Below are 72,089 nucleotides of genomic sequence, written 5' to 3'. Positions count from 1 at the left end.
AGGCATTTTACTTAAAAATATCTACAGCTTATTATATAGGACATACCTGTGTCACTCTGTTACTGCAGTTTACTAAATGGAGAGATGGAGACACCAGAGGCTGGTGACTCTGTGGGTTGTAAAGAGGAAGCGTAACAATATAAGCTACTTTTTAGTCCTTATTTCATTAGCTGTGGTCCACCAATATTCTGGAGTGTTGTTTGTCCCTGTGTCAGTTGTTCTAAACTAAAAGCAAAGTAGTGTCCAGTGCATTTTCCTTTTTCATAGACCAAGTGCAAGGGCTTGAGCTGCAAGCTGTCATCTGTCTGGGGTCAGCAGCAGCAAAGATTGCTTTTGTTAGTGTTTTGGTTAGAGCTTCTGGCAGCTATTTGGGTTTGGTTTGATTTACTGCTTTTTCTCTATTTCTCTGAGTAAAGGTTCTTTAAGGTGAATGAAAAGGCCCTTAAAAATGCCTTCTCTGCAAGGGGCATTGCTGCTAAGTTCACTGCTATCTGAAGGTGTGTACAACTGAGCTAAGCTCATGATTCCTCGCTGGACAACCCTGCTCCCTTCCAGTGACAACTCACTGACAACTCTTCTCCAAACCAGTTCAGTTTGCTGTCTCAGTAGGACAGGGTTTCCTTTTCCTTAGGGAAAAGGAATTTGCTGCTGCTTTAGTTAATTGAATGAACTTGGCAATGGGCAGTATGTTCAATGTGTGCTCTGAAATGTCATGAGAGGCAGCAGCACATGATCTAGGGGAGGACAGGTGTCAGGTAATGTGTAAAATTGTGACTTGGAAAGATGCCTGGGAAGATATTGGTTTACAGCAGGAGCATACCGAGTCCTGAGGCTTACCAAAGCTGGCTAAAAGCTCTTCTACTCCTTTCACTACTCAGCCTCCTGTGTAGTGGTAGATCATAAGAGAATCAGTTATATGAAGTTATTTTCCTCAGGGCTGATTTAGAAAAACCCATTGCCTTTAATTTCCTCTCTTTCTCAGAGGGTCAACCCTTGCTTTTTACACTCTCCTTCACTGTTTATGTGGCTTAGAGTTTTGGCCATGGGAATGTGATAAGGGTCGTAGTTTGCATACCCCTTGGGTGACAGGAACATCAGTGTTTTGGCTTTTTTAAAATTGGAGTTCTATGCTTTTCTTTCCTTTTTTTCAATGTACATGTCTGGGCTTTATTCGTGTGACTTCTGTTCCCACAGTGGGTATTTCAAAACTCAACCAGAATCCCTGAAAGTGCCTTTAGAAATTACTTTTCTTATTGCATCATATACTACCTTGTAAAGGAGAATTCTCTGACCTGGGGACTGCCTCTAGACAAAGCAACAACATTGTCTAATTTTCCTTCTCTGTTTTCCCTACTTGTAGATATATTTGAGAGAAATCGGGACTTAGGAAAAATTAGATACATTTGAACTCTCCATGTCAGTAATTTTGTGTCTTCTTGGCTTTATTTCACTTCACTGAACAAGTAAACAATGTGAAATCAAAACAAGAAATCCAGTATTATCTATGTATCCTATTATATTTTTCATTGTAGCAAAAGCTGTCATGAGTAGTGAAGTTGACAGGAGGTTACATTGCTGCCTTTATTTTCCCATCTGTGTTATTAGTATCTGCCTTCCAGTGGTACACAGACATCCTGATTGAAATTGCACAACACATAATTTGACGAAGTAAAAAAACTTTCAAAGTGGAGTCCTTCATTTTCCTTAGAATCAAAAAGTCACAGAGCCATTCTTATTATCAGCCGCTCATTAAATAGAAAAGGATCTAATTAATGAAGTTGCCTATTAACCATTTTATTGTGCATAGTACTCATATCCCCTCTAAAGATAACCAGTGATGTCTGCCTTTATACTGCAAAATATCAGAGAAAGAATGTCATTAAACCAATATTTGCACAATTGTGAACCATATGATTTAGAAACAGAAAAGCTCTTGGGACTACACCAAGATTTTTCCAAGATTGAATTTTCCAATTGGATTTTTTCCCTTGGGGAGCATATTACAAACTGCTGAAATTTATATTGTGCTACTATAAAGAACAATTGTATCAATTTTGTTCTCTAACCAAGCTCCTTTTAATTACCCATGATCTAGGAAATTTACTTGATTCTCTACCTTATGTTCCTGTAATTGTAAGCAAGTGATTTTCTCTTTGATCATTACACCTTAAAAGCAAGCACTTATCTTAACGTTGTCTCTTAATCAGAACCTTTTTTGTGGTTTCTTTTTGTTTGTCTCTAGTTTGGAATGTTTACATAATGCCTGGTAATGAATATGTAAGGACTCTTCTCACTGCTGGAATATTAACTGGCCAACCTTCCTGGCTGGTGTCCCTGATGTGGAATGTGAACTGGAGCTTTTTGTAATGAGACCAGGACTTCTGTTTCAAGAAGTGGTGTTAAACACAATTGCAACAGGTAGTCAGTAGGTTTTCTGAGTGGTGGAGGGAGGAAAAGTAGCAGGTTAACAGCAGGGAATCTTCCTGTCTCAGTAGTAACGTGTTTCTCCTTTCTTAGCTGGTTTGATTGCGATGACCTTCTTGGCAGTGTTTATTCCTAACCATTAAAAGACATTTCCTTCCTCTGGTTTTCTCATTTTGTCAAGCCCTACATGTGTATAAATTACTGTCAATAGTATTTCTCCCCAGCATTTCTTCTCCTTTCACTATACAAATAATTTTACGTAAACAAAATAAAATTGACTTTAATTTCCCACTGACATTTTACTTGACTGTCTCCTCAATATATGTCCAGCATTCTAATTTTTCCAGTTTCCTTCATAATAATATTTCTCTTCTTTATGTTAACATCAGTGTTCTACCTAGCAGGAACTAAATGTATGCAGTTAAGGGGGTCATTTCACACCTGTCATAACTGGTTGATTTAGTTTTGCCTAGAAATAGAAATTCGCTTGATTCTGATTTCATAAATTTATGTGTCTTGACTGCAGTTTGTCATTTTCTAGGCTTATATATAAACTACATTAAAATGCATTTTCCTTTAAACAACATTAATGTTTTTGTCTCTCCTTTTTTTTTTTAATAATTCCTTTTCTTACCCCTTGTCCATTCCTTTCCAGGAAAATACAGTAATTCATCGCCTACTGACGCAATTTGCTTTCATATGCCCAGGAGTCTTTTGTATCTGAAAAACTCCAGTGATATCAGGTTTAGGCTGCTCTGCAGTTTAAGGGATATTGTGAGAATGGGTCAGAACACTTTGCTGTGCCAGTCTGCTTTTCTTATGCAGCTGGAAAATATCGTCTTGGCATGTGAAAGCCCCTAGGAGTGTCTCAGCAGTCAGGCAACTGGAGTGGCTGAGCTTCACAGACATCCTGGGGGCTGCTTAGCACATCAGAGTGGAATGTTACCTCTGACAGAGAAGCAACAGTAGTGCCACACACTAGAACCTCTGCTTTTTTCAGTCAGTGCTCTGTGTCTCAAAGATGGCAACGTTTCTTTTGCTGGTAGTTTGATGGCACTTTGTGGGCTGTGAACTGTGATAGTTTCAGTAGTTGTAAATCTGATTAATTTCACAAACACATGAAGGAAAGAATGGATGAAGGTCTAATGATGAACTATACAGGCAACAGTTGAATTTATATGCTAAACTAAATTAAATTAAATTGGATTTCTTATTCACCTCTATGTTATGCTTGTAATGGAAGTAAACCCACAATTTTCTTGATGTCTCTAGTTATCTTACAAATAAGACATTAGAGCTAAAACATAATGAAGAAGGGGAAAATGGAAAATATAGTCTATAAATATATTAACAGTTTTTTGCAAACAGAAAATGGTGCAGATTTCCACCATTAGGTCTATATTCTCTTGCAGAGTGAATGCTTGACAATTGCCTTAACCTAACATACAGTCATCAATATGATTCTCCTGCTGATGAGAATATAGCTCAGTTTATTGATACTGGAGACTGTTTTGGCAGCATAACATATCTCAGGCAGGACTGATTTGATAATGTTTGAAAAGCTAAATTTAATCAAGGTAACATCAGCTGTTTACAAACAAATGTTTAAAGAAAATAGGAGAATTCTTTTGCTTCACTTTCAGACAGATATTGCATGGTGAATAGTGTATATATGGTAAATAGTCCATTCAGATATTTTGGTAAATTCACTTGGACTTGCTAAAAAAGGCACTAAAATCTTCAGAGAGGATTTATTAAGGACATTATTTGGAATGTATTAGTTGTCCAGTTCTATTAGTTTTTGCTTTAATTTTACTACCAATTAACCTTTCAGTCCTTTGCATGGTGAAGAGGGCTAATGTGCACCAGAAAAATGTGACTAACGTTTGCCTACAGAATGTCTTCTGAACTTGCTAAAGCTCACGGGAAGTAAAAATAAATAAGTAACAAGAGACCTAGAGAAAATAGAAGCTCTTCTTTGCTATGCTAGGAACTAGAATTAAAAAAAAATGACTTAAAATGCTAATGTATTAGACATGACTCACACTTAAGGTATTGTTTCTGGAAAGGCAAAGGAAGGACAAAATCCTAAGTGAGGGAGATGGGCCTTTTCAGTCTTGAGAAGAGATGACTGAGGAGGGACCTCATCAATGTATATAAATGTATGGAGGGAAGGTGCCAAGAGGATGGAGCCAGACTCTTGGTAGTGCCAAGCAATAGGACAAGGGACAATGAGAAGAAAATGATGCACAGGAATTTCCACCTGAATATGAGGAAGAATTTACTTCAGTCAGTGTGGGTGACTGAGCACTGGAACAGGTTTTTCAGAGATTTTGTGGAGTCTTCCTCACTGGAGATATTGAAAAACCACCCGATGCAATTCTGTGCTCTAGGATGACCCTGCTTGAGCAGGGAAATTAGACCAGATGACCCATTGTGGTCCCTTCCAACCTTACCCATTCTGTGATTCTGTGAACCCAGATTCACAAACAGCACTGTGGTATTTGATGGGCTCAGAAAAACAATTAGAAAATCCTGAATGTTGCACTAAAAGCCAGAGAAAATGAAAAGTGCAAAAATATGTCTCAAAGCTCTTTTCTCTCCAGATGTCACAAACTTAGCTGCATTGAGTTATGGAGACTAAAAGCCATCCTAGGACAGACACACTTTGGCATTAGTTTTGAAAGGATGGAGCAGACCTTCCTTCTATCCATCAAGACAGATTTAGGCAATACAACCATCCTGCCAAGTGGCATGTTTTATCTAATGATCTGTAGGAAGTGCAGAAGGGAGGAGAGTAGGGCAGGCTGTGTAGCCCAGAAGTTAGAACCCTTACTTTGTGGGGAATGAGGGTGGGGAATCTTTCTGCTTTCACAATCCTTTATGGAGGTTGTTCACATGAATCAGAATCTGGGTTTCCTCATCCTATGTTGATGTTCCAGTTGGTGTCCCAACTGTGAGAACTTGGATTTGGTTTACTCATCCTACTTATTTTCTGCTAAGCCTATTAATCTTCCTTTTTCCCTGTTTTTTTTTTTTTTTCCCTCTTTTTGAGAGACCCAGTTCAAAATGGAAAGTGAATTCAACTAACTTAAAGTGATGGCCTGGTGGGTGGGGACTTTTTTATAAGAGATGGAAGATGAGCAAGACATAAAACAGAACTTTACTATTCTGGGTAAATATTTGAATAACCAAAGTATTATCTATTATCTACAAAGCATTTAAAGAAATATAAAAATAAAGCATTTCTGAGGGCCTGGTTTTTTGATCTGTGTAAGGGCCATGTAAGATCAGTCACCACATTCCACTCTGCCTGACTCTTGCTACTGGCCATTTCCTGGCCCATGGCCACCATTGCCCTGATCCTCTGGCAGCCCATTCCCACGGCTCCCCAGTCAGGCCCTCCAAATATGTCACCACAGGGGTTCAATTTCTGAAGCAACTGGTGGACATCTGAGCAGAAATCCTACCTGCAAGGTTTCGGGCCAGGAAGGAACAATTGTGAGTTATGAAAAGAGTTGTGTTGGCTGAAGGACATCTTTGAAAGTGCCAATTAGGTTTATTTCCTAAGTCTTTCATTGCTTAAGGAAACAAAGCTTCCTCTTTGTTCTTTGAAAAGAAGATGTTTTTGGTAAAATCCTATTTGTATCATCAAGTTATCTTACTGGCTTCAGGAGCATCCTGAGCATAGATCAGGCTTGGAGGCAAAAAGGCCTCACTGAGATGTACAATGTGGTATTTATTTTTTAATTGACAACAGAGTGTTTGCAATATAGGCATTTTTTATATCTTATGTTCAACACATTCAGTGATGACAGCAGAGTATCCATGTCAGACCATGAAAACAAGAGTGAGCTGATGTCCTTCTGCTCACTCTGTCTCCAGAAAGACACTTGTGTGTATTTGAAAATGCAAATCTGGGGTATGTGCTCTTCTGTGTGCAGCATATTTTTCTGTATATTGTCACCTTGTCACCTCTTCAATTTGTCCAGTCACTTACTCTACTTGCACCATTCAACTCAGTCTGAATTCCCTAGAGCTTCTAAAGAATTTTTGCTGATAGGATGGCATTTAGGGACATATAAGCACTTTACTCATTCTAGAGCCTGACCCTTTTACTAGGATGTACATTGGATTTACTATCTCTCAGTCTTTTTGTATAATAATACTACTGGAAACAGCTTTACTCTGACTGTCAAAGTTCCTCAAGAGTTCAAAAAGCTGTTAATTTGGTTTCTTTTAGTAATTTTTTCAGTAATTGTTAGAACTTTTCTCTCAGCTTAGTACTTCAAATAAAAACATCTGAGCTCTAAAAGGTGAAAAATAGCATGTAGGTCAATATGCAAACAGCAAACACACATCCCAAAACAAGATTTTGTCAGTTCAATCAAGCTCAGACTGATGCAAAGAGTGAAATTTTCCAGTTTGAATGTTTTTGTGTCTGAAACACACAGATTCTAGGTGGCAAAATAACTCTTTTTTTCTTATGCTGACAGATAATTTCTCCCCAGCTGCAAAGTTTCTGAGTGGGAATTTCAGTTCAAGTCAATATTTTTACATGCCACCTGCTTGTTTTCTGTTAAAAAAAAAAAAAAAAAAAAAAAAAAAAAGATTGCCTGCAAATTGATTTCTGGTTGGCATAGGATATAATGGATTTATTATTTTTTCTTTTTTTCTCTCTTGGTCAACTAAGCTAACTTAGTTCGTTTTTATATCTTGCCAACACTTCCTTTGCTGGGGCAATATAAAATAGCATTTGATATAAGTTATTTTTTTTGTAATTGGTTCAACCACTATTTCTTTAGTCCAAAATTCTTTTTCAATTAATAATTTATCTATTATACATCTCTCTGGGGTGCAAATTGTCCTTGATTTGTCTTTGTTGATACATTTGGAACCAAAATACATAATCTGTTTTTAATGGCACCTGGTAGAATTTCTATAATTGGGGAAATATTTTTTATCTTTTTATACCCAAAATGCAAATGGAACAGGAATTTCTTACTCATATGCAAGTCAGCATAGACTTGCAGAAATACATGACTTCTAGTTTTTGGTAAATAGGAAAAATAAGGAAATATTGTGAGATTGCCCAGGAAAAAAAGAGAAAGTCCAAACAGTATATGATCACAAATATACATCCAGAAATAAATATATTTCCAGACCCTGCAGATGAAAAACCTGAGAGGATTGAGAAAATGTTCTTCAGCCATCTCCTTGAGTGGACACTTTAGTATTATCTGTCATTGCAGATTTGCTTTCTGTAGAGCCTGTCAGATTCTAACATCCCTGTTGCAGTGGGATCACACATCAAAGGACTTTAACCATCACTTGTAGTGTACTTTTGCATTTAACAACAGTCTTTCTCTTTGTTTAAATTTTGGTTTTGTCAACTAGCTACTCAGACTCAACCTTGCTGATGTAGGAAGCAAAACACCAAGAGTAACTAATCAGTCTGAGTCAGTCTTCTGTTCTGATGGCCCTCACAGCTGATAAACAGGAACCTTATACCTGGGACCATCAGTTTCTTTGGCAGAGGTGGGAGGGCTCAGCTGCAGAAACTTGTACAAGTGTTTTGTTGATGTGGAGTACCCAAAAAATTTACTCTTCATTGCTATCTTTCAGAGACAGAGGTCAGCAATACATTGTTCTTATGCAATGTCATCTCCCTGCTCTGTGTCATCCTCTGCAGTGTCATCTCCTTGCTTTGTTTCCCTTTTTTGTACACCAAAACCTCACGTTTAGCCCTTAGCTACAGCCTTGCCTAGCCTGGGGCCCAGTTTTCTGTTAGTTATGTGGCATTATTCTCAATCTGGTTTCATTATCTGCCACTCCATTGTATTACAGGTCTCTACAACTGGACTCTATACCTGTAATGTATTGTTCATTTCACAGTGCCTAGCTTTGTGTTTTTGAAGTCCTCAAGTGCTTGTTTTTCAGCTAAGCCCCATCTTTTAGATTTTCTAGGCTGGCCAGGTTGAGCATCACCAGCTAGTGTTCTCAGCATTATTAGCTTTAGAGTGAGCTTTGGCACCACTTGCAGAATTCATCTTCTGTTGTCTTTTCATATTTTCTTTAGAAAAACAGTGAGTACAATTGGGTTTTAATAGAAGTTTTAATTAAATAGTCTTATCTGGGTTTTGTTTTTTGGTTTGTTAGCTTAATAGGATCAGTGAATTGTTTAGCATACAGGATGAATGGTGCTCACCATTCATGACCATCTATTTATTTTTTCACTTTTATCTTCTTCATTCAGTATTTGGCCTTATATTTTATTTATTTCAAATTATAAGAACATGCACTGAAGGTGGAATTATTAATTTCCTCATGGACTTTACTTCAGTACTCGGTATAATGCATCACACTTTTCTCAGTGCTTCTGAGGCATGTATTTGAATATATTTCTAACAAACTCCTCTGAGATACAGTGTTATGAATATTCTTGTTGTACTGAGAAGAAACTGAGATACATGGAAACTTAGACTGCATTTTCACATGAAGATAAGATGATGCTCTTTTTTATTTTTTAAACTTGTTAAACCTTTTTGTGAGTCATTTCAATTTGTGAGGTAGAAAACTATTTTTATTTCTTTCTCCCTGGGTAAACTTCCTACTAGTTGGAGTGTTGTACAGGCTTGTGGAGTGGTTTCAGGAGAAGTGATTGATGGGATTGGATTTCTCTACCTGTCAAGAAAGGGGGGTAGTTAGATTTGTCTACCTGTATCTCTTCCAATCTCACCCCAAGTTTACGTACAGCTTAGAAGGAGCTGCATTCATAGCCATCACTGAGCTTAAAGGCTTCTTGTTTCCATAAGCTGTTGCTTATTCCAACAGTAAATAGTTCATACAGGTGTACTGTGCTACACATTCCCTGAACACAGAGAGACATGATTCTCTCTTCTAGGATTTTTCCTGGGAACTTGTGAGACAGTGAGAAAGCTCAGAGAAAGAAGAAAACAATTTTCATCTCTATTTGCTGCTCCTGTTGTTTGGCACATGTGGAATGTATTATGGAGATTGTTTACTGAAGAGTGATTTGTTAATTGGACACTGGTGATAGTTCTTTGGATTGATTGCCAATTGAGTCAAAGTTGTGTCATGACTGTCTGGAGACAGTCACAGGTTTTTCTTTAGTATCTTTTTAGTATAAGATATTTCTAGTATAGTATTAATGTAATATAATTCAGCTAAATAAAGCAATTTATTCAGCCTTCTGCAGCATGAAGTCAGAGTGCACAGGGGGTCACACTGCTTTGATAGTGTGCAGTGCTGTTTAAACATCTTGGTACCTCCTCAAGTAGTCTGAGTGCCATTAGGAATCTGCACTGTTGTGTTTTGAATTAGTTTTCAAACTTTTGAATGGTGCTTTTGAATCGGTGTTTTCTTCATAAGCTTCTGCTGCAGCTGAAGGTAGAGAGATCAACAGGCAGCAGTACATGTTCTAAGGAGCAAATTGACTTCTCATTAGCAAGCAGAACATATACTACAGTTAAGAAAGACTAATTCTTAGCATTTTGAATCTCCCCTAGCTACCAGATAAGAGATCTGTTTTCAGCTGCCTCATCCAAAAGTTCCAAAAACAGAAGTTTTTACCACAGGCCAGGTAATGATTATTGTGGGTCCCTTCTAACTCGGGATATTCTATGAACCCCTGTGACAAACACAGAAGAGTTTGCAGTGTATCTAGATTATACATTTAGTCATAATTTTTTTCAGCTGGCTGATATTGATGGTGAAAGGGTGAAGCTGAGTCTCCTGTGACAGCAAGATTTCTTTGAGGACTACAGTTTACTTCTGTTCCCATCAGGTGGGAGAATGACTTCAGGTGTCTCCTGCATGAGACTGAGCACAGTAGCATGGCTAATAACATTGCCACAACTCTCTAAGGGGCCGTGGTGTGCTGTTGAAAGTCACCAACCAGAACAGTCTGATCTTCTCTCTTACAAACCACAGGAACTCTTCACAGTGAGTTCACAAAATCAGTCGACAGTATGCTCTAGCTGTGGATGGTTTTCTAGAGACTGGTCAGCTGTGAAGCCCGTGGTGAAAAGTAAAATCAGCCTAAGATATTTGCTTAGCACCACCCAGGATCTTTTTGGAAGGTGCTAGAATGGGGTCTGCTTTTCCAGAAGGCACAAAGTTACAGCAACTGTATGTAAATTCTTCCAGTTTCTCTTTATTCACTTTTGCTTTCTGTTTCTTAGAAAGGAACAGGAGATCTAAAAATGGAAGCTTTTTTTGTGATCTTTACTTATTCTTACAATGTAGTTATCTTATTCTCTGAGAGAGGGCCCTTCAAAGAAAAATAGCCTGCAATCATAAGAAAAGCTGCATTTGTTATTGTCCCTATCCTGCTGAAGTAGGTAGATGCTATCTTGAGTGCTTGGTTTATTGAATTTCATTTTGCACAGTGTAAAAGTACAGTTTCTAACGGAGTTGCCAGCCAACCAGAAAAATCTCTTTACAAAAGATCCTGGAGAAGCCAGCAGATTTCTATACACTGAAAGTCTGGTTATTTATTTCCTACATGAATAAAACTTGATGAAAGTGCAAATGTTTTAGATAATATCTATATTTTTTAATGGTTGTAAGGCCTAGCCTGATCTAAAATATGCTTGCACTACTTCAAAAAAGATGGTGATAGCTGCTCTCAGATGGGAAAGAGCAAGTTTTTAGCTTTGTGCAAATGCTATGGATAATTTTGGCAGCTTCTGTTTCTTTAGTGTTCAAGAACCAAATACAAAGTTTCCAAAACATGTAGCAGGAAAATATGTTTAATCCACAGAACAAAAATTGCATAAACAAGGTACTCTGACAAATGCTTCCTTTTTCTGCTGTATACTTTCTTTTTAGTGTGAGTTTCCCAGCAGAGTGTTTGGGAATACCAAATTCCCTCTATTGTGCTCAACACAGGAGACATGACTAAGAAATTACCTACCTTCTATTAAGTGAAATTTGGCTAACTAATGAAGGGAAATGAAGCAGAGATATTAAGTCCCTGTAGCCCTACATCCTCTCCTATCATGAAGGATCTTTTTAACCAGTGTTGCCTGTAATGTTTTTAGCTGGTGGATATCTCAAGAGAAAATTTTGTAGTACTCCTGTACAACAGAGTTTTAAGAGTACACCATTCATTGGATAAGATCATTCATTGTGAAAATAATAAGAATGAGCGGGAAATACTTATTTGGTACCCATTGGAAGCAGAAAAATAGCCTGTCAGTTTGTGAATAACCATTTCATTTTATCTTAAGTTACCCTGCTCTTGCTTATCCTGAGTTATCACTTGTCACACTCTGGCCATGTGGGCATCCAGGGAACTCCCCACTGAGGGCCATTGTGCAGGCACAGAATGCTTTTTGTGCTTGTGTCTTGGACTACCAGGCTTGGTAGCACATTGGGATCCTTCCTTAATGCAGGAGGGGAAAAAAGGCTCAAACATTTTACCAAGGGTTATTGAGTTTTGGTAGGGTAGGATCTTCCCAAGGGGAGAGCTGCCACTGATTTTGCATTTAGAGTCTTAGCTGCAGTAGCTACTCTAAAACTTCCTGTTAAGATTATCACCAACTAATAGTCATCAGAGCCAACGCTGACTAAAAGGATACGTGTTGGCTGAAGAGAATATTTGGTTTTTATTTATTTATTTATTGTGTGTATATTTGTATACACCACATGTATTCCATTCCTCCTCCCCCACCTCAGGGTTATTACCTCCTCCCTGCCTTTATATTTATATATATAAATATATACTTATATTTTTCTCTGGAATATGCAAAGTCTTCCAGAAGTATATTACTAATGCAACTCTTATCTTTCATATGTTGTTTACTCTTTTCTTATCTTCTTCATGTAAGAAGAGTTTCTTTTTTTTTTTTTGTGGTAGGTTTCATTTTGACACAAGTCCTTTAGAAAACAAATATCCTGTAATGTCTTTCAGGTAGGTTACATCAAAGAAGGCACTTTGCATTTAAAAGACATGAAGTTTGGAAAACTTCTTAGTTCTTTTCAGATTGAATGCCAGAGATTTAAACCTGCTCTGGAGAAAGCTCAAAAAAGCAAAAGTTATTTAGTTTTGTAGATTATGCCTTTTCATCTGGTGAGTGTAAAATTAAAAAAAAAAAATCATATTTTAAAATATCAGCTTTTCTTTCTGGCTATTTATGGTGTTCCATATTTCTATCTAGTTATCACTAAATACCCTACAGAATACACTTTTCAGAAAGTTGGGAAGGTGTGAATGGTGGTCTGAAAAAAATGAAAAATTACAAGTGAAACATAGAGGACCCTTGCTAGGAAGCTTTACAAGTACCTGTAGGAGGCTCAAAATAATCCTTAAAAGAGTGATTTCTGTCAAGATTCATGTTACATAGATAGATGAATCCAATCAGCTAATTTGATTTATGCAAAACATTTGTGGAGTTTGAGGCCTGTAAATTGACAGAGTTGAGGAAAAAAAAGAACACTGGAGAACTGATAAGCAGAAACCATATGTTTTAGTTTAAGAGTGTGGATTTTTTATCTTGTAAATAAATTTAGATCCAACTGTAAAATTGGCCTGTGGACTGTAATTTTTTTGGCTACGGTATGTGTGAGGAGTCCACAAAAGACAAAATTAAATATATACTGAAGTCATATGCATGCACAGAAAGGGAGGCTACATTTTAATTTATAAAACACTAAGGAGTAGCTTGTGCACATTATCAGTATTGGATAAAGAGGAAGAAAGCAAAACTAAAAATTATCTTTTGGTCAACCTGGTCATTAAAATTAAGCATCTGTAGTTTTTCTGCTGAAACCAGTAGTTTAGTGGGATTATTACAAAAAGGAAATATATATTCCTGAATATTATTGTATGGTTAGTGGGTTTTTTTAATTGAAAATGGCTTCTCGTGCTACCTATATGTTTTATTCTAATATGACATGACTTGCTCTCTGTTAGATGGCTGTAGTGACTGCTGCTAATATTTGTCCACACCTTGCATTTACAGCTTTGAGGAAACTGGAGTGTCAGTGGGCATTCTCCATAGACATCAGCATACTCTTGGTCTTCAGTTCCATCTAACAAGGACATGCCTTCTTTTCTTTCTTCTTAGTTTTTAAGACAACTTAAAGTTAATGGAGAATAAATTTTTCCTGAAAATTTATTTTTGCAATTAATCCCAAAGAGCACCACTAGCCTTCTGCATCAAACCTAGGATAAGTTTGTTAGCAATACAGGGTAGAACTGGAAGGTACTAATGAAACTTTCCTATAAATAATTCATTCAACAGATGTACATAATGGAAGATAACAATCTGAAAAAGGTCTTAACTCTAACTTAACCTCCTTTATTACACAGGATATGGGTTTTTGTTCTGCAGCATTTAGCAGAGCATGGGCTCAGAATTAAACATATGTTTAGGTTCCTAGTTCAATGAAAGTCAGTTTCAGTATGTTTTTAGGTATAATGGGAGGTCTAATGAGAGGCAGAATATGGTCAGATCAGTCATATAATTGGGTTATAGCTCAGCACTGTCAGTGGTCATTAGAAGTTCAGAGAGGTCTCTTTCACAGAGCTGTGAATTACCGACTTATGCTTTCCATCTCTTTACTACTTTCTTTTAAACTAATGATCTGTGTTGGAGCATTAATGGTATTGTTAGTAAGGTGTACTACAGAGAACTCTTGTCTTTTCAGGAGCTGCATAGATTATAGGGGCTAATAGTGGAGGACTGATGTAATTGTCTTTTCTTTTAACTATTTCTGAGGAATGGATCCTGGTCTGCTCTCCTGTGGAAAGGAGAGCATACCTTCATAAAGGTATAATGCAGCTAAATACCTGGATACTAATTAAGGATTGATATATAAACTCAAGGTAAGTGATATTGCTTTTTGGGGTTTCCTTTTCTGTTTGGTTTTATTCCCCCCACATTCCCTTCAAATCTGTTTTCTCCAATTTCATATTTTAGATTTGTATTTTCTTCACTTTTTTGCTTGAATTCAGTTTTCCCTATTTTTCCTTGTTTCCAAATGTATGTGGGGTTTTGTTTGTTTTTGAAAGAAAATAGAAGGTAAACAAAAGGGCATTTTCTTTGCCATCTCCCCTGACTATATACATGGCTTTGACAAGTAGGAAAGAAAACCTACAGAATGTCCATGACATGTAAAATGTACCATAGAATGAATCATTTTCAGCAGCCTTGATGCAGTGGGAGATATTCTGTTTGGAACTGGAACCATCCACCTACTTCTGCTCATTACACTGACACTGCTCTGTTCTCTTCTCTGAACTCTGAGAGTTACTTATCCACCCACATGCTTAATCTACAGGAACCATTCTGAAAGGTTTGTTCCTTACCCTATAATCTTTTATACTTTCTACCCTTTTTGTGTCATCAGCTAATTTAATCTATTTTTAAAATTAAGTAATATATGTTAAACCATATCAATATAGGGTTTTACTTGAAGCCATAAAGTCCTAAAAATTCATATTTAAGTAAATAAATATATATATTACAACAGGCATTTTATACATATAATATTGATTATATATAGTTTTCTGTGAGAGATTATAATTAGATTTTTAAATTTCATATTTAATATTTCAAGTACTTGAAAAATTGCTTTCTTAGTATATTTTTATTATAAAATTATTTAATTAATTTTAGAAAGAATGGTTAATAGTCTTTAATGTTATTTTCTCTAGAATAATTCTTTCCATTTGGTAAAAGCAATGAAATGAAGTATTAACAATTTCAGAGCAGAATATTGGATGTGCTTTTGAGAAGCGAAAATGTGAGATCTCCTGTATGTGATATGTTTTGTATTGGCTTTTTGGTGGGTCTCTCTTCTTCTTTTCCCTGTTCTCTCTTCATTTTTAAAGCAACTTTCCACCTAAATAGAATTGCAGCATATAAGATGTTCACATACTCTTACTTGTAGCAAATCTGGTAGTTGAAATTTTCACAACTGCTGGGAATTGCATGTGTTGCCCATCTGCCCTGCACTCTGCAGCTGTGCCTGCTCAGGAATTGTGCTTCTGTCCCTGCTTTCCAACTACATAATGCTTCCAGTCCCCAGGGCCAGCTTGTTCTATGTAGAGTTGGTTCATCGAGGCAGGCAGTCCAATGTATTATAAACCAATTCAAATTCCTAATCTCAACAAATAAAAAAAACTTAGTAAAGGAAACCTGCCCTAATAGTAAGAGAAGCAAATTATTCCTGAACTTCATGCTATGATGGTTGTGTTGCTCAAATACCTTATTTAGCAAATAGGTGCTTCTGTATATAGCTGGCAAGCAGACAGTCCCCAGCAAAAGGTGTGATGGAGGTTATAAAGCCTCTGGCATAATTTAGTGATTGATAATTTGTGTCCATTTTGTGCAAAGGGCCCCGTTGACGTTCTCTTTCCCAGGTGCCTTGACTGGTGGATGTATTTTACTGAGATGGATGTGGATTTGTTAAAACACTCTTTTACTTTTTCAGCCCTTTCATGTGGTGTACAAGGTTGAGAGAGTAGATTAATATATACTCTGCTTTTTAATTCACTTTTTTTTCAGAGAGAAAATGTACCTAGATGAGTTTGCCCCTGACACCTAAATAAGAAGTTTGACAACAAAAGCTGTGGACAGCTAAGTACATCTGGAAGGTAAGTGCAAAAATTATAAACCTGGTGCTATAACTGCATTCAATCTATCCTACATATGTGCCAAAGTCTTCCCTCTTCCCTTGCTCATGCTTTCATAATTCATGGCTGTAATTCACCTGGGGGTCGCTGGTGTTCTGTCAACGTTTAATTGCTCTAATTACCTAATTACCTGCTCTGGTGAAGTGGTAAAGCCTTGACATTTCACATTTTCCCTAGGAATATGCATCTGTGGGATATATCAGTCTCTGTATTTGTTAAATACAGGAAAAAATAGCTCAGTTAATCCAGTTTTTCAGTTGCATAAGTCTACACTGTTACTGATTCCTTACACTGGGCTACTGAAGACTCTTTTTTTCTCAAACTGTAACTCTTTGTGAGAGGTTTCCTCTTTAAAATTAATCCACTTAGTTATGATTTTTTTGGTGAGATGGGAAGGCTAAAAAGGATGTGTCAAGTGATATATTTGCAGGCTAATCCAATTAAATTGTAAGTCACTTTACATGGGGTGCCATTGAATGGCAAGGGAGAAGCATGGCCTCATCAAGCAAGAAAGTTACCTTGTTTACAGATACTGATGTTCAGAGATCATAGTGGCAACTGCTGAGTGACACTCCAGGAAGAACTGTAATAGATGATGTGGTTACAACTTTGACTTTGGAGAAAATGACAAAAAAGCGTTTTTTCTGCAATAAGTAGACTTTTTTTTCTATGTTGTGGATTTTCCTTGCAGAAGAAGCAGCTTTAGTCAAGTGAAACTTTTGTGCAGTAAATGTTTCTGTAGTAAAGAAAAATGGAAGAGTTGAGGATCTTAAATGCCATTTACTGTTAAGAATTATTTCTTTAATGCACCTTTTGTTTTACTTTAACTTCTCTAAAAGTGGGAAAGAAAACGTTCAATGTTTGTGTAAATGTTTTTTCATAGCTGTGTGATGCCAGTTGATAAATGGCAGGTACTAAAGGAAAATGCTCTGTGAGGTAGCTGTTCCTTCAATTTTTGAAATAAAATTACTCCTGAAAGGCTAGAGAAGTCTTTGTGTTAGCTTTGACTATAGAAATGAAAAGACAGGCAGAAAATAGTACAATTCTACTAATAGCAGTTAAATAATGCCTGTGCTCTTAGTGTAATGGGACAAGTACTACCAATTTTCTGTTTTCTTTCACTAGATGAAAAGGAAGAGGATAATTTTATTTAATCAGGTGGACTTAGCTGGATGAATGCATGAAGGGCATGGTGTGCAAAAAGCACTGTTTTTTAAGAAGAAGGATCATGTACAAGCTCTGTTCAGCTCCTTGGAGAATTTCAGTAGATGTAACTACCAGGATTCATGGGACCAAGTCAATAAACTCCTAAAGACCAATGTCTCTCCTCTCTCCCTCCTCCCCTCTTTACCTCCATATGTAAAGACGCAGCATGCCCGTTGTAAAAATAATCACACACTTTTTCCTCATGTTAGTGCCCCGTGTCATTCAGAGAAAAATCATTGTTGTACTGATGATCACAGTAACAAAGCTACAGGAGCGGGAAGAAAGCTGCTTATTGCGAGGCCTTAGTGTTGGAAGGTCTGCTGATTGTTTGGACAAGGGAATTCAAATACCAGAAGAATAGGTAATGCCAGAGAAGGAGCTGGAAAATATTATATCTATCAGCCTTCATCAATCTTGTGATTTAGGCTCAAGGAACATGTTTCTTCATGTCAGTATAATTTTCAAAGTCTCACTAAGCAAGAGTGCTTTCTTGATAAAGCTCTGGGCTGGGATTGGCAAATGTGCACCTGAAGCTTATCTAAGGCATTGTGAGATTTGCTGAAAGTCACTTATCACCAGTCTATGCCACTTTTTTTTTTTTATAAGCTAAGGCCTTATGTATTAATATGTGAATTACCTTCTAAAGATAGTATTTACATATGAAAAATCTATATTAAGATGTACATATTGCTATTTCCACAATTTATTACATTTAAACAAGTACCTTAAAAAAAAAAGTTAATTCTACAGTTATGTTCTTGATGCAAAGCTGGGATTTGTTGAGAGACACAAAGAGTATAAAAACATACTTTTGGTATTTTTACTTCTAGACTGGTGAACCTGGAAGTGCGTTTAAGTTCCCTGCCAGATCAGGGCAAGTTTTACTGGATGCCACTCCTCACCTCTGTGCCTTTATGTTTTTTGTGGGGAAATTGTTCATGTGCTTCCTTCTCAGCTTTTTCTCCCAAACCAGTTGGAGGAGGGGCTGCTGAAATTTGCTTTCTAGAGGAGATCCCTTTGGGAAGTTCCCTCCCAAATCTATCCCAAGCCAAGAAACATACATAGCTGGAGTTTGTGGTTTTGTGACACAGTCAAGTCAATGAGAATCTTTGTGGCTTCTGAAGGTGGTGGTCATACCTTACTGCCCTCCTTCCAGTCTGCAAATATTCAGATTCTTGTCTGGTCAAATGTGAAGTCAATTAGTGATGAAGTCAGGAAGTTATGTCAGCACAAAACTGTTCAAGTTCTCTTGCAGTTATTATTTCTTCTGGTTCATCATGTGAAATTTTCTCTATCCTTGGAAACCATTTGAAACCCACCAAGAGAAAAAAAAATGCAGGGAAAGGCAGTGAGCTCCATTTCTACATTCATTTTGTGGCAAGATCTGTAAAGGAAAATATAATAATAATAATGAAGTTATTGAGTACTGTTTCATATTTTTGAAACAACAAAAAGAAAATTTGTACAGTTTTGTATTTCTGTGTGTTTGTGCTTACTCTTTGAAGTGAAACCCATGTTAGAATATCTTTTTAAATAACCTAGAAGAAAACTGATGATCAGGGTATTTGTCATTGAGAGTGCAGTAGGCTATGTACAAGCTTTAGAAGGCATTTTTTTCAACTAGTTTTGCTAAGACACTTTTCTTTTGACCTGCCTTAACTCAGTCTTCTCATTTCAGTGTCTGGAAATGGTTTTTAAGGATGCAGAGTTATTGGTTCTTTCTGATGCTATGCTGCTGCGAACTGCATAATATGAACGCGTGTATCTGCATCTGATGGAGCAGTAGCATTAATTATATGAACAGCAGCACTGTGTTCTTTGCATCATTCTCTTCTTCCAGGTGTGGAAGAGGAGGAGGAGGAGACAGTCTGTCACAAGCGGGATTCTGCAAAAGAAGAGACTGTAAGGAAAAGTGGTAGGGCTTCCTACACAACCTGATTCGTTTTCTTGTGGTGCCGACTCCCACACTGCCTGCTGCGCTCTCATTAGGAGCTGTCTGCTCATTTCCAGTCTCTGTCAGGTTCCTTAGAGGACCCTATTAAGATGCATGGGTCATGCAAAAGCAAAATTTAGTAACACTCTAAAAACAGGACAAGTGCTGAAGCAAAGGATCCTTCTCACATAATGTGTGCCAGGTAAATTCAAACTGTGGCAAACTACTTTTGTTCAAATTATCAGAAACAGTTTTCTCTGATCCAAGCAACACTATATCCCTGAGAGGATGCACAGAAGTATGTTTTTTTTCGAAAAATAAAAAGTCCTTGATCCCTACTTATTATCACAGTTTAATAGATTCCACCTTCTCCCTTGCAACAGCTTTAATTTGTGCTTACCTTAAAAATGATTCCCAGAATTTTCTTACCATATTTTGCCCTCATAAACTAACCAAATATAAGACACTACTTGATAACAGGATTATCTTTAGAAAAAATACTAAAAAATATTTTGATTTATAGGGGATGTGTAAATGGTTGCCAATGGGTATAATTTCTTTTCTCTCGTGCTGATTGCAATAATAATGAATTTCACTGTTGGTTAAATCAATTTTATGCATCTCTATGACACTCTTATTTATAAATTGATAGGATTCAATTTAACATTTTGGATAGTTTCGTGAGCTAAGAAATTTTCTTTTTTTTTTACCAGTTATGAAATGTTTAGCCTTCACTTGCATGTGCTCAGCAAGGCCAATGCAGCAAATGTGTCAAAGGAAAATCCTTCTTTAAGGTAGCCCTTATATGTGCCTTCTCTCTCTGTTTTATTCTCTCCCTGCTCTCTTATAAATGCTCTCATATGCAGGTACTGGAAATGGATTCTCTTTTTAAAAAGATTAAGAAGAATATACTGAAGGCCAAAATTAGTAGTATGCTTTTATACCTCTGCTTTTTAATTCCATAATTTAAAATATTTGAATTAATACTGTGAGATCAACTGGTGGAAGAAGAAAAGTAGTGTATTTATAAAATGGGGTTTAAGGAGACACCAAAAAGACATGAAGCATAGTCTGCACTGGCCTTTGCAGTGCTGTCACTTATGTTGTGCTAGTGAATTTCATAGCAGTGCTGGGTTTTATTATGTATGTAGTTGAGGCTTAGTAGACTAGAAGAAAATAATTTCAATGGTCAGACTCTTTTTGTTATGAGTTTTCCTGGTTTTTTTTTGATATGCCTTGTTATTTGCGGGTTATTTTTTTAAAGGACGGTAATTTTGTTGGAAAGATGATTAATTTGGATAAAAACTAATTCCTTTGAGTATGAAAGCAAAGTGTTGGATTTTCACTATAGATACAAACAAATCTAGTAGAAAACAAATACTTGGGAATAAAGCCTATGGCTTCATATTGCAAATAAAAGATTTAACTTAAACTCTTCTTTCAATGATAGCCCATAACCTGCACTCTGAGCAAATGCTTAGATTTCTGGACTTTTGGGGAAGAAAAACCTCTTCCTTTTGGTCTTATGGATAAACTGACTAATGGCAGTTTTAAAACATAGAGCTGTTGAGCCCACCCTTAGAATCACATAATTCTAGAATAGCTTTGGGTTGGAAGGAACCTTTTTAAAATACGTGTGCAGATAGGGAGTTTTTGTAGTGTTTTCATGCAGTTTATGAATTCCTCATGGCAGTGGCTTGGAAGCCGACACTGAGATGTGTGTCCCTCTGGCAAGGTGGCAGCACTTCCAGGAAGTGGCTCTGATGCTTTACCAGGAAAAGAAGAAGCTTCCAAAGATCTCTTAGACACATGGGATGAAAATTATTTTCTCAGATCAGACAGTCAAACTCTGATTTGGCTTCATTTTAGGTACTTTGTGTGGTTTTCTTAAGTGCTGATATGGTAGTTTTTGTAGCTAGAAATGAATTCCTAATGAGAAAGCATGAAAAATTGTTAGAAGGAAGTGTTTTTCTGATACTCTACTTCTGATACTCAATCAGACTAAGTAAATAAATTCAACTAATCAGCTTCTGATAATGTTTAGAAGGAACTAATTTGCTTCTCTCCTATTTGTTTTGAAGTTATGTTGTCACCACTGATGACTTGCATGGGATTAATATTTAGCTAAGACCTTCAACATGTGGTGAAGATCTTAATGAATAATTACACTATTCTACCCAGCTTTTAAACTGATGTGTTTGTTTTGAGAATAATTTATTTTATTTAGAAAGAAAAAGCAGATTTTTGCTTTTCCTTTATCTTGATGTCTTTTTCTGTCCCATTTTAATAGATCACCTTTGCTATATTTCTTAAACTGACCCAAATTAAAGATCTTAATATGGTGTTGAAAGCAAGGAGGTAGGTGTGAGAGGGAATTAAAAGATTATTAGCATACAGCAAATCGCTGAAACTGAAGATACTTTGCAAGCATTTCCTTGATTGTCCCTTTGGGAAAGAATCATATCTGTTTACCTAGTATGTCCTTAGCTCAGACCTCTTAGGATTTAGAGGATATTGAAAACAGCAATGTGTGGAGGCCTGATATATGCTAGAAGGATAAGGATGCCTGTGTTTTGCCATGAGAAGTGGAATTATATCTCAATCCTGTGCACAACAAGCTATTTATCATGCTCAGGAAACAGCAGTAGGTAATAAACTTGAACCCTTTGCAGCTAGGAGACTGTTTATATATCTCAAAACCTTTTTTCTTGTGAAGAAAAGATTCTCACCCTCATGTCATGTTGCATTGCAGTTTACTGTGGAGTGCTGCAGAGATTTCTTATTTTAGCTTGTTGCATTTTATCTAAGGATAACTGATGTATATGAATTTGTTGTGTCAAATTATACAATATGGGTCTGAACTCATAAGTTTCTCTTTCCTTTAGGCTGTTTAAGGTGATTTCACATTAGTTATGAATTTGCTAGTCCTTTTAGGGATAAAACCATCTAGCCTTATCGGAGATCCAGCAATTTCTTTTTTAAAGACTTCAAAATAGGTCAGCTAAATGGAGTGTGAATGGGGGAGTGTGAAGGGCTGAGGCTTCTGGTCAGTCAGGTATGAGGAAGATATTGGACTCCATTCTGACTCTGAGTGAAGGCATTCTGATTTTTAATACCTGTGAAGAAACTCTGACGTAAGGTATGTCTCTCTCAGACAAAGATGTTTAGAGGTAATGTTGCTATGGGGATATTTGGGCTCTTGAAGAAGATCCCAGGCTGGGCATGCACTAGTTTAGTCTAGCATGACAGAATTCAAACTTCTGGGGAACAGGCTCAAATCCAGCTCTGTGTAGTATGCCACATAAGTTCAGGGCTGCTAAAAAAGGCCAGATACTACAAGACCACTTAAAATAATGCTGCCAATATGTTTAAAGGCAAAGTATCCTTCCACTGGAAGGATTGACTCTAAATAAAATAACAACAATAATAATTATTATTAATAATATTAATCCTTGCTAATGATGATGACATAAAATAATAATAAATAATAAATGCACTTGTACAAAATTGTTTCCATTATCCTATGACTTTTGTGCTACAAAGGAGCTGGCTTTGTACATGTAAAGATTTTAGCTATTTTTAGTAGTAGTAGACAACCAATAATAACACAATTATTGCATATTTTTTATTAATAATTTTCATGCAGACAACATGTCAATTATTAGGATTAAAGTTTACTGTCTCTATCCCCAGAATTGGTTATAGATGTGCTAATAGAGAATCATCTTCTAACAACTGGTAGCTCTATTGGAAGTGAATAAAAAGAAAGAATGATAGATCCATTTTTTCCTAACACATCTCTTGGCCAACCCAAGAGACAGGAAGACTTAGCAGACAATACAAAATACATTTCTAGCACATAAATAAAATTCCATTTGGTTTTGATTCATCCTTTGTTATTGTCTTCATTACTCTTTTATTCACTTTTTTTTATACTAGGGATTTCATCAAAACTCCTAATGTTTTCCTTGAAGATGATTATTTACAGTGTTACATAATGATTTTGTGAACAGTATAAATTTCTGTGTCTGTGTGTGGGTATGGTTTCATGGTTTTTTATGATTTTTTTTCTTTCTTTTTAAAAAAATATGTGCTCTGCACTCCAGTAACTTCATTCTTTCCATACAGCTTAACTTATGACAACTGTAGAAATGACACTCTAAGAATGAAGGGAAAAGGAAAGCTAGTTGGATTTTGACAAGAATGGACCAACCAATAGCAAAAATAATTTACTTTCTCTTGACATAAGTGTGTCAATTTTTGAAAAGTATTTGACTACTGCCAAAGCTAGACTGATATTAAAATCTTTACATTAACTTGACTTTCAGAGAGAATCAACGTGAAATTTTATTTTAGGCTTGTCCAAACACTATTTTCTTTCTAGGTCTTAATGAAAGATTTTACACTATTTTTACAATTGGTTGTAATAGTTTCATTTGAGAAAAGTTTTCTGTTCAATCTAAGAAGATGCTTCCCTGTGTGGGTGAATTTTTTTTATCTTTCCTTTTCCATTTCCATCCTTGTGAAAATGGGAATTTTTCACAAGCAGTAAAAAATTATTAAATGCACATTTTCATGTCAAAGTTTGATTAATTTGCTGTAATGAGAACATTCCCTTTTAGCTCTGCTTCTGAAATCTAAGACTGAAGAAACAGAAACTTCTTAGCTCTTCCAAATTTGGTTCATAAATGCATTGGAAAATTAAGATCTGTGGTGTTTTTGCCATGTTTTCTGCTTCCACCTAAACTGTTTGGAGAGAGAATGCTGCTGTGGATTCTCTACAGAAAATTTATACAGAAGGATATTTCACTGTCTAAAATCCTTCAGCTGCATATTTCTCTGTATTCCTTCCTGCTGTTTTGAGCTTTAATTTCACATATAATTGCAAAGAATGTAAATTAGGCTCATTATGGGCCAAATTATATTTTATTTACTTGAACTAATGCAAATATAATGATCTTTAAATAGGTAGAAGGCTGCAAAATATGTTGAAATATATCTGCAATGTATGTTTTAACATAGTGTCAGTACATATACATAAGCAATTGTACAATAAATTCAGATGTTAAAATCCCACTAACATTTTTAAAAATTATTTTGTAAGGCTGAAGCCTTCTGATTGCTTTAAGAAGATTTAAGTTTGGTCAAGTTCTAAAAAGTAGTTCTGCTCTTTCTGCCACTTTTCTTCTTCATAAGGTTGCATATAATTAGATCAAGAAATACAATAATCAGTTTTATCAGAATAGAGAGAAATGTTGGATTTTAGTGAGTTGAATATGCTACTTTACTTTGTCTTTAAACTGTATAAGCTACAGAGAGAAGAGAAGCAGAGGTGGGTTGGTGGGAATTTCCTATTGTCAGCACTCAGATTAGGTTTAAAATGATGCTGAAACTGTGGCCTTATCCCTGAATAGTTCCCAGCAGCTTTTTACTGCTGTCATGCCTTAACACCAGCCATTCATCAAGCCCTAAGCAGCTGCTCACTCACTCCCCCACCAGCAGGATGAGGGAGAGAATCAGAAGGGTAAAAGCTGGAAAACTTATAGGTTGAGATAAAGACAGTTTGTTAGGGAAAGCAAAGCCACACACACAAAGCAAAACAAGGAATTAATTCACTTCTTCCCATGAGCAGGCAGATATTCAACCATTCCCAGGAGAGCATGGCTCCATCACGTGTAATGGCGACTTGGGAAGACAAATGCAATCACTCCAAATGTCACTCCCTTTTGCTCCTTCTTCCCCACTTTGTACACTGAGAATGATCCTGTATGGTCTGGAATATGCCTCTGGTCAGTTTGGGTGACCTGTCCTGGTTCTGTCTCCTCCCAACCTCTTATGCACTCCCAGTTTCCCTGACAAGGCAGTACAAAAAACAGAACAGAGGTTGGCTCTTTGTAAGCCCTGCTAAGAAATAACAAAAATATCTCTACATTATTACTGTCGTGTTCAGCACAAATCCAAAAAACACAGCCCCATATTAGCCACTGGGAAGAAGATTAAGTCTACCCCTGCCAAAACCAGCATAAATATGTTACCCATATTCTGGAATAGTGTTTTTATTTGGTCACTTATGCTGGAACCATGATGCAATAGGGAATGTCCTTTCATTACCCTGAATATTTATGTTTCTTGAAAAATATAGCTCTATATAAAGAGTATCAACAGAGAGATTATTTGAGACTGATTTAGAGTGATATGGGTAATGGTGATAATAATCTATGGTAAATGAATGTATATTTTTCTTATTGTTTTTAAAGGAAAGTTTCTTATCTTTGTTCCTTTGGAGGTTTTTTTGTGGTTTTTGTTCTTGTTATACTGCTATTTTTCTGAGGTGTCCTACCATTTGCTGAAAGACAGTCAGGAATCCATGCAGTCATGACAGACCATCACCACCAGAAGTGTGAAATGCTGGCAATATCCATGAGCAGTGAGTGGAAATCTTGGAAATCTCTTGATATGACTGCCCAGAATGTTTGATTACCTTCTACACTCCACAATCAACTACAGTTTTCTTCTTTTTTGTTTTTTTTTTTTTTCCTTTATCAGTAGGAGTTTATACTAAATTTTTCCTTTTAATAAATGCCCTGAAAGCCCCTGGAGAAAATTCCAGTCTCTTCTGAAGTAGAACCACATGCCTGACATGTTGTAAGGCCAAGAGGCTGTAAAGGAGCTCTCCACAGGCAGGCACCATGGCTGGTGCACAGGCTGCTGTACCAGCTGTCGAGTTGCAGTTCTAACTTCAAGTTTTAAGGCACTGTGTCCCTGCTTGCAGCCCTTTTTTCAACACTTCATTCTCTTGGGATAGATTTTCCAGCTTTCCCAAAATGGCATGATCATTGGACCTTGACAGCTGCTCCTTTAACAGCTGCTATGCCTCTGACCACCGACCTTCTGGCTTCCTGTGCATCTGCTGTTGGTCAAAAAGATCAATCTAAGCATGTGGAGAACCTTGCTGGATGTACTTTATCTGACATTAATTAGCTCCTTCCAGTACAACTAATCAAATGCACACACATACACAGGTCCTCTGTTACTACTAATTTTAATTAACATTTTTATAAGGAATTTCTGTTATTAATTAGTGGAAGAGCATCTCTTGTGACTGCTGCTGTGTGTCTGGCAAAATAAAGAGAATTGTAAAAAGAGAGAGGGACATTAATGAATAAATTCTAGGTAAACAGTACATCAAGATACCAAATCAAGCTTTTTTCAGGTTTAATCTTTGATGAATTTACCTTATATACAGAAAAATATCCTTCTAATTATGGACTAATGACTATATAAAATCGTAAAATATATTTATTGGATGAATACCTATCTGAAGGAAAGCTCTTTTCATAAAAATGGATTTATGAGTCTTGATTCTTCCTGGGTAAGTAGAATAGCTTTTTGTCTGGTTGTCCAATTTTGCTGATATTGGTCAGGCCACCTGAAATCACAGTGGCTAAGCTCAGTGGTCAATGGATTGGAGGGTTCTGGTCGGCAAGACCCTTCTCCAAACTGTTCCCCTTTTCTCAGCTTCCAACTGCTGTCATCTTTCTTTTGGTATTTGAAAAAAAAAAAAAATAAGCTGGTACATCAGCATGTCTCACTAAGTTTTATATTGAGGAGAACAGGAAAATGTGATAAGAAGCAAATACTGTCCTTTAGATTTCCTAAATTGCCCTCAACAGTCTGTGACATTTTCTGTGACTATCAATTGCAATGTGCAGTAGCATATCAAAGGGCACATGGTGCCTTGAGTAATTTACTTGTGTTTCTGTGCTGTGAAATCTATATTCAGAATATTGTCTTATCCCTAGCAAAAAAGGGGAGAGGATGGGGAAGAAGCCCTGCAAGGAAATATTACTACTTCTGCTTGCAGTTCACTAGAGGTTTTCTGTTTGGTTTGGTTTTTCAATGAACTAATCTGCCCTTGATCCTAAGACTATATGAATCGATTTCACAAGTCATAATTTGTATACATAACCTACTGTCTATTTAAATCTCTTATTTAATCTCTTATCCAACTTATTCTTTTCTTAGTTTTAAATCTCTCAATGTAAATGTAAGGATTTGAGCCTTAATGTAATAGTGTTTGCATGCTTAGTTTGTTTCTTTCCATTTATTTAACAATCTTGAAGACTCTGTGCTTCTGACTGATTCTCATATGAAAAGATTAAATATTCAGAGAAAGATGTAGAAAATTTGGCCATATGTGGGGTTTTTTTATTTGTTTGGGTTTTTTTCCATGAGATTGATTTTTATTGAGAAATAATCCTTCTGTTTTTCTTCCATATATATCAGGGCTTACCTCTAATCTTAGAATCCAAAGCCTCTAAAATTGCTTTAGATTTATTTTTTAATTTTCTTTTGTAGATTGGCATGTATTTCTAACATCTGATTCAATATTACTTATACTGTAGTTTTGACCTTAAACATCTGAACAAAAGGAGTTATGTTCAAATTAAAATTTATTCCTAAAAAAAATTATTGACATTTCTTTCATCCTCTAAATTGATTCCTTTGACCTTTTTTGTAAATTTTGTTACTATTGCTGGGTAAGGTGGAAGGAAGGAGGAGCTGTATTAGCTGAAAAGGTAGATAACCAATATTTTTGTAATTTTTGTTTATTTTGTACTGTATTAATGTGGGAATGAGCCTAGTTAAAACCACAGCATTTTAGTGGACACAAGAAGGGATCTCTGAAGGAAATCCAAGTTTGTGAGCCTAAAATTTATAGCAGCAGACATGGCCATATGTTTTCTGTTGTTTTAGATGCAGCAAGCTGATCTTACTCCCTTGCATTTTCCTTCCTTGATCTACCTCAGCTGAAACAGAAACACTTTTCTGCTTCTCATCCAGAATGTGCACTAACTCACCTGTTCAAACTAAAGAATTTTCTCTTGTTCGCATTTTTGTGGTTTTTTTTTTGCCTTCTCTCTCATGAAATACATGAGCATCCCTGAATACTGAGCATCGGCCCAGAGCTAGAGTTTATATAACATAATTCTTTACAACTTGTGGGCAGAGCTGCAGCAACATTGTACCCAGTGCTGTCCAGGTGTGCAGTGTCCCTTATGGAGCAAGACAACACATTGTCTACACATCTTTGGCAAGGCTTTTCCAACACAAAGGATTCTATGAAATAGTACTAAACTTCATTAAATGTTCTGCTGCATGTTTTTGATATATTTTCCTTTAATGTAGCCATTTACAATTATGAGTTAAATCATGTCTGCTTGGTATTTACTGAGAATATCTCCTTTTTTTCTCTGGTTTGTTTTTGGTTTTGGAATTTTTTTGACAGGTTAGTGTAGAGAGATGGTCTCAGTGATGTAAAATACCTGTCAACCAAAAAACTGATTATATATTTAATGGTTCTAACTTCAAACACAAGGAAGCCTATTAAGAAAAGCGCTGAAGAAAAGGAAGATTTTGAATCTTTAGTTCAGCTTGATCTTAGCAAACTAAAAGCTAGGGGAAAAAAAGATTACATTATACACTCACAGGATATTATACTGAATAATCTTTGAGTAACAAAGCTTTATGAAGTCATTAAATTTTGGAGGATTGTGTTTTCCATTATGTCTATATTCTTGTTACATTCATGTCTGTGTTTTTAAAAATTTTTTTATAATGGTTTCAAAAACTTTTTTTATAAGTATTTTTTTATAATACTTTCTATCTAGGAGAGATGATAATCTAATCAATAACATGATCAATATGCTGTGCTTCCTTTGTAAGAAGGAAGAGACAATCAGCTTGTCTAGTTAAAGCCAGTGGCCAGGGTTAGCCAACATCAATTTCTGACTTGTTTTTATTAGTTATTTCTCTGCAAATTAGAGGTAGGAGAGGAAAAAAAGTTGAAAAATCTTTTTCCACATCTTTAAAAAATGGGTCTTTATGGGTCTTTGCACTGGGATTTAATCCATTATGTCAAATCAATTCTTATATTTATTAAAATATATATATATGTTAATTCTGATTTTCTTCACAGATAATTTCTGATATGTAAACAGCCTCTGCAATTTCTTCCTAGGATTTCCTTACCTATCTTTACTGATATGCCAGGGAGAGCTAAAAGTGCTTCCTTTGAAAACATGGGATCAATAGGTGGTTCAAAGCTGATTAGGTGAATCTACCAGCCTGATAAGTTCCCTTATGAAATCTGGCTTACAGAAAAATATAGAAGGGCTAAAGATGGGGAAGATATGTTACTGGCTTTGGCTGCAAACAAGTGATAGGAGCCTCTTGTGTAGTTTTCATGCTTTCTTAGCAGTTTGTTACCTGCATTTTGGCAAATAGCTTCTATCCTCTCTAGCTCTTCTTGCCAGCCCTTCTTCTGGCTTGTGTAGTCAAACCTGTGAGCTCAGACAGGGCTGCTCTCTCTCCTCTCTAATCATTCTGCTTTGAAACCATCTGTCTAATGAATAATGGTAGTGCTTTTGTACCATGAGGAAAATAAGTGTGAAGCAGTTAACTTGCTATCCTTGGATGTTGTCCAATAACTTTCTCAAAATAGGTCTAGCCCTTGCTGAATGGATTTTTCTCACCTTGTCACACGTGTTATTGCTGTTGTGTTACTTAGGTTGAACAGATGTTGTGTCTACATGGTTGTATCATGTGCAGCTTTCACACTTGCTCACTGTCTTTCAGATCACTAAATTAATATCTCTTCTATTCAGCTTTTTAATGTTTGTCACTCTGCAAAAGGCATTTTTCTCTAGCTAGGGATAATTAGATACCTGGTTCATGTGCTCTGTGTATTTACTCATTATTAGAGCTTAATCCCAAAGTGACAATACTGTCTCTGCTGTTAACAGGATGAAATCTCCATACATATTCTACTCCATTAGTTTTCCTAATCATTTTAAAGCAATTGCTCTGAAGATTTCTGAGTGTGATTTCCACAAAATACCTGATTCTCACCATTTCCTGACTTTATTCTCTCTTTCCAAGGTGACAATTTTAACTTTCTTTTGCAGTCTTAAGCATCGCTGAACTGTACACTCTGTATCCAGTTTACACTGTGGGATGCTATCTGGAAAGTTTCCAGTTTTCTTGGTCAACCACAGGGTATGTGTGTGCCAGAGCAGTGAGAATGAATGTGCTGCTGGTCCCCAGAGACACTGTAGCACCATCTGTGAAGAAATGTTATGGAAGAGGCTAATTTAAGTTCTGCTTTGGTTGGATAGACAAGAAAAAGTACCTGTCAATATTTGTAAAGGTAAAGAAGATCAAAGACATAGAGCAGACTTCTGGAAATTCTTTAGAAGCAAAGGTAAGAATTTGGATTAGTTTGTTGTTAGAGAAAGTACACAAGGAGCTCTGGAAATTTAATATAATGCAGCTTTACTGCTAACCAGCATGTGAATACAGGAGATGACAATCACAAAATCATTATACTTGGAAAAGACCATCTAATCTAAGTCGAATTTTTAACCAATCAGCACCTTATCAGCTAGAGCATAGCACTGAGTGCCACATCCACTGGTTTCTTGAACACCCCCAGGTGTCTCCACCACCTCCCTGGGCATCTATTCCAAAGTTTTACAATCCTTTCCACTTTTATTTACTTCTGCAATTATCACTTTGAAATGTTTATCTATCTATCTATCCTGTAGTAAATGTGCCAAGACACTGATGTTTTTTATTAGCTCAGTTTTTTCAGGGTTCAAAAAACAACTTTGAGACATTTTAGTGTTAAATATTAGAATTTTTGAGTAGGCTTCAGAAAGGAAGATTTATATGGATATTATATAAATTAATTTCTTATTTCTGTAAAAATTACACTTTAATTACATAATACTGCATATCACTGGGTTGCTAATAGGCTTTTTTCTTTCAAAACTTGATTCCAATTTATTTTTAGCTACACGCAGTTGTTGTGGCTGAATGCTCTTCTGCATCTAAATGGAATTTTTTTAAAAATGCTAGAGAGAAAAATTTCAAATAAATGCAATGTAAATTGTACAAAAATATTAAAATGAAAATAAAAAAGTTAAAGCTGAAAATATGCCACCTGGCAATTCTATTCAAAATTTACTGTGTGGATTTTCAGGTTTTCAGACCTGCTACTCAGGTTTTCAGACCTTAAAGAACCAATAAGCACTTATTTATGTTATAAAATGCTATGAGATGCATGCATTGCATGTTCTCAAGAGCCTTTAGAAAATAGAGTTTATCAAAAAAATGTTGCTCCATACAGGGAATGCTTTGTGTGAGCATCTTTTCATTATGAAGCTTATGAAAGTCTTATCAGCTGCTGTAAATGAAGTGTTGTTTACTTTGTTTGTTTTTAGTGATCGATACCAAATATGTCAAGCATTCCTGTATGAAAATTTCAGTGATGCTTATAGTGAAAACAAGGCATTTTTCGACCCAAAAAACCTCAAGATTAACTAACTGATGTATCATTACATGGGTGATGATTATGTGAAAGGTCTTCTTCCTCTTTTCACATTTTAACTAAATACTGTGAGAGAGACATGCAAGCAGAATAGTCTTATTAAAATATGAATTTTGCAGGTATGAAAAACATAATAATTTTTAAACCCTGCATCATGAGTGTTAGATTACTTGAAAGGCTTGTATTCATGGGTCGAACATCATCCATCAAAAGGAACAATTAATGTGAAGAGAGCCACAATTATGGAGTACTAAGGTTTAATGAATTTAAGAGACATTTTCTCTAAATGCTTTTAACGTGTTAAATAAGGTTCATCAAACCAAGAACTTCACAGAAAGCAAAAATTTATAATTTAAGGTAGGTGCCAATTAACCATCAAAGTGATTTTAATTTTTTTATTAATGTACTGAGTTAAGTAATAAGGCATATTAATATTTTTCTTTATCCAAAAATTAAATTTGTATCTGTCCCTTGTACTGTTGGGGAAAAAAAAAATTAATAGATTTTTGCTATAGCAACACCTTCTCTTCAATTCACACTTCACATTAAGCCGGCACAGAATCTTCAGTGTTTCATCTAAGAGGCAACTGCACAGGACAGCGAGATGATAAAAGTAGCAAAGCCCTCTCTACACTGTACTGGGAATTTTCAGATAGGTTTTCCTAGGCAGAATTTCTGTTTTCAAGTTGGACCACTGAGCATTAGAGCATTTTAGGTTTGAGTTTGTAGTGTATAAGATAGAATTTATTAGAATTGATGTGACATCAATTATTCCTTTGTCTGATATAGATATACAATTTTTGGATGAAAGAGTGAAGCAATAGAAGCTTGTATTGCAAGCCATGAAATTTACTGAAAAGTTGATATACCCAGGAAAGTGTTGCTTATGACAGGTTTCTTCTGCCTGAAAGTTGGAGTTCCTCTGTATGACCTATTTTCCTCAGATATTTTTTCAATTCAAGATCCAAAAAACCAATTGCCAAGGCTATTTTAAACATTCGCTTCATACTGGGAGTAAACTGATGTTTAACCAAAGTCTGGAATGCTCTCTCACAATGCAAACTAGAATGCTCTTCTGCTTTACTTAGTTGGCTTTTTTTTTTTTTTTTTTATTTTCAGTGCTACAATAAATATTTTGGTTTTGTAAATCAGGATAGCAGAAGAGGTAGGAAATATGCAAGATTCACTCCCTAAGTCACACTGAGATTATTCAAATAATAATGAACAACCATTTACCTGCTTGTCTTGCTATGAAGTTCAAGGTCAAAATATGCTCATATTACAGTTACTAGGGAACCTGGATAACTGGAAAATCATGGGCAATTAATGACTTTGAGAACATGAATAAATTGCAGATATTGCTGGAAATTCTTCCAACAGAAGCTCTTACAAGGATACTTAGAGTGACAATGTAGTATATAATTTTTAGTAAAAGAACATTCTGTCCTGGCTGCCTTAGGAAGCCATGAGAAAATGCTGAAGAGAAACATGCTGATGAGACAGAAGTCAACCTCAAATCTTTATTCTGTAAATCTGCTTCATTTTCAACTCCAAAACATTTGAGTGTCAAGTAACAAACCTATCCCTAAATTTGTTTCCAGTGTTCCTATGGTTACACCAAGTGTGTTATGGTTTCTCCAGAGGAAAATTTCAAAGTAAAATTTGGACCATTTAGCAAATATTCTGTGCTAAATTACAAGAGTGACAGATATAGCAACTTGCTCTACATGAAACTTGTGCTATTCAGAAACAGCAACATTTTGGCAAGGTGATTGTTCTTCCTGTGATATGGTTCTGGAGAAGGAGGCAGGGTTTGTCAGTATGGTATTGTCAATATGTCTGCTTGAACTCTGTGATTTCTCTTGGCTGTTCACTCAGTAAAATGTTTGTCATAATCAAGAACAGGATATCTTCCAGCAACTGTACACAATGTATAATTTTGCAACATATTAAAATAAGATTCTTTTCAAATGATGTCTTTGAGATATATATATGTATATGTATCTAAATATAAATATATATATTATTTAAATAAATTGGATATCTTTAACTTGTGCAAAAGGCTTGCTTATATTCTTGGAGACTCATTGGTAGATTTAAAAAGTTTTATTTTCTTTCTTCCATTACTTTCTCCCATTTGCAATGGATAAGGAGAAAGTAAAGAAAGTGGAAAAGTTAAAAGGAGTCAGACAAGAAAAAGGAAAAATTTCATCCCTCAGACATTCATTTAACTGTTTGCTAATCAACAATATGCAAAGATTAATACTGTCAGTGTTATTTCAGAAATATGTAGCATTTTGAAACAGGTTACGTGTTGTATCCCAGTGAAACTGTGAAACTTTGGGCTGATGGACAGCTCAAACCTCAGTATTTACAATTTCCTGACCTTTGGATCCATTTGTGCATTTTAAACTCAGCAATGAATCCTTTGCTCATGCTCAGTTTTGAGAAGTACTGCCATGCTTCAGAGATCTTGTGTAACTGGAGTTGGGTGTGAGATGAAAATTGAATTTTTACCACTCATTCCATACACAGTTTACCACTACAAAATCTTTTTTTGTTTTTTTCAACATAGAAAGAGCAGGAGAATTCATCTAGTCATCTAGGAAACTAGTGCTTTCCTAGAAAGCAACCTTCATGACCAAATGGAGCTGGCAAGACATTTTGCTATGCAGCTCTTAGACAACACAGACTCACAGAGACTAAAACTTATTACAAAACCCCTTGGTTTTGAGAAATCTTTGATTTAGAACAAATACATCTTCTAGAAAAACTTTAAAGGTTTCATATTTTTTGCTTTGAAAATAGAAAATCATGCTAATGATTCCTTAATAATAAAAATTTATAAAATTTGAAATTAAACATGAAAACAGTGGAAGAAGAATTATTGAATTTAATTGAAATTCAAACTTTGGTTTAAAAATAATTTTCCCTATTGCAGAATGAGGGTTTTTAAGCTCCAGACTTTTTCAGTTTTCTGGAGAAAAGTTTCCTTCTCTAACCCCTCTATTATGCCTCTAATTTTTTATTGGTTTTATTGCTTTTAAATTTAAAAGTATACCGGGTTTCCAAGTTTGCTCTAGGAGTGTCTCACTGATCTGACATTTTTGTATAACAAAAACCTTAGAGGAACTCATGAGGGAGAAACCCACTGACAACAGGATAATCCCATTTCTGAGTATCCAAGTTTACACTCTGTTGAATTGCATGGGATTTTCCTCATCTTTTGCCTTTTCGTTAACTAGACCAGACTAACTTAGCTAAATGGTAAACTTTTACTGAGATGTTCACTTTGCTAAAGACTTGAAAATCAGAAATTAGTGGAATTCCGAGAAGACTATCCTACCTGCAACTGCTATCGACAACACCCTAATTCCACACTGTTAATGAACCATCTCTTTTTCTGATTTTTCCCTGGCTTTTTTGTTTGTTTTGTTTACATTTGCTGTTTGCATTCTCATTTCTTCTAAGAAAATGTTCTTTATCCATAAATTCCCTGGAAAAATCCTGACTAAAAAGCAATCAATGGCACAGCTTTCAGTGATGCCACACCTGAACTTTTCCAGGATTTCTTGAAATTTCCTAGCACTTTTAGGTTCAGCCTATCATACACTATGTACACTTTTGTCTATCAGAATGATCTGTTTCTCATGCTGTCTATTTCAGAATGATCATCTCACGTTTGGGCATGGATTCCAGTCTTGGGGTCATTTATACACACATTTTTATTTTTCAGCCACTGCAATACAGTCTATAACTTTATGAAAAATCAAATATATACAAGTATTTCTTTAACATTATTCTGAAATTTTACTGATAATATCTTCACCTATGTCTGACTTTGAGAACTCCAGGAAGTCCAGATGGCAAAAGGATTTTTTTTTTTTTTTTCTCTTCTCTCAGCAGTGTTACAGTCCTTTCTCTGCACCAAAGCTGTGGTACTGAGGAGTTGCATTGGGGTGAGTAGGGCTGTGCAGCTACTAAGCTTAAGTTTATGAAACTCCATCAGACCATCAGGCTATTTATATCAAACCATCATGTACATATATTACATGTGCATCCAGCCTTTACTAGACACTTTTAATTCGAATGCCATCATCTTGTCCTATAAAGTATGAAGTTGTGTAGGTCATTCTACACCCTGAAGAGGAAGGAGAAAGACTGATGATAGCAACAGCAGTGCCTGTCCTTCACATTTCTGCCACTCTGCAGAAGTGGACTGCTGACCACAGCAGCTGAGTCAGGAGGACCTGCTGTCTGCAGAGCATTGCATTTTGTTGGATCTCAGAGTGTCCCAATGTATGAGATGTCTAAGTGGTTATCAGGGCCTGTGGTGGTGTCCATCACACCAAAGTTCCCTCCTTCATTATTCTTTTGGAGATCTCGTGTAGAGTGGCTAAAGGAGAGAAGGAGGCTCAGGGAAGACCTAATCATCTTTATAACCACATAAAGGGAGGCTATAGCAAGATGGGGCCTGGTCTCTTCTCCTAGGTAACAAGTGATAGGCCAGGGGGAGATAATTTGGATATTAGGGAAAACTCCTGAGCAAAAAAGATTGACCAGGCATTGGAACAAGCTGCTCAGAGTAGAATCATCATGCCTGGAAGTGTTTAAAAAACATGTGGATTTAGTACTTAGCGACATGGTTTAGTGGTGAATACAGCAGTGTTAGATTAATGGGTATACTGAATGGTCTTAGAGATCTTTTCCAACTTAAACAATACTATGATTCTAAGAGGATCTCTGTTCTTTCCTCTTAAAACAGGAGGTTTAACTGTAGCTTGGGATGCTGGTAGGAAGAGAAAGGGCACATTGATGAAGAGAAGGTTATTTGTATAAAATCTCTGGCTTCTAATCAATTTTAACTTTTATACCTAGAACTCTGTTTATGGATCCTGGCTATATTCAGGATCACAAAGCTGAAAGCAAAGCTGGTTTATTTAGCCTTAGGGGCTTTTGTGCCCTCATACTACTTAAAAGCCAGTCACGATTTGGCCCATAAATTGCTCAGTGCTTTGCACTTTCAGAGGAATGATTAAGAGCACTCTGTCTACGAATAGACTATTTGTACTTCACAGTCATCAGCAAAACACTCCTAATAGATGCTGTAGTGTTTGGCTTTGACTTGCCCTTTGCAAAGTTCACACGGTCTGCCATCTGAATCATAGACAGCAGATGCACTGAGGTCTGATCTCGCTGCTATTTGCCAAAATTGAAAAGATATTAAACATAGGGCAAAAACACAGACATACCTGACAGTGCTGAGAGTAGGGCATGTCGCTTAGATTTTCTTCTCAAGTATTATCTTTTTGTACATGACATTTGAGGATGAGTTATTATATGGCTGTTTTTAAGAAAAAAGCGGATCAAGCAATGAGTGTTCATGAGCCTCTTCTGTACCTTCTATCACATGCTTTTTGTCAAACTGATAAATATCAAATATTGATTTGTGTTGTTTTCTTGGCACACCTCTTGAATTTGTCAAGTTTAATGGATCTTCCCCATGATGCTTTATTTATCATGGAATCCATAGTAATTTTCAAGTGAAATGACAGCTCTTATGATTGAATGGGAACTTCAGCATTAGTCTGGATGAAATTTGCCTGCTATTGATTGAAGTCAGGTATTTCTATAATTATGGAAGTGATCTATCATCCTTTTTTTTTGAAATAATGTGTCAATAGTAATCTCAAAGAATAGTCTGCTCATCCTGTGTATTAGAAAGGTTTTATAACTCAGCACTGGGGATTGACTTTATACAGCTTGATATTGGTGCATGTTGCCACTTACTTCTTTGATACTGGCACCTCTTGGCACAAGATTAATAAATACTTTTAAGGAAATTACAGGAAAGGATATTGTACTGTATTGTATTCAATGGAAGTCCTCCAGAAGCAAAAGACTGCATTTGGCACTGCTTAGCAGCCAGGCCACAGCTTTCGTGGTCAGACTAAATAAGCTGGAGGAGCTCCTTCACATACTAAGAAGTAAACGCCAGTCATTCTTAGCTTATCATTTCCAATATCAGGGGTCAAATATTTTTCTAAAGATCACTTTTTAAAATGAAAGTCTTTTTTTCTGATAACTGTCTTTTAAAAGGTACACTTAACAAACTACAATGTCAAGGTAAATACTTTAAGCATACTTATCTAATTTAATTCTGAGATCAGCCAAAATGGTATTTTTGGGAAAGCCTGCAAGGAGGGATCTATTTCTTGTACAGAAATGTTTTGTTGTTTAGAAGTGCATACCCCTCAGGCTGTTTGTGTGTGTTTGTGAATGTGAGTGTGTGTGGTTTCATTCCTTTCTGCAGTTTTTTTTGGGAATACTTAGTATAACTTTTTATGTTTGAATTTTCGATGTCTGCATTTGTAGAAGTTTTCTTTTTAGAGGGAGCACTATATTACTTTAAATAGATACCAAAATACACAGTGAAGTTATATAATGTCTAAGTTAATGCTTATTTTAGATTTCTTATAGATACTGATATTCTGAAAGAGTCAACATTAATGCAACTCAGATAAGCTCAGAAAAGCTTGTTCACGTACACATTACCCTAAAATTATAAATTTTTTTTTATTGTTCCATGGTTGAAAATGCCCTTTTAAAATAGCCATGGTATAGTAATCTTGTGAGTGTTCAGAATAATCATCTGATTCTTTGTGGTAGCTAATGGAAAAGTAAAGCATTTTCTGTTTAAAGGTCTGTGTTAGGGACTTGTCCTGACTTTATAATAGCAGTGACAATTGAGCACTGGAAAAAGAAGGCTTTTGATACAGATTGAGTTCAGTGCTTTCTTCTTACTATGTGGTGTGCTGACAGCTGAATGATTTATGATGCCTCATAAATAAGAGGCAATATGGATGGATACCTTTTTTAAAAATTCACTTTTATTTTTAAAATAAATAAATCTTTGAGTGAGAAACAGATCCTTTCCAGAAAGATGAGGGAAGTACAATTCAGAAACTACTCAAGTTTCATTCACAGTCAAGCCTCCTTCTTGGTCCTTGCATGCCTTTTGCGCTGACACCCAGACCCTGGCTGGGTCTGGAGATGTTAAAATGTAGGCTTATTGACTTTGGATAACATGCTGATCAATCCTAAGATCTGAGTTAAGATCTGAGCTGATAACGAAGCTTGCATTGAAGTATTGCTTGGTGCAACAGTAAGAACAATGTCTTTCTGTTCCACATGGAGGTACAAGGTCCATAGAGGAATGAGAATGATACAGAAAATCCTTTAGGGAGAAAGAGAAGGGGAAAGAAAATAGGAATATAGAGAGAATAACAGCTGAAATCCGTGGAGGAAATCTTAGCAGATCATCCATGTATGTGTTTTTCAAAGCCTCTGAGAAAACCTATTGAATCCTGTCTTTTTAAACTTCCAATATTTGAAGATATTTTCTGTAAGAACTGAGACTGCTTGCTAACTGTGTGTAATTAACTCTTTTACAGGCTTTATCTAGGCTCCTTTCTCAGCTTGTATGTTACAAAATAAACACATATTTGATTTTCTTCTCTCTTGGGTGTAGTCTAAGGTTCTTTTGAGTTGAGGGGTTTTTTTGGTAGGCTTTTGTTGTTATTGTTGGTTTTGGTTTTGTTTTGGGGTATTTTTGGGGTTTTTTTGCAGAGTGAAAAGAAGAAAAAACATGGCTGTACATCTGTGTATTTTACTGCATACTCAATAATCATAGTGATTAACAGAAACAATAGATTTAGCTATCCTCTGCCTATTTGCAGATGTTCAGAGAAGGAATGAAAATGAGTTATATGTTTGGGGTATTTTTGCCAGACTCATCATTATTTATCTATTTCTTCGTATCTCAGATCCCCATGTTTAATATACTGCACTGATTGTGAAAATTGTAGCCTAATTTTAAACCAGGGCTTATAGTCCTCTTTCCAATGAACTTCTTCGAGTATAAGAAATAGTTTTTGCATGTTAAACTGTGCCTGCTTCATCTTGTTATTAGCAAGAAACACTCAAACATCTCTTTAGGGCTTTTTCCTATTATTTTTCTTTGTAGCAGAATATGACCTAAAAATAAAATGGATCAATTGCAGCTTAAACAGCAATGACTTCTTAAAGAAGTAATGATGTCATTACAATACCAACAGCACAGAAACAGTCTGAGGTACACATATTCTCAATGCCTTTTTGCAGCAAACCCAGAAGCACTTCTAATAATCCATGAATGCTGTGGGGAACATGAAGCCAGACTTGACTGAGAAGATTCAAAAGTTAATAAAAAGAAATATTGGAAAAGAATGAAATTTTTTAAGGATGTCAAAAGATGCACATTTAGCTAAGAGATGCATCTTTTCTAAGGAGAGGAAAATATTAATTTGGCATTTTTATCTAATTAATATTTTAATAGAGAGGTTTGTCACTCTGAGATACCATTCTTAACTTCTAGTAAGTATAAGCATGGCAGATTTTGCATTCTATTCTACTCTTTATTTGAGCAAGTGTGGGAAGGAACTGTTTAGGGACACAGACACTGATAAATGGCTTCACTATTAATCTCTTAGTAACATTTTGGAACTGATTTGGACACTATCATAATTTATTTTTATAAATGTCTTTTATACTAACACTTTAAAAATGAAGTCAGTATTTTATTTTAATATTTCATATTTCAATTAGTATTCAGTATATTTACATTAATATATCTTGGTTCATTTGAATTAATATTCTTCTTCATCAGGAAATACAAGAAGTTAAACATATTTATATCCATTAGAGATGATTTAACTGAGCCGTTTATCTTTCAACTATCTTCATTGACACTTTAGGAGAGCAAGGTGGATTTAACAAAAATCGCCAGTCCTTCTGTCACTAAATAATAGTTCTGGGATAATTTAGATTAATGGAGTTAGAGCTGGATGTTGAACACAGAATGACACCTGAAGAGGGCAGAGTCACAGAAGGCAGGCTGTGGGCATAGACTTTGGGTATTCTAAAAATTTCCATCTAAAAGATGACTCTAAGGCAATATGGTACAGAGTTATTGGTATTGGTTATTGGTTATTGGCTGATAAGTTATAATATAGGAAGGGCAAAAAATTAATTACCTTGCCAAGTATGTTCCAAGGAGGTTGTTATTTTACTAATATTTACTAGATTTGCCTAGTATACAAAGGTCTCCTTGTTTTTTCCTGTTATTAATATGTAAAATACAAACTGGCCTATTCATGTTTAATATGTTAGACTGTTGGTGTTTCACTGTAGCACATCCAAAATGCTCCAGAACATACACAAACATGTGTGTTGGACCTGAAACACAGGATTTTCTACAACTTTTTTATGTCTTGGCAAATTTTGTATTTGGAACATCATAAAAAAGATGATCAATATTTTCTCAAATATCATGGAATAATGCCATTTTTTTGCCATTTGGTGGTGTTATGAGTAAAAGAGAGAAATTTAACTGTGAATCTGTGGCTGAGGAATGGATAGGTTTCAGAAAGAACAAAACAAAATGTGTTCCTGCTGCTGCTACCATGATGGTTTTTCTCAAATGCCAGGCAATTCATGAGGAGGCAACAGCAGGAAGAAAACAAACACATTGCAATGCTGTTCTGCAAAGCTCATTGTAGATCTTGTAATTTGTAAGGCTTTTAACTAGCAACTAAGGCTTTGAAGTATGTTTTTTGTTAGAGAAGTGTGATGTCTGATTGAAGGTTTATTAAAGTTTTTTTGGTATGTAGCCATTTTACTAATGAGTATATACTCCCATTAAACTCTGACATACCCAGCAGCAAAGGACAACACTTTTGAACATCTCTGGAGGATGCCAAAGGAGAAATTTGATGCATGAATATTTTCATAGGTAATAAACTCTGAAAAATATAAATTATACCCTTATGTTGACTTATAGCCTGCCATTAAAAATATGGCTTAAGAATAGTATGGTCTAGGTGTGAACAGCCAAATGCACAAAAACCTTTGTAGGTAAGTGGGGAATGACAACTGCTTTTGCTGCAGAGGCCAGTTTCATTCAGACTGGTGGAAACCTAAGAAGGGTAGTGACACAAAGAGTCACAGAGTCACTGAGCCCAGCAGGATCGTTATCTAAATTCCTGTAATACCCTAATCTGGAGTGTTGAAGTAACACTTCAGAGGCAACTGAAATGGTATGGGTTTTTTTAAAATTTGGTTACCAAAGTAGTGTAGGCACTAATGTATGTATGTATTTCAGGTTTTTTGTACTTCTGTCAAATCTCAAAAAAGTTTGAAGAGACCTTACGGGAAGTAGGAGAAGAAGGCTCATGGAGATGAACATGAAAGTTAGTTGTGGTTCACCCATCTTGCATTTTGTCCTCAGCTGTGGAGCATTCTTAGGTAAGGCAGACAAAGAAGGATGGAGGACCAGGCAGCCTTCTATTAGAACCAACCACACAAAAAAATGCAAGTAAATACCACTGTCTTGTTCATATAAAATCCACTGACTTATCCTCTGAAACAGTATGGGAGAACCATAGAACTCTCATAGGAGAAAAGATATGGAGAGCAATCAGTTTTCAGAATGTGAGACTTGAGCAGAGGCCAACAATTAGGAAGTTTACTATTACCAGACTACAGAATCATAGAACAGTTTGGGTTGGAAGGGACCTTTAGAGATCATCTAGTCCAACCTCCCTTCCATGGGCATTGATGCGGTCCACTACATCAGGTTGCTGAAAGTCCTGTCCAACCTGACCTTGAATATTTCCAGGTTCAGGACATCTACCACCTCTCTGAGCAACCTGTTCCAGTGTTTCATCACCCTCACAGTAAAGAATTTCTTCCTTATATCTAGTCTAAATCTGCCCTTTTTTTTTTTTTTTTTTTTTTTTAATTCTTTATTTCTTGTTCTATCTCCACAGACTCTGCTAAAAATTTGTCTCTATCTTTCTAAATTCTTATTAAGCACTGAAAGGCTGCAATGAGGTTTCCCCAGAGCCTTCTCTTCCCCAAGATGAACCTCTCTCAGCTGAGAGAAGTGTTCTTCATAGGATAAATGTTCGAACTCTCTGATTAATTTTGTGGCTCCTGTTTGGACTCCAACAATTCCATGTCTTTCTTGTGCTGGGACACCAGAGCTGGAAGCAGTGTTCCAGGTGGGGTCTCACCAGAGAAGAGCAGAGGGACAGAATCACCTCCCTCACCCCAACAGCTTTGGATGCAGCCCAGGGTATGTTGGTCTTCTGGACTGATAATGCCTGTTGCTGGCCCATGTCCAGCTTTCTATCAATTATTAACCCTAAGTCCTTCTTCCTAGGGCTTCTCCCCATCCCTTCATGCCTTAGCCTGTATTGATACCCCAATTCAAGTTTGATTATTAGTAAATTTGAATGAGTGCATTTATGTCTGGTAGTGGGGTACACAAAGTAACTGCACTGATGTCCACTATATGGGTTTTTTAAAATTATTTTTTATTATTATTTTGAAAGTTCTGTCAGCAATTTAAATTAATAGAATTCTAGATTTGGACTATTTAAGTTCACTTGGAAGTGGAATGGTTTTTTTTTGGTAGGTCTCAATATAACTACTACAAAGCTGAATTTATCTGAGACTTAAGAAGCAGGCTGCATTTGAAACATTCTCTGAAGTTAGCTGATTATAGTAGGCAAGAGGTGTTTAAGCTGCTTGTTTTCTATGGATCTTCTAATTTTGCCCATTCAGATTTTCTGTTATGGATGTTGTGGATGTCTAGCTTGAAGTTTACTCCAACACAGGTTGTAGAAATATGCATCCTAGAATTCTAGAGTCACAAGTGCTATTGCACCTTAAAGGGATAATTAGCTTCAGCACAAGTTGTTAAGAATGTCTGTTTAAATCAGTCAACACAGTGCCTTTGACTCTACTAAGTCAGAGATCTCTGTGCTATACTTAATCATGCAGTGAAAATATGATGGCTTACTATAGTATGGGATAAGTGTGTTTTTTTGGTTTTTATTGAAATTTGGATGTAACAGTGTGGTTGTATCAGTGAAAGCTGATGTCTGTCATAGATATCCATCTATCAGCTTAGCTCATTAATGGATTCTACCTCTAAGTATTATGCACAACATAAAGCCTGCATGTATGAATCTAAGGGAAACATTTTCTTAAATAGCCCTATTATCCTTCAAATGTCTGTCAATATTAATGTTCCCTACTCCTAAGACCTTAAAAAATGGATTTGGCTTGGCCCTTGGTTCTGTCAGATGCAAGAAGTTCCAAAAGCTTCATTAACCTATGGAAGATGTTTATAAATTCTGACACAATTGCTTTGGTCCCTTGCCCCATGTTTGAGTGTACTTTTAATGATGATTAGCTCACTACTTTATGCTCTGAATATTATCTGTTGTAAGTTCTGCTGTCCAGGACTGAAAATAAGAAAATGTGTTTTACTTCTGATAGATAGTTCAAACAATCCCCTACAGAACATCTCCTCCCCCATCTCGTCTGGGGGGCAGTGTGCAAACCTGGCCTCAGCAGGTGAGCCTGTGGGCTATGGACTCCCCAACCTTGGACCCAGACAGAGATTGCATTCAGGACAGCTGATGGGTGTGGCTTTCTTGTGAATACATTCTTCTCCCTCAGTCTTGTTTACTTCTCCCCAGACCTGAGATAACTGGACAATAGTGTCACTTTTATCTCAAGTTCCCTTACGTGTCTTAATTCACAGTCAAAGTTCCAGAAAGGAGGCAGATCCAGGCAAGAGTAGTCTTTGGTGGTCGCAACTTCTTCATACAGTTTTGTCATAATGGGAAAAAAGTGCTTTATAATAATGTTTAAATGATTAATCATGACATTCCAGTCTCTGACAGTAGGTCATTGAAGTTGCTTTAAAGTTTTAAAGAATCTGGAGAACAGGGAGGAGCAGCCATTAGCCCATGGGCTACTTCTAGCCCAAAATGTTTGACTCAGCTTGTTTCTGCTGCTTTTCCATGTTGCTCCAGAAAAGTCTCAGGAGCAAGTTACCAACGTATCTTCCAACATTCCTGGTGTACCCATGGTTCCTCTTCATGGTATGATGTATGCATTTACGGTATTGAGGCTTTTCCTATGTCAGCTGGGCCCTCAGGCAAGAGAACAGCTGAGAGGTGGTTGTTGCAGCAGAGAAGATCTATTCTCTGTGAGCAAAATCTTCACATGCAGCTGTAGTGCAATAGGATCTGCATACAGATGGAGGGCAGTGCCCCTTTAGTCATAAACCTCAGACTAGCCTAGTTAGCCTTGATGCATAGGTACAGCTTCAGACCAAGTGTTCTTCATTTATCCGCAGCTTTTTCATGTTCTTTTCTCTTTCTCAACCACCTGCCTACACTGACATCTGCACCTTAGCATTTTTACTTCATGTTGCTTCACTTCTGCTCACCCAGTAGGAGTCCTTATAATCCTATGATTACACAGTCTTCTATTTCCATTTTTTATATCATATATGCAACTGAAATTATCTTTTTGGGTTGAAATTATTATTTGAGTTACATGTGAGCTTTGAGGAAAACACCTGTAAAACTGGTAATTTGTAGAGGATTGATTTAATTATTATTTGGAGGATTTTCATGTCCACACTGAAGCTAGTTTAAACTTTTATAGTGACTAGAGAGAAAAGAGCATTTAAAAATTCATTTTTTTATTTTAGATAAATATCTTAGATATTGTTCTATTTCTTTTCTATTTGTAGATATTGGGTAGTGAAGGACAAAAATGTTTCCAATGTATCTTATTATATATGTCATTCTGGTACCTAGCTGATCTCTCTTCTCTTACACTTTATGTTTATGAGAGTCAAATCACACTGAAGAAAATCTACCTTTGAATTCTCTAGTGTATGTTTGTATTCCCCAATTAAATTGCTAATTAAATATTGTCTGTAACACGTGTTTATCAACTGGTTGCTGCATAAATTTATGTAAATAGAAGTAGCTATCCATCTTGGTTTGCTTTATCTGATGTGTTTTCATCCTCTATTTGTATTTTATTAAAACTACTTAATCTAAGCAGTTTAAATTACTCATTGAACATGAATAAATCATTAACATGGTTTTACAGTCTTTAATTGCAAGTCCCATAATTGTAGCTACAGAGAGAACTGTTTAATTAAGAAATACAAAGTTAAGTGCCATGTCACTGATTTCACATGCTCCTCCCTCCCCTTGTTATTTCACCCTAAGTTTTCTTTCTGGCACTGTTTATCCCTAAACCTGGAGTAATGAGCTAAATCAATGCAATTACTTATGGAATAAAGTACTATCAGCATGAGTAAAAATGGTAAAGTCTGTCTAAATAAACTTCAAGTTTTTCCACTTGCTATATATTCAACAGCTCATCAAGACTTTGGCTGCTTTTCAAACTTACTCAAATACACAGTGTCACTAGTTAAGCATTAGAAGAACAAGAAGTTCCTCTATTTTTCATGTGTCTGATCCTTAGAAATTTAAAGAGCTATCCAAAGCACAGAAGCTAATGACAATGTTAGACTTCAGTTATTGAGGGAAAACAGTATGACAGGTCACAGCAAGCCTGAGTGGCACTGTAAAGCCACACTGACAGTTAGACTTTTGTTTCAGAAAGTGGAGGAGGCAGAGAATGTGACTATTTTGGGCTATATTCTCACTCCACAGGGAGAATGCAGGGAGAAGTTTAAGTGACCTATTAAGGTGTTGGAAAAGTTTCTGAAATGACATCCCCACAGAAAGGAATACAGTGGCAAAGTTAATAAACTTGGGCAAATCAGGGTCTCTTGGGAAAAACAGCTAAGTAATAAAGCTCTCTCTTCACACCTTCTAAATATATGTTATGAGAAAATGGAATATGTTAAAAAAACAGTGGCAATTTATATTAGTGCAGAAGTAGAGATATGAAAGCATATGGAGAGGTTGGGGTTTTTTGTTATTTTGGGTTTGTTTTGTTCCCTTATTTTGTGGTTTTTCTGGTTGTTTGGTTTTGGACTTTTGGGTCTTTTCAATATTTCTGCAGTGTTTCCTGTGGTCCTCATTTCTTGATTATACTTTCAATATATTTTGTGTACACTTTTTGAGTTCATGGATATTTAGCTTTCTTCCATTGCTTCTCAAATGTAATCAGTAGTGACTGAGAAGGTACTTTACTTTTTGTGTACTCAAAAATATCTTTTCTGCATCTTGATTGTATCTGAGGAGCAGAAGAAAGGCTAAAGACAATAAAAAAAGGATAGCAAAAGTGAATACATAATACAGAGAACTAAACTAGCATGTAACATGCCTAATTTGCAAAAAAAATGAAAAGATTCATGGAAAAAATAGATATATAAAGGAAAGCATCCATCACTCTTCAAAAAAAAAGATAGCATTAAAGCATTTGTTTTGGAAGAATAAAGATACATTGTAATTAGATTTCTAATGCATTAATTTTTAATATGGACAGAGAAAGAGCAATTTTAAGATTCTTTTATTAACTTAGCCATTTTTAATTGGGAAACTATAATGTCTTTTTATCTTCAAGGGCTTAAAAAAACAATAGGCATTTTTTTAATCATTAATTACTTTTGAAAAATGATGGAGGGCAGGTTAGATCCTTGGGGACTGAAGAAGAATAAACAATATGTAGAAAATGTAGTTTAGGGTGAAAAAAAATGAGCACAATGTACAGTGCTAGGGAAGGAAAAACATGCTCTAAATGAATTATGAAACAATTTCTAGAACCTAGAGGATAATGAAATAAGAAGAAAACCAGAAAAATTTGACAAGAGCAAAGTGTGTCATAAAAATCTGTTTACTTTCTTCAATGGAAGATGATCATCTAGTGGATAAAGAAATAGAACAGCCTTTGTCATTTTACCCAGTAAGAATTCTGATATCCTCTTACGTGATATGAGCAAAATGACCAGTGACATTGCCCAGGTGAAAGTGCTGATCAGTGCAATTCATGCAACTGGCTGATCCTGTCCCCCACACTCTGTGGTTTTCTCTCAAATTGAAAGGGCCTTCCTTGGTACAGCTCTATCTAATGCTTTAAAAATTAGGTTTGTTGTTAGAATGCAGCATATAGTTAGAACACCTCTGGATTTAACTGTGTTGGAATAAAACCAGAATAAACTTTGAGAAATGATGAACCAGCTAATCACCGGTACTGCAGTGGAGGATTGCAGCAGATGGTCAGCAATATGTCTAGAAAAAGGAAAAGGTCACATAAACTTTCTTCCTTTTGTTATAGGAGTAAAATCACAGGTCTTTTATTGAAGTGAAGTAGCAGGAATTTTGCTTGTAACACATGGGAGATAATTATTATTATCTGATGTGACTAAAACTCTCAGCTGGAACAGTGTGTGAAGCTCTAAGTATCATCCTTGAATGAATGCATAGCTAAAAAGTGAAGGATATTCAGAAGAAAATAAATCCGTCAGATTTGGAAAATAGTGAAAATCATGAAAGAATTCCACTCTAGTAAGTTTAAAAAGAGATTATATATTTTGCAAAATATGCAAACCCCTAATAAAAAGATGGCAATTGCTTCCCCACACCCCAGTATTACTAGTAGAAAATAGAAATAATCTGTAAATGTTGCTGACAAGTGAAGAAACAACTTTTAAATGGTGAGGTTCATAAACCACTGGAATAGCCTACCAAGAAAGTGTGTGGAACCTTCTTCAGTTCATGCTGCATAGAGTAAAAAAAAAAATTATATTGGTTAGAGATGATCTACATGAGTTTTCTTTCCTACTGAAGGCCAGACATGTGCATCTTGAGTCTTCTTCCAGCCCTGTCTTAGTTTTTCCTTATTCAGGGGATGTTTCTTCCCTTTCAGGATAAGTTCTCCTGTTAAAACTACTGCCAGAACGGAGACTGACTTTTCCTTACTGACTGTAAGGAGAACAGTATGTTCAATAATTCAGAACACACAATGACTTGTGTGGGATGACTGCAGGTACATTGTCATTGTAGTCAGTATTTATGCAGGAAAATAACTCGTGTTATCAAAGATTCCATGGTGTAAGATAACCAGCTATGTAATTTAACCTAAATATTAAAGGGAGATAAATATCAACAGAATGTGCAGTGGGAAATAGATTTGAATTTGACCTTTTCTCTCCATTATTATTGCCATGCAAAGTATGCATGAAAATTTGGTAAAATGTTGTCATGTATATTTTGTATTTACTGATGATATTGAGCATTTCTACCTGATTTTAGTGCAGGAAAGTATACAGAAAGAAATAGAACTTAAGCCTATTAAATGGTGTCACTACTAGGTATTGCATAATTTTTTTGAGTTTAAATTTCTGCTGTAACAGTCTTTAATGAAAATTAATATTTCAGGGATATATTAATCTATTGTACCAGCCTGCTAGAAATAAATCATTAAATATTGGGCTATATTCAATCACTGTTTTTTTTTCCCCCTTGATATTCCAACTGATTTGGAATGTACTGACTTCCAACAAAAAAAAAAAAATCAGATCAAAATAAAAGAATCTCTTTGTGAAGCTTCTGGTAGTTCTAGGAGCTAACATTTTTTTAAATAGCTAGGGAATTACCAAAGAATTACATAGAGGCTAAAAAAAAAAAAAAAAAAAAAATCTAAGTACATATTAGTTTCAAATATGTCTACAGTTCCTGAAACTGTCTACAGTTCCTGAAACAAATTGAAGAGCTGCCTTTTCTGTCAATCTGGTAGAATTACAGAGGAGATAAATATTTTAGACAACTATTCCAAATGCTAGTATTAAATGTTTTTTCTTAGAGGAAGAAACTTAGAGGTATTGGAAAGTTTTTATATTAATAAAACAGGCTATGACTATTTGCACATTTATATTTTATATTAATTTACCACTTGGACTTGTAAATATTGTCTCTATCTCTGTTTCTACAGAGACAGAGAGTAAGAAAACTTGCTTTGAAGGTGATTTCTTGTTAACCATATTTTTCAAAATGCTCTTTCTAGATGAATTCATAATATTTCAGCCTGAGGCTGCCAAATCCACCTGGAGATATCCACGTTTTAGGGTCAGTTGTGAGGTATAAATCAATGAGAACTCAGTCGAGTTCATATATCTTCTACTTCTCTTTGACTCATCAGCTTCAGGAGAAAAAAAGGAAAAATGTTCTCTCCTTTGAATTCTTCAGAAGTAGTACTCTCTCTAAATTATTCCAAAAGTCTAAGATTTGGGCCATCAGTCAACATTTCAACCATAACTTGTCTCTTGGGAGGCACTTTATTGCAAATGGGATTAAGTATATTTTCCTCTTTAAAACTGTATACCTAGTGAGCCAGGGTATATATTTCAGTTTCAGCAGTCTGAAGCACCCATGTGTGCAGTCCCACAGCTGCAACTTGCTCACTAATAGATTGCGGTAAGGAATTTAGTAATGGAACTACACTCCTGTGTTACATAGCTGATAGCAGCCCTTTTCCAATTGTGTTGTAAGTGTTGTCTTCAGAAATATCAGGCTCTGTTGTTGTTATAGGAAGAGGGAGAGCCCAATGGGATGTAAAACTTACTTGTACTAAATGTTGTAGGGGAGTGGGTTCCATTTAGCAGCTTTTCTTTTTGCTCTCCAGCAGTTTGTGACCCAGTGCCTCAACAGACCATCAAGGTCCCGTCCAAAGTGTGTAGAGTAGGAGGCTTCGTACCCTTAAACAATACACATGGAAGGAAGCTTTCTTTATGGAGTCCTCACATTGGTAGTCCCATCCTTGAGAACTGATGATGGATGTGGTGGTGGTGAATGATTTTCAATGTTTATTTGGTGGCTCTAGTTGCAAAAAGTTCAGAAAAAGCAAACTGGTTTTAACCTGGAGGAGGTTCAAGATGCACAATCTTCTCCCTGATAATGGGAAGTAAATAATTATTATACTTATTTAAATATTTGACTACTAGTTTGTTTCATGTTTTTACTATTTTTGTTTTCATTTTCTTGTCTCACAGAAGTAGTTTAGGAAGCTGAATTCTAGTTTCCCTGGTCTAATTATTATAAGATTTCAGTACTTTGAAATTTTCCTCCACTTGACATAATTCTGTTACTGATGTCTATATGTCCTTTTCAGACCTCATTTCTCTATAACTACAACTTTAGAGGATTGATAAATATTCAGGTCTTTAAGACCTTCTTCATCCATAAGTTTTCTGCATATTTCCCTACAATGCTATCTTTATAATTTTGATTTTCTTTTATTTGTCATTGATTTCAAGCTGATGTTAATTTTGGGTCTTGGTTCTAACCTCCAAAGTAGCTAGTGTGTTGGCCAAAGATGTGAGGGACTTAATTTTGATTCTGGAGATGCCCAGTAATTGGTCTTTTGGAGGATATATGTTTGTAGGTGTTTTTCAGGAGGCTACTCCAGTACCCAGGCATTTCACAGCATTTTTTTTAGTTTTCTTTAGTCCCATCAAAATATTGCACTGTGATGGAAGAGTTCACTTAAATGCAGGTTAAAAAATACACCTACCCACCTCTGCCCTGCTCTCCAAGTTCTGTTATTTGCAACCCATTTTCAGGGAAGTTTTCTGAACAATTGCAACCGGAGTTGCAATGGTATCCGTGAAACAGACCCAGTCAGTACCCTGCAATAAGGCATCCATTCAGCACCAGCGCATCACATAAAAGCTTTTGCCTAAACTGAGAAGCAGAGAAATTAATTCCTGAATACCTTTGTCATTACATATAGGTTCACCATTAGTTTAGAGCTGTAAATTTGCTAAAAACATTTCATTCAGACCTTCACTGAAGCTTGAACCTGTCTTTCAACCTGATATTAATTAATGAAATCAGCCACAGGGGATGTTAAGGAAAAAAAATATCCTGCAAAATATTTGCACAGAGGAATGAGATCTACCTTGTAAACAACCATTTGGAAATTTTTTTCATTGCAGTGTAAGAGCTATGCCAGAAGTTATCGTCCAACCATCTTTGCTTTTCTGAAACTCTAGCATTTTTGTGTAAATGGTTGACTGAGTCCTGACTTCTACAGGGACTCTATAAATATCTGGTAGAAATCTTTTCTCTAAGTGCTCATATTTGAGACTGTTTTAGCCATATTCAGAGTTAGACTTATTTCTCATTGCATTATTCCAGTTAATGTTACAACATTTTGTAAACAAAGTTTTGGTTAGTTTTCGTTCAGACGTTCTATTGTATCTTTTGTATTTGCTCCACTGGTCTAACATTTGTAAAGTTCCAGTGCCTGTGGAAATGTGTTGATTTAAATTGCTGTCTCTGAATTTGGGTCTTGATAGATTGCTTTCCTTATAATATCTTCTTCATGTGTTTAAGATGGTGAACACATTAGGTCAGTCGGTCGTTTTGGAGGTGACTGAACTCCTTTTGTATGGAGTAGGTGGAGAAGGAGGAAGGGAGAAGAAACATTTGGTTAGCGTGTTTGCTGGCCATGGGCTGGTTCCTGGATGTGAATTGTGGATGGTGTGTCTCCATTGTGTTTGACCCCTGAGAGTCTTTAGGCAGCTCTGCTGACAAACTCTTTTTTCTTTTTTGTGTCTCCTGCCATGCTCTCCAATGGTCTATCCTTTCCATCTCACATGGTCTATCCTTTCTTTTAAAGTGTCCTTTGTTTTCCCACTTTGGGTGTTTTTGTGAAATCAAGCATAGATGGATGTTCTGGAACCTTCATGATGGGCTCTGTCATCCAAACTTGTCATCCTTTTATCTCTTTCTCTTCTTGTTCCTTCTGGGGCCTCCATAGCCATGCTCTCTCCCTTCCTAGCAATTTTAACATTTCAATTACAAATACCTGAGCAGAAAAAAATAAAAGAAATTGTTGATTTGCCATTTTTGTGGTCCATGAACCATGCAGAGAAAGATTGGTAGAGGTAGAGGCAAAGGAAAAGAAATTGCTAGGCGAGATTAAGAATTTCTCTGAACTTCTTAATTCAACAGCCATAAAAGGAGCTGCAGAGTCCTTTTGCTGTTGAATGTACGGGGCCCTTAGAGACAGCTTTCTTTGCTGTGCTTTTAGCAGCATCTTCCATCATCAGAGAGTGTGTAGAAAGTGATATGTGCAACTAAATGGGAGCAGAGAACTACCTAGAGCTGATGCAAACACAGCAAGCAGCTGCCAGAAGCTTCTCTCTGTCTGTGACCATAAGGTACCAGGGAATAGGAATGTTTTGTCTTAGCCTGCAAATTATAGAAGGCAGCAAGTCTAGTGTTAGGACTTCCTATCTTCTTCTCACCCTAAGACTCACTTTCCAGAAAAGCAGAAACTGGGTTTCATAAATATAAAATAAGAAAAACAAGGTTACTGTCAACTCATATGTTATAGTGGTTAATGGCATTATAGATCTCAAGTGTTGACTTCCTCTTGATAAACATTTCTGCTTTTGTCTGTCATGTTTCTACACTCAGCCTTTTCCTCAAAAAGGCCAGGGTGTAGAGAAGGTTAAAATTAGTAATAATAAAATAAATTAATCCATTTTTAAAATGCTGAAAGAAGAAAGAGAGAGAGAGGTGTCAATAGAACAGAAATACCAAAACTAGAAAAGGGAAGATCTTGGGTAAGTCATAAAAAATGAAAAGAATGTAATGGTGAAGTCAGAAAAGATAGGAAGACTGGTATTAGAAAAAAATGATAAAACCAAGTGGGTCATGTAGCAACTAATTAATGACAGCATTATAAAGTATAATGCAAAAATATTTGTGACAATGAGGAGCAACAGACTATAACAGCTCTAACTACACAGTGCAACAGAGATACTTGTCAGACTCTGAAAGCATTACAGCTTCATCAGCGTGTGCCTGGGTTAATTAACACAAGTGTGGAGTGGTGCCGAGGCAGCTGCAGGGCTCCCAGCCCTGGGGCAGGCAAACTGGCAGATGGAGTGTCTGCAGCATGCCTTGAGTTGCACCTGACAGCAGAGGCCAAGGTTGCCTGACCCAACCTAATGCAAATATAAACAAGAAGACTTGGAAATTGCCTTCTTGAAGAGTTTTAGGTGATAAAGAGGGAGAAAGAATGGAAGAGGAAGAAAAAGAAAGGGCAGAAAGAGAATAGATAGCAAGGGGTTTTGGTCCCAAGTATAAGAAGAAATAAAAGAACATGGCACCTCCCACATATCAACTGCATCAGCTCACATCCTCCTGTCATTTCTTCCAGTTTACACTAAATGTTTGAAGCTGCATACTTGTGAAGGGCTTTGGAGTAAAAAGTAGTGGAAGGGGGATGGGAAATATTTTGCCTGGAACAGCTAACAGTGGCACTGTTCTTCCTTTTGTGTGATATAAACAACTCTTGCTGTTTTCAATCTGTGTGTCATTCTTATCTCTGTTAAAAAGAGCTATGAATTTTTTTTTTTTTGTATTTTTAAAATCCTTGTAGTATTGAAAGTTACTTGGGATGGCTTATCCTGTCTCTTAGAGAGTGGAATCAAGACAAAGGGTAATAGATGGTTTGCTCAAGTGCAGAGGAGATGTGTTCCATATAAAATATTTCATTCCAAACCTCCATGGTCTTACTCTGCTGTCTCCTCAGTGGAGATCCACATGAGCAGTCCTCTCACTAATTTACCAACATAGGAATAAATAAATCACAGGTAATTCCTGCACTTGTGGCACAAACTCAATATCCTGCCTAGCACAGGATTCTGTGACTTTCTCCTGTATTTAGATGAGTGCTGTAGAGGAATGAAGTATAGTCTCAGATAAATGCCACAGTGAATGGAAATTTATGTGCCAGAATGAACTCAGTTAGCAATGTAGTTCTTGTGCTGTATTGAATATTAAAGTGACTGAAATTGCTGCATACAGTTTGGACTGTCATGCATTTTAATGTTGAATTCAGAAAGCCTCCTTTTTAAAGTTTCTTCAGTTAATCTTGGAGAAATAAAAGACAAAATCAAATTCTGACCTGCTACAGAAATTTAGATAATTGCTTGATTCAGAGTTTCTTCCAGTTCTGTTGTGAAGAACTTGTGTTCTGAGATGCAATTTAAAAAGATTTTTTTTCCCCTTGAGCTGCAGTCTTGGTGAGCTGATAAAAGCTGAGATGTCTTTTTTATTATTATTACTATTTTTTGTATTTTTCACTTTTCATTAATAGCTAACTTATTTTTTCCCATGATAGGTGTTTTCAGAAGTTTCTGTAAATCAATCCAAGTGCTAATACAGAGTTCCAGGACTGTATGTGAAATATGAAGTATTGTAGTTGTAATAATTCAACAGGTGACTGAAAAATATTGAAAATAAAAAAACATATTATCTATAAATGTGGAGAAAATTAAGTCAAATGTTCATGAAAAAATGAAAAAAATCCCTTTCAAGATTAATATTTACTGGAAAATACAAGTGTTTCAAACTAAATTCTGCAATATTTATCTGAAGTTTTAAGAGTCTATCATGAGACCAAAGCTAAATTTTTGATTTCTATTCTTTTTCTTGTTGAGAACTTTGTGAGTATGACAACAAACAATTACAGCCAAGAAAACTAATATAGAAAGACTTTTCAGTGGGAGTTTTATTGTATTTCCTCCATCACTGTTCTTAGCATTAATCTGTTCCTGACTTACAGTTCTGAGCCAGTGTTTCACTTTAGAGACCTGTGCCTTATCTATAAACTGCTTGTGGAAAAAAAATATCTATTGGGATGCTGTTGCAATGTATTTTATTGGATAGGGTTAGAAGTATTTCAGTTAGCTACTCTGTTGATACTTTTTGTCTCTTAAGCTCTTATAATATATATTATATTTATTTTATTCATCATTTTATCATATCATAGAGAGAAAAAATTTAGGAGGAAAATTATTTGCATCAATGTCATGCTTCTGCTTTTTGTTCCTAATCCCCTTATTCTCAATATTTAAGGAGTATAGTTAGCAATTTTGTAGTCTAAAATTATGTCTTGAATGGAATCCTTGTAGCATTTTACATGCACACAGATGACATTTATATTTAAGTATTTTTATCATGCAAGCATACAGTCTAGTTTCATTCAGAACCATATCCTTGAGTGAAACCACTGCTGATTATCCCAGCTTCAAAAATATGATGGGGTGAATCCCTACCCCATGTATCTGAAAAATCAAATTTAGCTTTCCTCTTTCAACCTTGTGAAACCACATAAAGCACATTTGGAGATGTAGAAATCTGTGACAAAGCAAATGAAGGCAGTTTGACCCACAGAAAATTGGACAGAAAGAAAAGAAACAAGACTTTTCAAGTAATGAAAGGATGGTGAATACTAAACTTGAAAGTGCTTCTAATGCTTGCAAGTTTGCAATACCCATCAGATATTGCAGCAGGGAATTACCAGCTAGAGAGGGCAATATACATCTTTTTGTTAGTGGGGACCAGTTGAAACAAAGGACTTCCACCTAAACCAGGTAGAATTTAAGGACTTGAGTCTTAAACTGTGTGCTGAAAGGCCCACTGCTCAACTCAGAGGCACGTCAAACTCAGGAGATGTCTCCTGAGACATGTCCCTCACTCTGATTCTGCTATACATATGCAGAAACATTCTGGCTTGAGGATCATGTAGGTTTTATCTGTCCAAACTGCTTAAGAGGTCTGGCCTGAGTATAGGTCCAAGCACACAAAAAAAGTTTAAGTTACAATAAAAATAGAAAAAAAGCACCAATATTTTCCAGACTGCCATTTCAAGATAAGAAATATTATTAAATCTAGTCTTGTTGACAGGAAAAGTATTATTTATCCATAAGAGTTTGATTAAGTGGAAGATTAATTTTCAAGCAGGACATTGAAAAAACCTATTAACTTTCCAATTGTTGCAAAGGAACTTTCCTCCTGTGATTTGTTGCATGTCTCTGTCTTACTGAGAAGAGAAATCCTCATTTATTACTGTTTATTCTCCATGTGTCCAGAGGGCTTGGGGTATAAACTAATTTAAAAATTATCTTGTCTACATGTTTTACCTAGAGCAGTGATGATGTGAGCATCCTTGAGCTGCAGAAGATACGAAAAAAGGTTTGTCTTATTTGTTTTCTTTATAAATCTGCCTATCTGCTGACTCTATTTAATTTAGAGTTTTCTTAAAATGTGGTCTGTGGGGACATAGAAGGAAAACTGCAATTGATATAAATGTGTGCCCATATATCTGTCTATTTGTATGAGGTAAAAGGATCAGGACAATCTTTCCCACTAAATGGTAATGACACTCACGAGTCTCAATCATTGAGACATTCCATGTCTGGAATCTTAAAGAAATTAGAAATATATCTAGAAGATGTCATAGATGAAAGAAATTCAGATGTCCTCAGGATTCTGATGGTTAAACCTGTGGAAAATCAAGATTGGCCATCCAATCAGTGAGAAAGGTACTCCACTGGAACTGATAATGAAGGGTTGTCCCAAGTGAGTGTCTGTCAGCCCCTGTTTTTGCTTGCAGACTGGCTTCTGGCTGACTTTCAAGTTTTACTTGGAAGGAATATGCCATATTATAGTTATAAGAGAAGATTTCAGTAATATGGTATATTATAATAATATATCATATTACTGAAATCCTCTATTGCTTGAGTATTTTCTTGGTCTTTTCTAGATAGCATCTCTAAGCCTTTTAAATTTACTTTTTTCTCAGGACTTGCTTTTCCCCAGCCTTTTCCCTGCTCTTCTTGTACTCCTAAATGCCTTTTATTTGTGGACTCTTGACTTAACTTCCCCACAATACAACCAGCTGATGACTATAGTAAATGCTACAACTTTCCTTTACTCATGTTGAAGGCAGAATTTCTTCCCTCTTCCAAATGAGAAAGGTTTGCTTCTCACCACAGATTAGACGACAGGGAAATGATGAGCTACATATTCAGGTACACAACGCAGCAAAAGGTTATACAATAAGAAACTAATGTTTTGGCTGCAGTTGCACTAGTACCCCTGATTCAGGTTATGTAAGAATGCCAAGAGAGGGACTATTAGATTTTGATGATGTTCATGTTGTGTTCACATTGGTGCCCAAGTATGGCTTTGTCACTGATGGTGACTGACAGTCTGTTTATCCTCACTTATAAATGTGCGGCTTAGTTCGTGAACCTTTCATGAGGCCTTTAAAAACTTGGTAATCTGATAGGACTCAATAAAAGACTGGGAGGTAGAGTTATTTCGCTGATTCATCCTGCCAGCCACACTGATACAAAAACCTGGCTCCACACCAGGAGTGTAAAAATGACTGAGTTTCTCTCTGGCAAAGAAGACTCCATATGCTTTACGGACAGTAAAGTTCACAGAGAAGATTATGTCAAGATTTATGTCTACTGTTATTTAAGTTAATGAGGGAAATCTATCTCAGGGTAATGCATGCATAAGATCCAGTTGAATTAACTGTTTTAAGAGCATAATGAAAACCTATCAGGTTGCATATGTTACTAGACTTTTTCTTCTAGTTCTTGCAGTGAAAAGCAAAGTGGCATTTCCTTTTTCTCCTATTCATACTTTTAGTGAAGAAAATGTAGTTTTGGGGGTTATAGAATTATGAAGAATTTAATTTGCTTTAAGATTTTAAAGGTTAAAAGCCTGAAGAAGTTAGTTATTACAAGTGGGAATGTGAAAGTCAGCTGGAGATGTCAATTTAATAGGAAAAATCAGATTAGAAAATGGAGCTGTGGACTAAGTGTACTTTTATAATTATGGTAAATTAATTACATTAATGCAGCCCATTAAACATTCCATTTATACATCAAAATCTTGTCAGGTGAAAGAGGTCGTAATCTGATGGTTTAATATTTTTATTATAAATTTATCTTTCAGTATCAGTTTATATTCAACAGTGCATCTGTTCTGGGACTCTATACAGATGCTTTCTTGCTGTCTCTTTGCCAAAATGAAAGTGGTTCCACCTCAACAGTGTAAGTACTGGTAGTGAAAGCAATCAGAAAATCTTCTGTTCTCCCAGTCCATGGACAGGTACAAAGGCAATCACTGAGCTAGCCTGAGGTCTTGTCAAATGCAAAATAACAATTAATATCTTGGGAGGAAGGAGAGGAATTTCATTTTAATAATTTAATGTACTCAAGTAGAGCATGGCTTGTTTTTGGAAATCACAAAGCCAAAAAATATCATTGAGCTAGTAAAAGTTTGTGACAATTCTAGAATAACTGAAATAATAAAAATTATAATAATGTGGTAACAATACAGAGTTACATACAGCTATTGTGACAGAAAGTCCCATGTTAAACTTGGATTGGTAGCTGTGCTAGTTGAGACAAAGTATTAAAAGCAGCAACCCAGATCAGGAATTCTGTGAATTGGCCCATTGTGTTTTCTTGTCTTTAGAAGCTGCACTGGTTACCACGCATACCAAGTGTGGAGTTAGAGTTTTATTTATTTGCAGGACTGCAGACTTCTATAGTAAGACATCTTTCATTTCAGAATATTGTGGATGTAAAGAGATGAGATGTACAAAATGTTCTGATTCAATGGGTAGAGAAGCAGGTGTACACATATTATCCAGCTAGAGGAGTATGAGTGTAGTCTCCCTAGCCTACACTTATTGGGCTTTCTACATCTAACGAAGAAAGAGAGGGACATGTTCTCTATCACCAACTGAAACAATCTATTTCTGTGCAGGTTCCTCAGATGGATAAGGAGGATTTCATAAGTTGTACATCATGTCAGACCCAGGGATGATGACTAAAATTAGAGGTCTTGGGTAAAAGTAAATACATTCTCTGTAATGGCTTCCAACAGAGAAATGTAGGTGGTTTTGTTGTTCTGTTTTGTTTTGTCTCCTTTTTTTTAAAAAAAAAAATCAGGAATCTATTGCTTTTTCTCATGAAGTTGTCAAAAAATAATGCAAACTCAAGAAAATTACAAACAAGCCAGCATCATTGAAATTATGTATATTTATGGAAATTTGGAGATGATGGCAGTCCAATTTTTTCTTCCAATATTGAATAGAAGTGAAAGGGTTTGGGTGAAGTCACAAAGGTCACTTGATTGCTTTTTGATTTAAGATAAATATATTAAAACATTAAAAAAAAAAAAAAAAAGAAAGTAAATCCTTCAAAATTTCCAAAAGTTTTTCTACTGCCCTCAGAAACAGGTTTTAGGTAAATTTTCATTCAAGCTGAATTTTAAAGTTTTCCAATCTTCTGTGATAAGACTTAAAAAAAAAAAAAAGCTTTGTGTTGTTGATTTAATCTATTCCCCTTTTCTAACCCCACATACAAAAAATACCTCACTCCTGTGAATGAAGAGTGAAAGCAAAAGCCTTTTTTTTTTTTTGCATTGTTTTTTCTTGAATGGAATCATATAGACCACATAATCACATATTAGCCATAGACCTCTTATCTTAATTACTCTGCTGAGAAGGGGCAGGCTGCGTAAAAAGCAATAATCAGAACTCAGTGAACTGTTTTTTGTCTTCAGCATGTTTCCTTCTAATGTTATCTTCATTAACCTTGCATTTAATTGGGAAAGTAAACTTCTCAATGAATTGCCTGTGTTCTGATTTCCCTTTAAATTTAATACTACATAAAAATCTGTTCCATGTGGTAGAACAGACAGTTAATTCTTGTTGCTGTCACAAGTGTGTGTTTCAAGATAAGTTGATAATGCTGTCTTGAACCAGCATGGAAAGGACTGGGAAGTTCAGGAAAAAACTCGAGAAGATAGGGAAAAGGAAGAGGGCAAGGATGGGCTGAAAGGAAGTAGCTGTAACAGGAGCAGAGAGAAAGCAAACATTGAAAAGTTGATCAGAAAATGATTGCCTTCAAAGAACTTGAAACTTTGCAGCTGTTGAGCACAAGAAAGACATAACAAACCCTCACAGTGAAGTGCTTTCTTAGAAAGAGTGGTACTACATTCATACTGATTCACTGAAAGCAATAATACTAGGGAGAAATGTTCATTTCCTTCAGATCCTGGTTAAGGGAGGATGCATATGGCAGAAGGGCCAGGCTGATCAGGTCTGCCTTTCTCAGCGTCCCTGATTGTGTTGGCAGTTAGCTGTGTTCCCTTCCTTGCTCTGTCCTGAAGCTTTTCAGTTGCTTGCTATTTATTTTTCCCATTTGCTTTCTATTTTATGTCCCTTTACATATAGATTTTTAAATTATTTTTCTACTTTTCAGTCTTCAGACTTGTTTCCTTTCTTCTCTGCTGTTTGAAGTCCCTTTTCCATTCAATAGAAAACTATGTTATTTGGGGTAGAGACACTTGTTGATAAATGTTTTCTTCTGTAATTTGACTTACCAGAGTAACAATAACAGGTGAGGAAAGTGCAAAACTTTCTGTGCAGAAGTGTGATCCCACTTGGTATAGCAACTGTGCGTGTAGAATAAGGTCTGATCTGAGACAGGAGGAGGTGGGTCTGAGCTGGTTTACCATGTTTTTCCTGAATATGCCAATCCTCTGTGGACTTTGACACTTTAGCTGCAGACTGCATGCCCTTCAGGACTCCCAAGTTGAACAACATTCAGGATTCCTCTGCCATAGTACTTGAGGGAACTAAATAGTTTCTCTGTTAAAACCTGTAGCTGAAGACTGATCTACATATCCAGGTGATCATTTATTCTGCAGACCTCTGAACACAAATAGGACATTGAAAGCTGCAGGGATTGGGGTGAATGTTTATTGTCTTGCCTTTGTTGACATGATTTTCTTCAGGTATTTCCAGCCTACCTGATGAAAGTCCCAAGGTAAGGAGTGAGTAGTCAGCTGTAGCTCAAGTACTCACATAAGTACCTTTCCTCCTTGAGGAAGGTTATATAGGCAGTCTAGAAGACCAGATGCTAGTGAAAATGTATTTTCTCACTGTTTTCAGAAATGAGCTCTTTTAACAGTGTAGAGGACTTTTAGAGCTGCTAATAAAAAACCTGTTTCCACTTAAAAAAAAGTGGCATCTGTCATTGTAAAGGTTGTGGTGGCAATATGTTGACTGTTACAAACCAGAGCATTCATGTTTGAAGTATTTCAGTCCAAAATGAAGCACAGGAAAGGAGAGAAAAAGTGAAACTAAATTGGGCAAAAACAAGGAGAAAGAAGGCTATGAGCAGACTCATGGCCCTAGGCAATATGTAACTGATGAATGGTAAGAGATGAAGTTTTATTCCCATTGTGAAATCAGTGTAAGTGTTAAATAAATTAGTAATCTCATCAATATCCTCCTGAGTGAATTTATTTAGTACAGCAGGAGAACTTCTGATTCTTTCTCTTATCTATGTTTGCAGAGTCCTCTGACAGGAAACCACTTGCTGGCAGATACAGAGAGGAGGAGATCTGCTGGAGAGCTCTTCCACGGACTTTAGAATAATGCTGACCTCTGGATGACAATTAGACATCCAACATGCGTTGCTGCTGATTTGCTGTTTCTTCTGCATAACCTGAAAATGTAGTGGTATTTACTGAAATAAAAGTAAATATTTTCTCTGTCCTTGGAGACTCCTCTTCACTTTATTTGGGTCTGTTAGTTAATTTCTTCATGCATTGCTTTCACAGTGCAGAGGAAAATGTGAGCTTCTTCCTGAGTACTTATTCAAAGAAGTTGGCAGAAGCAGTTTTAACTCAGTATCTGTAAGGATTTAGCCACAGTACTTTATGTTTTCAACTGTCCAATAGAAATAAAAGATTTAAAAATAGCTTTTTTGCATAGGGATCTGAGCCTTGAGAATTCTCCAAATATTTTGAGCACCTGTGAACTTAAAGAGGCATGAAAAGAATATATGCTTGTAAAACAAACGGCATGTCCTGAGGGAGTCACAGTCCAATATGCTTTGGCACTGTTGTATCCTCCTGTGGTCCTTTCTATAAAGAATTCTCAATATCATAAATAGAAGTTCGAGGATGAATAGTATTCCTTAAAATAAACTCATACTCAATCAGATGAAGTAGATGGCTAAAAATAAACCAACAGAAACTTTGCAGTCAGGAAGAAAACTCTGAGCACTTTGTATTAATACAGTACCTGACATTTCCTGCTAAAAGCCTAGAATTTTTTTTCCAGTAATTTCTATGATAAATCAATAGAAAAATTGTTGTTTAAGAAGGCCATGATGAAATAGCCTGCTACTTTATAAATGTGGATTGTCATAACTACTTTATTAAAACAAAATAAAGAACCCCACTATAACCCTCAAAACCAAAATCTACAGCAGAAGCATAAAAACATTAATTTAAGCAAGCTAAAAAACAAAAGGTAACTCTTATATTAAATATGGTGGTAGTAAGATAATCCAGAGTTGCTGAATGTACTAAGTAATTCCTAACCATTCTTGGTGCTATTTATTCTCCTTCAGATAGCAATAGAAAGCTGCTGGTTTGTTAAGTCAAAAAAGTAATCTTAATGTTTTTATGGGTGACCTTGAGAAAAAATTGCTGGAATGGAAAAGGGAAGAAGCAGTTGGATGGATTTAGGACATGTATGTCTTGTAAAAGGGGTGTGGAAGGAGGGGGTAAAATATCCCAGTGCAGGCATCAGTAAGTGGAAGAAATTATCATTTTAATGCACAATTTTTTATTACATCCCTGTGAAACTGTCAATATTTAATATAGAAATCACACAGATGGAGGGTGAACTGTTCCGTAATAGGTCTAGTATAATAACTCCTACTAAAATTAAAATGACAGAATGATTTGTCAAATTTCCCCCCAGCAAGCTTCTGTTTATAGGATGACTTACTGCACTAATGGAACAGAAAAATTTCAAACTTACTCAAGGCATGGTTCAGCAAGTAGCAGTTTCTTGGAATAAAGACAAGAAATTTGATCTGAGCAAAAGTAACAGGAATAGCCAATTGTACTAAAATGAAGCAAATAACAAGATCAGATTACATCAACTGGAATAACACCAATTTTCGTCAGCCTAGGGTTTATGTAGAGTACAAAGAAACAAAGGAGTGGATTTTCCAGAAGAAAGTAAGTCTGCAAAGTTGCATCATGAACTGAGAGGTTATTCCCCAAGAAATTGGTGACTCTGCAGTCCACACCTTGGTCTCTTCCTTTTATGGCTGTACTAAAACCTTTCTTTAGGCTTTTTATGAATTATGTCACACACTGCCTCCACATTTCATTTCCTCCTGCCAAAGTGTGTCCTCCTATTTCTGTAGAACTATTTGTTTGCTGGTAGTATGTTTTTTAACTCTAGTTTTAATTTTCTAAGGTTTAGTTGTCTAAGGCTTTCATCCCCCAAATGCCCATCTACTCCTAGAAAGCACCCTGCTTGTTTTAGATGTGCTGGCACTGGGATTTCTAGCCTAAATGTGAGTATAATCCTGTTACAGAATACACATACAAGAATATTAGTACAGTCTGCTTCACTCAGGATCCACAAAGGGGCTTTGGTTCACTCTGATGAGTATTCTTTTTGCCATGTGAAGTTCACTGGTCAAAAACCTCTCTTGGCCTTCAATTTCCAGCTTTATTGTTATCTTTATTGCTGCTTTAGCCTATGAGTGGCTGACTAGGCTGAGCAGCTGTAATGTGTTTGCTTCTGCTGTGAAACAGCAGAGGAAAGATCATGTCTGAGGGCAGAGACCTGAGAGCAGGAACATCTTACACTGCTGTAACGAGATCTGGCCATCTGTTAGTGTTCTGGCATTAGACATTGCTTGCACTCTATGAAATTTAGATCATATTTTTTATCACCATTTATTGAATTAAGAAGGAAATGTTTTCAGCTACATTTGATATCAAAAGTAAAATTCCGTGTCACTGGCACTGAACATTAGCTAGTGTGGGGAAGTGTCCATGTCAATAAAGCAATGCAAATACCTGAGTTAGGGTGGTGGCATTTTTTTGGGTTGAGCCCAGCTCACAAACTCAGCACTGTAAATGGTTTTTATTACTAGTGAAATGCTTCAGACATGTTTTTAATGAGTTGACTTAATATTAATAACTACATTTACAGAAAGAACTTTAATTCAATTTGCTAAGGAGTTGACATGAAGAACGTATTATTTGCACAGGAAATTGCTTCTGTATAAAAATGTAACAAAATACCATAATGACCTTTTGAAGAAAAATAGACTTCTTTTGTCTCTTCTGTTTTAGTCTTCATTCCTTTTCTATTCTGAGTAAAATTGTAAAAGAAAAGTCATAACACTGGAATAATTTTATGTCTTAGCTCCTTTTAAAGTGTTTTTTTCAAACGCTCTTTTATTTCTATCACCCCATAAACTGTATTTTGAAAATAATTCTCATTATGTTTACTCAGCTTATGAATTTCAGCTTCAAAAAGCATTTGGGGGGGAGGAGGTTTGTCTTTTTCCTGCACTTTGAAAACTTTCTTTTGATTACTCTTGTTATTTTTATTTTCCCCATGACTATGTTGCGCACCTTTCAGTTGTTCAAAAATTAGGTTGTGATGTTTGCGTTTAGTTTAGAGATTAGCTGTGTAAGGCTAAATCAAAAATGTGTTGAGTTGTGCAGTCTGTTTGATACAAGAGATAATGCTGAGAGAAACCACAAAATGATAAAGGGTTCTTTCTCTTGTGAAGTTACTTCCTTCAGTGTTGAAAGTGATCCATTAGATCCATTACAGATTCAGTGACATGCTATTGTTCTTCATGTTCATTCTCAGCAATTCTGACTCTGTTGCTGCTGCTTAATCATAGAAATGAAGAAAACATTAGAAACATCATCACAGCCTGGTGTGGGTTGCCAGGGTTCCCCTGCAGGCTCCCCTTTCCCACAGTTTATCACAGCAGCATCCTTATGTAAAAGATGCCAAGCAGTCTTTCTCCATCACTTCTTCCCTTGCTGCCTAGATTGGTATCTCTCTTCTTAACCCCCTCTGAGCCTTTTAAAGCTCCACCAGGTGAACTTGAGCTTTGCATTTCTCTTTCTACTCCACACATCATAGTGCTGTAGTATCTCAGTGCATGTTCTACATACCCACTTTATCAAGATAATCTCCTATGCCCTGGGGTTTCCATTGTCTGTCTTTTCTCCTTGGAATCATTACATTTTGCCTATATGCAGTATTTTTTTGGCTTCTAACACCTAATATTATTCTCAGTCTTCTCTCTCATTCCAATCCTATTCTGTTGTTCCTTGTCACATTTGTAAATATCATTCCTTTTGTAATGTTTCATTGACTACTGAAGCCTCTTCAGCCTACCCCCTTACACCTGCAGCAATTTTCAGGTGGCTGGAATTGCACAGCTGCAAGAAGTGCTGCTGAGTTCAAGGAGGTTTTCTACTTTTTTTTTTTTTAAGATTTGTCTCTGTAAAGCTGAGTGCAGGATTAGAACCTTTAATTGCAGTCTTCCAGGAATAGGAATTGTATTGTTTTCATGAATATGTGTGTGTGCTCTCCAGAAAATGCATTGTATACTAATTCTGTGCAAGTGTTGCTACTTTAACTAACAGGACTGTGGTGGGTTGATGCTAGCTTAATGCCAGGTGCCCACCAAAGCTGTTCTATCACTCCCTCTTGTCAACACGACAGGGACAAAAATACATGACAGGGCTGAAGTAAGAACAGGGAGAGATCACTTATCAATTACCATAACAGGCAAAACAGACTTGATTTGGGAAAAAAATAATTTAACTTATTACCTATCAAATCAGAGTAAGGTAATGAGAAAAACACTCAAGTGTTAAAAAGAAGATCCCCTTCCCTCCCCTCTTCCCAGGCACAACTTTATTCTCCATTTACTCTACCTCCTGCCTGGAGGCTGCAGCAGCAGGGCTCCCCACAGGATCACAGACTCCTTTGGGCATTCATGTGTCCCAGTATGGATCCTCCACAGGCTATAGGTGGATCTTTGCACTCCTGTAAGCCTCCATGGAGTGCAGTGGGACAGTTGCCTCACTATCATCTGCATCATGGCCTGCAGGGGAATCTGCTTCTCTCACATATTCTCACTCCTCTTTCTAGCTGTGACTGCTGCTGCACAGCAGTTTTGCCCATTCTTAGCCATGTTATCCCAGAGGTGTTACCACTGTTGCTGCTGGAATCGGCCTTGGCCAGCAGGTCAGTCCTGAAGTTGGCTGGCATTGGCTGTGTTGATCACAGGAGAAGCTTCTGGCAGCTTCTCACAGAAGCCACCTCTGGAGCTCCCTCTGCTACCAAAACTTGCCCCACAAATTACCCAAATACATCCAAAGCCTGGAACATGTGTTTTCCTGCATGTACATGGAAACACTGAATGAAAATCAGAGGTTACTATAGCACATCAGAGGAAACGAGATAGATACTTCTCTGAGCCAGTTTTGACATTGCTGTCCTCTGACAGACACCTCTTGTGTAACAACAAGCCTTGTCTGCCTCAAGACAGTACGTGGCGTCTGAGTGCAGCATCAGGAGATACAAATCTGACATGGTTCACAACACTGTCTTTCCTCCATCTCTGAGGCCGGATCTCTGCTGAAACGACACAAGAGCTCTGCAGAACAGGGAACATGCACACTCCCCTGCATGCAGATGGGGAGCCCGGGCCGGGCTCAGCATGATTCATCACTGGCACTTGAAGTGAAACCTTTTATATTGCTTCAAGCGCAGTAGCTCAGAATCAATCATGCACTATTCTGCCTGCAGTTTTACACAAGCAGTCCTTTCATTTTCTTAAACTCTACAGAACTGGTGTTTTTTGCCCCTTTTCTGAGAGGGAGTTGAAATACTGGAACAGGCTTCTTAGAGGGGTGTTTGATGCCCCAAGCCTGTCAGTGTTTAAGAGGCATTTGAACAATGCCCTTAACAAAATGCTACAACTTTTAGTCAGACCTGAAGTGGTCAGACAGTTGAACTAAAGGATCACTGTATACCCTGTTAGACTAAAATCCTCTTCCCTTCCCTTCCCTTCCCTTCCCTTCCCTTCCCTTCCCTTCCCTTCCCTTCCCTTCCCTTCCCTTCCCTTCCCTTCCCTTCCCTTCCCTTCCCTTCCCTTCCCTTCCCTTCCCTTCCCTTCCCTTCCCTTCCCTTCCCTTCCCTTCCCTTCCCTTCCCTTCCCTTCCCTTCCCTTCCCTTCCCTTCCCTTCCCTCTCTCTCTCCCTCGGTAAATGCATCATTGTTCTCAACTGACATAGTAGTAGAGAGGCTCAGAGACTAAAACTAACGGGCATTTAGTGGATGTCTGAACATTCCAGCACTCTGTTACCAAAATTCAATAACTAAAGATATTTTGGGATGATAACTCCTCCAGAGTCTATAATTTGTAGGAGTTCTAAAGACACTGATGAAAATTGAAAGAAAAATTTTAAATAGGTTTTGTAGAGGTACTATGGTTTAGATTCATCTCTGGTGTAAACATCAAAATTTCAGCAGCTATGTATGTCTGGCACAGGAGTTTTGTGAAAGGTGGTTTCTGCTTTTGTACTTCTCCATCCTTTTCTTTCCATGGTTGATAACTTCAGCTTGTGCAGTTAAAAAGCACAATATGTAACATTTTTACTGGAAATTTTTAAAATTAATTTTTATTAGAATAAATGTGACTTTTTACTTTTCAGTTCCAAGGCATATGTCTTTATGGTTGTATTCTCACAACTTTTAATTCTGCATACACTGAAGATGCTTAGAAGCAAAAACAAAGAGACAAGATCAATTTTTAGAGAACTGATGAAACATTTGTGTGTGGTGTTTGATAAATGCATCACTTTGCACAACAAAACAGGATTAATTGAAAGCATGCCAGACATGTTATATGAAGTCTGGACCATTTAATTGTTTGAGATCTTTGCCAATCTTTTAAATTAAGGTTTATGCATCCAGTACTAAATTCATTTTATATCAGTAATGACACTTAGACAGTGATAGAATAGTCCCATGAATGCTTTACTGGATGGTCAATTCAATTTTTCAAAAGACAGACCAAAAATATAATGTGAAATGATATTTAAATTATGATATGCAATGATATTTAAAATAAATTTTCCCAGAAGTAACAAATTCCTTATACTTTTGTTAGGAATGATGAAGTTTATTGTATTGCCCAATATTGAAATTATTTACATATTCATTTCAGTGCTCAAATTCAAGCATTTATTTCCTTCTTCTGTTGATTTTTCTCATGCATATGATCTGTGAAGGGAACATGGCTGAACTGTGAACAGACAGTCCCTCAAATTGATCTGTGTAAAGTGCATTTAAAGTTAAAGATTCTTTCTGCATCCTGGGATTATGGAACAATTTCACTGTCTATACCATTTTAAAAATACTTTGATCGCACTTTAGTCACAATTAATAGTAATGCAGCCCTGATTTCACTGGTGTGTGTCATTTATTACTTAAGCCACTTAGGAATTGCAAAAAAAAAAAGAAAAATAGTATGTTGTATGAATGTCCCAAGCATTTTATATATAGCCTGAGCTTCTTCTTGTGACCTAATGTATTTGAGATAAGATACCAATTAATTTTAATAGGATTGCCTATGATAGGCTGTTCTTTGCATTTTGATATGTGCAAAGACTATAATAAGAGTCTTGCATATATGATTTTATTGGGTGTTCTGAATTCACAGACTTCATTTTGGCAATTACAGGTAATTTTTGTTCTCTGTAGGAAAATTCATTAGATTTATGTAGAGTTGCATTCTGTTTGAGGGTTGTTTCCAGGGTTTATATCTCCGAATTAGGTTTATATTGGGCATGCAACACATTTGTTCTGGCAGTTCCAGGAAAAGCAAGGTACTGACAGCACTCCAGGAGCAGAATTATACGATTGCTGGGTAATTGAGACCTTAACTTTACTGCAGCATGGAAGTAGCCTAGCTGCTGTTGCTGCTTGAGCAAACCACCCTGTTTCTTGGTAGAGAAAGGAAGGGATCAAACTGGATAATAAGCTCTGAGGCAGCACAAAACACTCAAGTAAAATGAGTTTTTGCGCAAATGCCACCATATTAGTGGAAAATACTTAGAATATTGCACTTCTTGAACTCTAACTAAGCTTCCTGGAAATGCCCTTCCTTTTATCTTCTACAGTGGAAGAGCAGTGGAAGAGGGAAACAGGTTGTTTGTGGGAGATCAGTTCAAGTACCAGCACCCATGCTTTTATAATGTCTTATTTGTTGGTTATTCAGATAATTGAAGTTTTTACCCATTTTATTTATTTTGCTTTCAGACTAAGTAATATTATAATGAGATCTGGTGCATCAACTCTGCTCCTGTTAATGTTAAGTAGTTAACCATATTTTTTGCAGTGCCATTACTAGTATTACCTTTCTCAGGACAGTGTAGTAAGACCCAGTCTTTTATCCTTTATTTGTTTTAGTTATTAAGTAGCTACAAAATTCCATTAGTCACATGCTTAAAGCAAAGCAAGTATGATTGCAGTCACAGTGGCAGGATACAAATGAGGATACCAAATACCATGCTGTGAAGAAAATTAATATGTTTTAAAGAGAGCTTGGATGATAGTATTTATAATGTAGTGTATAAACGGGAGCCTCTCCTTTCTATATCTTTTTCCACCCTCCAAGAAAAATGAAGAATATTTCTTGAAAATGAGGGTGTCATATATAAAGAAAAGATATTTATTTCTATAAATGTAGTTTTCTATATTTTTTCCCAGCACTTTCATTTATTTTTGCTTGGCATTCCTAGAAATGCATATGTAGACCACAATATTGCCTCTCTTTCTTATGTCACTTGTATTTTAGAAGTTCTTCTGTAATGAGAGGGAAATGATGTATACAAATTAAAATTAAAGAATAAAGAATAAGAGTATCTGCAGCCATCCTGCTAGCTATATCTATTTTGCAAAGTACCTTTGGTGGATGAAGTGATTCACAATTGAACACAACTGAGCCAGTAAATTATTTATAGATGACAGACACTGGTAGGAATGGAATTTTTGTAATGCATCATAAACTGTTCTCTTACAATGCTCTGGTTTTGCTTTGTAGTTCCAGGTGTCAGAAGTGTTATATAAATCAGATAAATGTGGACAGGTGGCTTATATCAGGACTCCTAAGCAGATACTCATGATACATGTAACACATAATTTTCTTGCCATTCATTAGGATCTATTTGATAAAAATGAGTCAATATTTTTACAGCTCAGTGATCATGTGAATGAAATTAAATGCTCAATATTGTTATGCAACTCATTAGACCATAAATATTCACTAAATATATGTGAAAGAATGATTATGGATGTAAGTATGCATAATTCTAAACACATTGCATGAACAATCATGTATATTTAATTTAAAACATATTTTTCCAGTCAAGTTTCAGCATCAACTTTTTAAATGTGCATACCTACTTCTTAGATGATGTAAACATATATGTTCTTTAGGAAAGGGGTTCCTATAAGGATGTCTTAGGTCCTTTTTACTGTATCTTGTAAATACAGTTTGACTAAGAAAGTTTATTCTTTAGTGTTAATAGATAGCCTGTTCCATGCTATCCTGCCTCACAGGCTTTGTCCACTTCTTGTCTACTAGCTTGCCATGTTCTCCCAAATACATTGTCATATGTATAACACAAATTCTTGCCTTTCAAGTCAGACTTCTGCTATAGCATATAAATGGCAAGATTTTTTATTGGATGTAGGTGTCTATGCCTCAAGCCAAATTTTAGAAAGAGTTTTCTCAGTTGGCCAGATTACAAGGGCTGTTCCTGTAAACATTTGCTGAACAACTCCAGTCTTAACAGTGATGCATAGTTAAGTTTTGGTTTAATGACTTAGTCTAATTATGATCCATAAACTTTGGTTTTCTTCCTATTTTTTCATGGGATGCAAAGCATGACCATCATGACATGAACAGCAGGGTTAGCTAGAGTGATTGCAGTCAACTGAAGGAGAGGAAGATGGCAGTAGATTCCTATGGAGTTGCAGTTTACTCCAGAGAGTAGGAAATGTGAGATGCATGCCAGCCTTTGGAGAGTTTCAGCTCTGCTAGTTAAATTATATAGAAAGCAGCTTGTACATGAAGGAGGTGAAGATCGTTCAAATTTAATTTATCTGGGTTATTCAGGAGTCATGTTTGGTCATTCTGTTGGTCTTGTATCTGAAATGAAGAGGGTATTTGAAGAGAATTTACCAGTGATCTGTAGAAGAGGTTTTGGTACTGGTGACCTGTGTCATTTGGAACTTGTTTCTACTCTCTGGGAACACAAATGGGTTGAACTAGGGAAAAATATATTATGCATTTTGGTGGCTGAGACCAATCTTTCTGTCATATATGACTAGCAATTATCTAAGTTTTAAAGGACAAAGTATATAAAGCTGCAGATAAATCTGATATCCACCTTTTACAAACAGCCTTATATTCTTCATAATGACAACTTAGAGTACTGATTTATTCAAAAATGTGTAATTGAAAGAGATTGTAAATAGAGTATGGAAGATATGACATAAAAAAATCTATTATCAGGAAGGTGGAGTTTAATTAAAATAAAATGTTCCTAATATTAAGTCAAAAAACATAAAGAGATATTATATGTGTTCATAAACTAATTCAGAGTGTGAAAACTGGGAAAATTGCATTTTGCAATGTCCTTTCGACATAAGGCAATTAATTTTTTTTTATTCAAAAAGGGTCTATTTTTTCATTACATTTATTTTTACTGACCCCAAATCTCTGTTTTTTTCTCCCTACATTTATGCTGTTGTGTTATTTCTGGGAGAGACACTTCTGACGTATGAAGACTTGGTAAAATGTTTTGACTGAAAGAAGG

The 72,089-nt window shown here is 36.2% G+C and overlaps 1 long non-coding RNA gene across 2 annotated transcripts; it reads left to right on the top strand.

Moving 5' to 3' along the window:
* The first annotated feature begins 14,129 nt into the window (after window positions 1-14,129).
* LOC110470897 (uncharacterized) lies at window positions 14,130-61,902 on the top strand. 2 transcript variants are annotated; one of them, XR_004147917.1, is made up of 5 exons: window positions 14,130-14,278; window positions 15,963-16,051; window positions 19,137-19,211; window positions 56,457-56,504; window positions 61,700-61,902. It is a non-coding gene; the product is annotated as an uncharacterized LOC110470897 (long non-coding RNA). The 2 variants fall into 2 exon arrangements; XR_013341148.1 differs by lacking the exon at window positions 14,130-14,278 and adding an exon at window positions 14,686-14,748.
* Window positions 61,903-72,089: the final 10,187 nt, after the last annotated feature.

Source organism: Lonchura striata, chromosome 1 (genome assembly GCF_046129695.1).
Source record: "Lonchura striata isolate bLonStr1 chromosome 1, bLonStr1.mat, whole genome shotgun sequence".
NCBI lineage: Eukaryota > Metazoa > Chordata > Aves > Passeriformes > Estrildidae > Lonchura > Lonchura striata.
This window is presented reverse-complemented; position numbering and strand designations above follow the sequence as displayed.